General features: G+C 42.9%; 2 protein-coding genes across 5 annotated transcripts in view; one reads left to right on the top strand and one right to left on the bottom strand.

Moving 5' to 3' along the window:
* The window catches only part of slc29a4 (solute carrier family 29 member 4), a 23788-nt gene extending 188 nt beyond the window's left edge, over positions 1 to 23600 (top strand). Inside the window, exons 1-11 of one of the 2 annotated variants that reach the window (XM_011478478.3) lie at positions 1 to 876; positions 3849 to 4172; positions 7546 to 7677; positions 7768 to 7881; positions 8408 to 8536; positions 9243 to 9317; positions 9415 to 9683; positions 17183 to 17309; positions 17409 to 17596; positions 19226 to 19466; positions 20645 to 23600. The exon at positions 1 to 876 is cut by the window's left edge and continues 188 nt beyond it. In XM_011478478.3, coding sequence (XP_011476780.1) covers positions 3938 to 4172; positions 7546 to 7677; positions 7768 to 7881; positions 8408 to 8536; positions 9243 to 9317; positions 9415 to 9683; positions 17183 to 17309; positions 17409 to 17596; positions 19226 to 19466; positions 20645 to 20790 — 1656 coding nt within the window. In that variant the 5' untranslated portion in view covers positions 1 to 876; positions 3849 to 3937 and the 3' untranslated portion in view covers positions 20791 to 23600. Of the gene's footprint in view, positions 877 to 3809; positions 4173 to 7545; positions 7678 to 7767; positions 7882 to 8407; positions 8537 to 9242; positions 9318 to 9414; positions 9684 to 17182; positions 17310 to 17408; positions 17597 to 19225; positions 19467 to 20644 lie in introns of both variants that reach the window. The other variant, XM_011478477.3, reaches the window with a different exon arrangement.
* Positions 23601 to 34589: 10989 nt separating this feature from the next.
* tnrc18 (trinucleotide repeat containing 18) lies at positions 34590 to 70814 on the bottom strand. 3 transcript variants are annotated; one of them, XM_011478476.3, is made up of 30 exons: positions 70687 to 70814; positions 68915 to 69247; positions 58799 to 58939; positions 56441 to 56545; positions 54638 to 56290; positions 51986 to 52067; positions 51663 to 51892; positions 50969 to 51115; positions 50694 to 50878; positions 49719 to 50124; positions 48725 to 49630; positions 48512 to 48657; positions 48297 to 48430; positions 48084 to 48191; positions 47830 to 48010; positions 47494 to 47743; positions 46919 to 47131; positions 45105 to 45266; positions 44614 to 45023; positions 44340 to 44462; positions 44116 to 44257; positions 43400 to 43517; positions 43038 to 43113; positions 42845 to 42953; positions 42638 to 42754; positions 40747 to 40899; positions 38130 to 39796; positions 37809 to 38045; positions 37651 to 37725; positions 34590 to 37393 (listed from the first exon to the last, which is right to left on the bottom strand). In XM_011478476.3, exons 2-30 carry the CDS (start codon positions 69120 to 69122, stop codon positions 37187 to 37189), a joined length of 8691 nt encoding a protein of 2896 aa, XP_011476778.1. In that variant the 5' UTR covers positions 69123 to 69247; positions 70687 to 70814; the 3' UTR covers positions 34590 to 37186. The 3 variants fall into 3 exon arrangements, with proteins under 3 accessions (XP_011476778.1, XP_011476775.1, XP_011476777.1); XM_011478473.3 differs by having other exon boundaries at positions 47434 to 47743; positions 70687 to 70813; XM_011478475.3 differs by having other exon boundaries at positions 47434 to 47743; positions 70720 to 70784.
* Between the last annotated feature and the right edge of the window lie 504 nt (positions 70815 to 71318).

Genomic DNA, 71318 nt, shown 5'->3' with positions numbered 1-71318 from the left:
TTTACTGCTGTCTTTAATGGTTTCCAGTCTGTACTGACATTTAAAATGAAATACCATACAAAACAGGGGGAGTGGATTAATCCCAGAGAAACAAATCCATTTTCAGGTGAGCTTAAACACTGGAAATAAAATGTCTAAGACTAGGTATTTTAAAATGTATCTTAAATTTGGATCTATGAGAAAAGATACAACTACACTTAACCCCATGGGATTCCAGCCAGCTACCTCCTCTCCTCCTGCTGTGTGCGGCTCCAGGATCCGCTCCACAGCTAACAAGACAACAGTTTCACTTAACCATTTCCCGCTAGGCTGCTCTATGGCAACAGTGCGATTTGTGCAGCATGACAGAAGGCTCTGCCAAAAATAAAGACTCAACCACGTGAGGCTCTGCAGCTTTTTGTTTGCGCTTTTGGCAGCACAAAGACACAATCTGAACAATAATAAGCACAAAACCGGCAATGTGGGATTAAAATTCACAAGATGATTTAGGATTTAGCCTATTCGTGTCATGCATCCCATTTATCACGCACATTCTAGCGCGCGACATTATTTAAAATAAAAAGTTGTAAAACATGCATTTGAATAAATTCATCCACAAACAGCAAAACATAAACAGCCAGAGGCAACCCCCCCTTCTCCCTTCCCCCACTCCTCCCCCATCCTTCCCTTTTTTCCTCCCCTCCGCCTCTGGATTGTGCGTCAGGAGCGCATCCAGGACGGCACCGGGGGTCTTCCCGCTGCTGCCCGATGGAGCCGCGCTGAGCAGGATCCAGGTCCGTCCGGCCCGCAACAGACCACCTCGAGGATCCCGCAGGAGGGATCTCTGAGCCGCCGCTGGAAGCCGCGCGAGGAGGAGGAGGAAGAAGAAAGAAGAAGGTAACGGAGCCGTCCATAACCTGTTGTTACATCTGTTTACCTCAATTGTAGAATCACGAACAGATGATGCTCACTTGATTGTCATTTTAGGAGAAGAAGTTCACATCATCAACATCCTCATCATCATCAGTGAATAATCCAGTTTGTGTTTTTATTTTTAAAATAATCTTTATGACACAAAGGAAAAGCGCTGTGATGTGATTTATTTCACACTTTAGGACCAAATGTTTTCTTTTTTAACGAGGTCGATGAGAAACGAGATGTTTCCTGGAATTTCAGTCCACAAAAGCAGCTGCATCAGGCTGCAATTCAATTACAAAGAGAGGCTGGAGCCTCTTCAGTAACAGCAGGAGGGTGGAGAGCGCCGCCACAAGTCTGGGCACGGGAACTCTGCAAACAGACCTGGGATGTTAATCCGCAGCGAAATTTTGCTCCAATTTTACTAAAATTGTTTAAAAAAAAGACAGAAAGAAAGAAAGAAAAAAGTGAAAGAGGATTTACCTTTTGCACATCCGTTTGTGCGCATGTTCCTGCGCTTAAAGATGCAAGCATAGAACTCCATGTGTTCATACATGATGAAAGCATCAGCTGTTTGGGGACTGAAAACATGCAGAGTCATGTTCTGTCGGGATGACAGAAGATGTTTACATAGAAACAAATAGGAGAATTGGAGATTTTTAATCAAAAGTAATGATTCATTTGAGTTAAATAAATAAATACAGTAAGTTATATTTTCTTATGTTATCTTTTTAAATCTATAACTAAAAAACAGTATTTGATTTTTAACCTTTCCAGGAGGGCTTTTAAAATGACACAGCTCAAAAACGTTTAGAAAACTGTTACTTTTTGAATAAATAACAAGTAAATAAGGACAAAATATCAGCTTTTCTCAACTGAGGTAAATGAATAATGAATTAAGTCACTGTTTACAGGTAAATAAACAGAATATTTGATTCCATCATTTTGAATGTTTTTTCTGCTCACAAAGGCAAAGATCCGTCTTTGTTGTTTATCTTTTTGAGAAACTGAAACAGAAGTAAAAACTAGTTGACCGTCGGGTTTGGATACACACGGAGAACTGGATGCTGCTTTATCTCAGGTCATGGTTTCTCAGCTGATGATATCAACATCACTGTCCTCCACGGATTTCTAGCTGCTGCAGAGCATCATTGTTTTTTCTTGTAGCTGTGGAGCTGCTGATCTGCTGAAGTCGTGCTCACTGCTGTGAAACAGAAACGGCCTCACTGGACATTCTGACCCCTTTTAGAGGAGAACATCCCAAAACCACATATGATCCTCAACCATTTCCAGGTCTGACATCTGGAATGGTTGAAGTCAAACACTTCTCCTATTGTCAGCTCAAATTTGGTCTCATTTTCTGGTCTGCAGCAGGGCTCTGCAACCTTCAGCACTCAAAGAGCAATTCAGTTTGATTTCTGACCGTCACCCAATAGGAGCCACATATTTGGACTTCTGATAAATAAGACACAAATTTGCATTTATGTTAATGTTACTATTATGATAAATATAAATAAACAATAGATATTTTTACAATTAACAAATAATTATTTAAAAAATCAAAAAATGACATACTTTATAAATTTTGACAGAGGCTTGCATGACCTGCTTTCAAAATAAAAGACACTCTGTAACATGTGTAATGTCAGCAGTGATTAAAAAAAAAATAATAATAAAAACCAACAAAACTATACACAGTTTATTTTTTTATTGTTGGTGCATCTTAGCCAAAAGTCTGTAAATTAAAAAAAAGTATGATGACATTAGAGCTTATTAAATTACCTTTACTGTATTTTTGGACTGTTCAATAACAGACAGTCCACCTCAAAAACTGGTGCACCAACCTCACATTGATTTTTTCACTAGTAAATGGCGCTAAAAATGGTCGACCTAGGTAAATGAGGCTGCACTGCTTGATGGGCTGTTGGTGCATTACAGCTAGTCAAGAGCCGCACAGAGTGATTTGCACCGTGCTTCAACTGTTTGTAAATTAGCTGAATAAAGTTTGACTCATCTAAACGCGTTGTTTCCTTAGAAACGGCATGTAGTCCAAAACATATTTTCCTTTTTTTTTTAAATGAAATGTTTTATTATTCTTCAACCAGAGAGCCACAGGGGAGGGGCCAATATGTGGCTGCGGAGCCTCAGATTGCAGACCCCTGGTCTACAGTCTTGGAGACATCAGGAGAGCTTGTTAGTCTTGAGGGCTTCTCTGCACAGGTGTGTCTTCTTAAGGTAACAAACTGAGATTAGAAAAATGCTTCTAATCTCAGTTTATTATGAGAATAAAAGACCTGTGAGCCAGGAGACCTGTAGACTGGTGGACTTTAAGTATTCATTTTACTCTGAAAAGAACATGTTGTTCCTTTATTAAAATGAAAAAAAAATGTAAAATTAATGTTGTTTTTATTTTTTGGTATTGTGAGCCTCTCTGCTTTTGATAAATGCCTCACGAAAATGATAGTGACCATTTCATTGTCAGTAGGCAAACGTACAAAATCAGCAGGAGCTCAAACAGTTTTTTTTCTCTCTGCGTGGGTTTCGCTTCAGGCATTTTTCAAATGAAATAAAATGTATTCAGGGAGTGATATAAAAGCTTTTTTAACAGACGCTTTAAGACGTGGCTCTTCAGAGCAGAAATACCCTTTAGGACAGTTTGATGAATGACTTTACTCACTGATTTTCTGTTTTCTCCTCTAGTCTGCTGTCTTCTTTTTTTTTTTTTTTTTTTTGATTGAGCTGCCTTTTTGCTCACCTTGGCAGCTTTCTGTCATGCCTCCTTTGTCACTGTTTCTCTCATTGGACATGCTGCTCACACTGCAACATGCGCACACAAACTCAGCAGCTGTGTGGGTTCTTTCAACCTTGACTGTGTTGGGGATCACTTATGTCTCTTTTTGTGTTTCTTCCTCCAGAAATTCCACCATCCAAACTTGTCCTATATCTTTTCCCAGGAGAGTTCGGGGATTGTTTTCAACATGCACCCTCCCAAGACCTCATCCAGTCAGATTTGAGGGTGTTTTTTTGTTCTGGAACAGCAAAGATGGGATCGGTGGGTGCAGAACGCCGCAGACCCACGCCGGTCCAGACACCAGAGGAAAGGGATGTGTGGAGGGATGGAGGAAGAGCCGGATGGCGGGATGCAGGGAGGGAGGGCTGGATGGAGGGAAGAGAGAGCGGTGTGGTTCAGAGCTACAGCTTTGATTCGTACCAGCTGGAGGAGGAGGAGATCAGTAAAGACGCCCCGGAGCGAGGAGTTCTGGCTCTGTCCGAGCCTGGTGAGGAGTTTCTCTCATCTTTATGTCCTGCAACCAAAACCACAGTGAATTTAAGCTTTTCATCGATTGCCGTTTGTGCAAAAAGTAAGCAGGATGTAAGGAGCTGGGGCACGAGTACACACACTGCTGGAAGCCTCATGAAATTCTAATAGGGTGGTGCAATCAAACGGAACATTTTCAGAGTCTTACACGAGGCCTTTCCCGCTCTTCACCTCAAAATAAAAAATATGCCTGAAGCAAATTGCCCTGATGTGGGTTTCCTGTTTGACATTTTGCATGAGAAATAAGTAGAACAAATTGAGTTGAGTGTCAACATTATTTTATAGATTAGTCTATGGATAATTTGGAGAAAGAAAGCAGTTTTGGGGGGAAGGAGAACAGGACAAGGCCCCATTAGCAGATAATTGCTGTGTTGCCTGGTTACACAGGTTGTACAGAATCCATGTTAATTAGATCATAAGTGACCAGAAGGATAAACACTGAAGGTTCAGACGTTTTCTGCCCCTGACAGCCTCTTATCTGTTCCTGGTGTCTAGCTGCTGTTTCTCCTGATTTCCCCTTTGTTGCTTCGATTTTATACAACATTTTTTCTAAAAATTGTAAACCTTTATTGGTCAAAATTCAATTTATTCTACCTACAACTGTTAAAACCTTTTTTGCATTTCTGGTAAAAAAATAACGAGCTTTCAATGAAAAATTGAGTAAATAAGGAAACTCAGGTCCCTGCTGCTGATCCCATGGGACGGGGATCTCCTTCATACCAGCTTTATTGATTCTAAATCAGCCATTTCTCTGATAATTTAAAAAATCTTGTGAAAAATTTCATAAAATATAGAAATACTAAGCAATTGGTCAGATCTCTGCACAAATCAGTGACTGTGCTTCATGCCACTGAAGGCTCTTGCCTCGAACTCTTCATCATGGTGACCCTTGAGGTCGTCGACAGAGAAGAGTGCAGCTGCTCACACAGCTCCACATCAAACCAACACTGAATTTGGCTTTTCAACATTTGAAAAATTGTTTTGGAGGATTGAAATTATCGCTAATGAACTTAAATTGTGTCTGATTCAAATACTGACTGCTTTTTTTGAAAGTAAGTAATTCAAAAAAACTCAGAGCTCCCAAAGTGAAACATGGTGGTGGAAGCATAATGCTGTGGGACAACATCAAAAACGTGTTTAGCAAGATGATTAAGCAGAGGATTATTTTGAGATTTATTGAAAAGAGTTATTCTGACACATACTTGTGACTCAGTAATAAACCCAGCTCCATGTAAGCACTGAAAGGAGTGTCAAGTTCAGGTTCCTTCCTGGAAAAGCACATGTTTGGTCAAGGTGGAACCATTTCTGTGCAAGTACAAGCAGAATTCCTTGAAGAGACGTTCATCTTAGTTACTCTATAAGGTCATTAAACGGTTTTAAGATTATGAGGCTAATAAATCATAACGTTTTCATGCATGAGGTGCATTCTGGTTTGGATTATTGTTTAGAGCTCTTACTAGTATTTCTGTTTGTTGAATTCTGAGGCTAGAACTCCCAGTTATGTCTTTATGTAGAAGAATGGGGCAGTCATGTCAGCTCACAGTACAGATATAAAAAGCTCAGTGAAAACTACTTAACAATTATGGGATGTCTGCAGTTATTGTAGAAAGGCTGTGTGTGAATATGCAGCAGATAGAAGATGAATAACTTTTCACTGTTAATAAACTGTATGCACATCTTTAACTAATCTGAATTTACTTCAGCTGCCCTGCTGTGACAAACACTAACGTTATCATTTCATTCAGTGATGCTCAGCCGTGAAAGGTTCAGGTATAAATGTATAATAAAGACTTTAAAGAGTGTTGGTCACTTTCACACTGAGCTGTTTGGTCTGGACTACATCTCTGATGGTTGGTTAGTCTGGTATATACTTTTTTTGGGCTTATTTTGTAACGGATGAATTAAACATCATAAACAGAACTAGAATCATAGACATGCAAAGTTTAAAAAGGACTTTGGAGGATCAGCATTAGTGTTAATACATGTAGAACGTGGAGCAGAAGAAAAAGCAAAAGAAAAAGCAAAAGGAAAGAGTGGCCTAAATTCTGTGCATCTTTCAAAAGTGACGGGGGAAAAGCTCATAACAGGAATATAAAGAATAAAAAATACATTTCAGATGTAAAGGAAGTGTAGGGAGGAGGTGAAGGAGCTAAGAAATATATAACAACTGTAGAAATAGTGGGTTTCTTTTAGTTTTTTTATTCTTTGGTTTGCCAAAAAATATTTTTTGGGGAGTTTGTGTTGTTTCAGGCTCTTTAAAGGAAAGGTCCAACAATCTCTGGACTTTTGAAAACACCTTCTGTTATAAGTAAAATCCATGGAAAAAACAGGCTGTTTTCATTAGTTTTTTCTTTCGAGTTTACACTGGAGCCTATAACAAATTTGATCTCAACTGTAAATACTTAATCTTAAAATGATTAATCGTGCTCACGAAGTACAGTCTGACTGTGAACAGTTACAAAATTAGAATCTTTGTTGTTAAATGACTGAACGTCAGAGAAGCTGCTCTTCTGTGGGGCACCAACAACACGGTGAATTGTCCTGTTATTGAAATATTTATTGTTTTATGTGATCCAAACTCAGTGAAGGAGATGAATTATTCTGTCTTTATGAAAGGATAGACTCATTGAAGCTTATTTAAACAATAACACTGATTTTTGTGTTTCACACGTTAAATTTTGCGGTCTATGTTTTTGATGATGACGATTTTGATGGTGTTGCTTTGATAAGTCAAAGGGTTTTTAAACCTGCTAAGATCTGGGGTCTTTTTTAAACTGCACTCGAGTGTTTGTTCTTGTTTGGTTTTAACCAGGGATGTTTGATGTCTGATGGTTCAGGTTCTACCAGCCTCCGGTTCAATTTGACTTGAGTAATCAAAGATCAGAGGGAAGTAGCTTTGCCGTCTTCTGGGAGCCAAAAATGATGAATATATTGATATATTTTCCTAACAAATGCCCTTTGGTGCTGTGAGTGAGTCTAGCCTGCCTTTCATCTATCTGAGGAACAATCACTGTTTCCATAGCGTCCTGATTTGAGATGCTGGGAAATTAGTTTCTGTCGGCTTGCTCAAAAATCATTTGGAGTCATTTGTGAGTTTACTGGATTAGAAAAGGATAATGCCTTGTTATTTAAAGAAACTGGACTAGAGAAGACTTGGATTGAAATTACTCGATTATGAGTAACACCTCCTCTGGACAATCTTTCTTCATCATCAACCATTGTTGTCTTCCTCCTTTGTAGAGCTAGCCTAAGATGTTTTAAGGTTGTTCTTGAATCTGCTTCATTACAAATGTAATTTCCTGACCCTTGACTGTCCCTCTTTACCTCCACAGACTTTGAAGAACCGATCCCTGACGACCGTTACCATGGCATCTACTTTGCAATGCTATTGGCTGGAGTTGGTTTCCTGCTCCCCTACAACAGCTTCATCACTGATGTGGACTACCTCCATCAGAAGTTTAAGGGTATGAATATGCATGAACACGTATGTGTGTGTGAGTAAATGTTTGGCTGGGCTCAGCCCAGCAGAGAACTCACATGTTGTGTGTCCTCAGGAACATCTATAGTGTTTGACATGAGTTTGACGTACATCGTGGTTGCTCTGCTGGCCGTCATCCTCAACAATGTTCTGGTGGAGAGACTGAGCATGCACACCAGGATCACTGTAGGTGAGGAAGATAAAACACATCCACTGCAGAGAAAACTTAGTAAGATCTATTTAAATAGAACATTCATAATCATGTTTTAGAAATGCAGAGATTTAAATGAGGTTTAAAATGCGGCTCAAATTACCAAAAGATTGCTTTTTAATGTCTTGTGTGTCTGTGTTGCATGAATTATTTAACTAACTCTGAATTTGGAAATGAACAAAAGTGTCTTTTCAGTCTAATCTGTGAGAGGTAAAAAAAAAAGAAATGTTTGGTAAAATTGAATGTCTCTCATGAGATTTTTCTTCTCAAGTTCTTATGCTTTGGTTGTAAAGACAGGATCTTCTGTGACTTAAATAGATCTGCCTGCATCCTTGAGGAAATATCTTTTGAGGTTTCTTGCCTCTGCTCTGGAGCAAACAACTGTTGAACATAAACAACTGTATCTCAGGGCAAAAGAAGAAGTGCTTCTGGATTTTTGGAGCGTTTATTTATTCATGACCCATTTCAGTGATGTCCATTCAGTCGTCTGCTGCATTTTCTGCAGGGTACCTTTTGGCCCTGGGGCCGCTGATCTTTGTCAGTGTGTTTGATGTCTGGCTGGAAAGGTTCACCATCAAGCAGGCTTACGTGATGAACCTTTTGTCAGTGGGAGTGGTGGCTTTCGGATGCACAGGTAACTTGATTTTACGGCAAATTTTTAAACGGCACAAATCCGATTCTTTTGTGGATTTTTGAAAGTTTTGGATGAAACACATATTTCAGCGAGTGTTTAAATAGATCGACATTTACATTCAGAATTGGCTTGAACATTATCCGTTCGCATTTATCATTTTAATTTCATTCTAAACAATGTAACAGTTTTGTTTTTTAATTGCAATATGGGAAAGCATTTTTACACGTTTGTACGTTTTTGTGTGTCAGTCACAAAATTCACTCTGTATATTTTACTGAAAATTTACTGACACATATTTAAAACAATCTAAATTTGGCATTTTCTTTTATGCTTAACAGCTTTAAAATGACTTGTAAGTGACAAGATGAAGTCATTTGAATAAGTCAAGATTTCCAAATTATTTTAAATTAATGTGTGCAGGAACGATATAAAAGAAATATTTGGAGGTTTATCCTCATGCAAAGAAAGCCCAATTCAAAAAATGTATTATGATGATAGGATTTTCTGTTTGAACAGTTGTCCTCGCCTTCATCCTGAGCCTCTCTGCTCGCTGGGGCAACAGTTTAATTAGTGCAGGTCAGAAGTTCACAGTAGCTTCTCTCCAGTTCTGTGTGAACATTCGGGAAATTAAGCCACTGACAAAAAAACTGCTCCATCTCTGTGTTCAGCCAGTTTTTAATGAAAACTCTAATATCTCCCTCCCCAGTGCAGCAGTCCAGTTTCTATGGTTACATGGGGATGCTGCCCAAGAGGTACACTCAGGGAGTGATGACTGGAGAAAGTAAGCAGTATATTTGCACAAAGTCCTGAACTCCTGTTCTTGCAGGTCTTTGTCTCCACCCCCATTCTGACCCTTTCTGTGTCCGTTAACCTCCCAGGCACAGCCGGGGTCATCATCTCTCTATCCCGCATCTTCACCAAGCTGCTGATATCTGATGACAAAAAGAACACATTGATCTTCTTCCTGGTCTCCATCAGTATGGAGCTGCTATGCTTCCTGCTTCATCTAGTTGTCCGGCGCTCCAGATTTGTCCGCTACTACACCAGCCATTCCCAGGGAAAAGGGCTGGAAAAGTGTCCAGATCCACGGGACAACGGGACCGGATACAGGGTTCACCATGACGTGACTGCAGATGAAGTGAGATTTGTAAGTTTAGGGCCCGCTTCTAAAGTACCAACCTTACTGGTGTCTTGTGGACATTTCTTTCTCTTCACTTGAATCTTTTTTTTTAAATAGTCCTATTGGTTCTGAACATATAAACAGGTGCAAAATTTTAACCCTTTTTTGCACACCTCCACAATTTCTTGGTGAGGAAAGTACATTTTTCAGAGGTAAATGTTTAATGGAAAATATTTACTCTATTTTGCTTGTTCATTTATTTCACTTTAATATGTTGTATCTGCCACAATATAACAGTTCATTTTTTCCCCTTAAAAAACAATGGTATCTAATCTTGACTAGTATTGGATTCATTTTGTATAAAAACATATTTTGGCGTTGGTTCAAAATACACATTTACAATCCATTATAAAACATTTCTGTTTGCCCCTCCTGACCCCCAACCCATCCTAACAAGAATCTATTTTTGTGATGCCCCGCCCACCTAAAATGGATGATAGGATCCAATCACAACCAAACTGTAACCTTCATGGGAGCTTACTTTTTAATGGATGAATGTTCAGTGGGGGAAGTTAATATATTTTCTGCAGGTATCTTTACATAAATCACTTGCCTCATAGCAGAACGTCTTGGTTATAAAGTAACATTTTAGCTAAAAAAGCAGAACAAAATAGACTCAAAATGAAGAGGAACTGGTGGTTAAAAGGTGGGTTAGAATAGTGTTAAAAAAATCACACATACTTACAGTTTCTTTACACAGACTTTTGCTAACACTTTTACATGCACAGACACGACTCATGCAGATGCACTGAGTTTTTACAGCAGACTCCTGCTGATCCCAATAGCAGTTCTGTGGCAGGCCTAAATTAATCCCATAACTTTTATTTAGTTGCCTTGTATGACGTGCAGTGACTGTATAAGAAAACTGGACTATGTGACCCCTCCCCCTTGGCGTTTCAAACAGGAAGCACATGCTGGCTCCAAGAAGCCAAAATTCTTTAGACTTCTATAGAGAAATAAACAACTATTACTCGGTCGTTATGTCTGTCAGAATAACCATTCTGACAGACATGGTTAGTTTTTTTTTAACATGATCTTCTTGATTTTTTTCTTCCTATTTTCTTCTGCAGGGATAGTTAATTAAAGGGCCGTACAGACCGGGACGAAAATCGGCGCACGTTATTCGCCAGCGTTTTTCAACACGTTTTTTGTGTTCACACCCAGGCGATTTTCGCTGACGATGAGCCGAGTGAATATGCAATTTTATTCCCTGACATTAGATGGCGCTTAACGTAAAACAGAGATACTCTTGTACACAAGGTGGCGCTGCGCAACTTTACGCTTCTTAAACTTGCTTTTCACTCAGAAGAAGAGAGCAAGTATTTACGCGCTTGTCAGAATAATACAAAGAAAACATGAATATTTCCAGCACCAGTAGCTCTAGCTCCAGTTCCAGCGATGAAGAAATTATTGTTCTGTTGAATGATGAAAGACGCTGGAAAAGACGCAGATTTTGGGTACATCCCATAGTTATGAAAAGAGAAGAACATGGGGAGTTTTATCGACTGGTACAAGAGCTGAAAATATATCATGAGCGTTTTCGGGGTATTTTAGAATGTCCGTCATTATGTCTTCGCGCCAGTGTAGACGCTACTTGGCGTCTATCTTCTTCGCTGGTATGTGTGCTCAGAAAGGCAGTTTTGTGTTTGAGCGCCCCCAAGTTGTGTTTTACTGTAACTTCAGAAGCTCCAGACACATGTGCAAAAGCGCCATTCTCATTGGTCGGATAGTTTTTGACGCGGTACGTCAAACCAAAAAAACGAACTCGAGGCGTTTTTGAAAAAAATGACGCTTTTACGCTTGGCATTTTTCGCGTCGGTATGCACACTCACATTGGTGCCTTTTGTTTAGTCACGAGGCGTTAAACGTCGGCGAATATCGCGCGCGAAATTCGTTCCGCGCCTTAAGTTATAAACTGTCCAATCAAGAAGAGCGTCACTGAAAATTTGTGGTCTCACGTCAAACTTTCAAAATATTTGACAGATTCTCCCAATAGAAGGGGCATAGACTTGCAGCAAGCTCACATGTGATTGGTGAGAGTGGTTGCCATAGAAATTATAACTCAGGATTACTAATGTCTGGCTCCAACGTGGCAGCATTTGTATTGTGAAGAAATGGTGGCTAAATTAATTTCATTTGGTTGGCGCCGGAAGTAAGCCATTTTCTATGCGTGACGTCACAGTTGCTCGGTCCAGTTCTCCCATAGAGATAATGATGATGCATAAAAAATGCAAAACACTCCACAGCTGTGTTTTTGTTTATAAAAGTAAACTGCATCCACTGCTGCATACTGTATCCTTTGAAGCAAATCGCAAAACCTGTTCCTGATTCCAAGTAATATCGCATTTTATTAAGTGATCGCTGAAAAACCAACCCTTCCACCTGGTTCCCAAGAACCAACATGGAAGTGAAAGAACAGTCACTGTTACTAAGCTGTACTCAAAAACTGTAAGTATTGGGATTTTCTTTCAGACAATGCTAGTTGTAAAAATATCATTATAGTAACAATTTGGCAAAAAAAATCCATTTTAAATGAATTTAGCAAAAGTGTTGGTGTTTCATGGACCAGTTTCATGGTCATCGTTAGGTGATTGTTAGACTAGTTTAATCCAAACTCGCCGAAAACCAAGCTTGTTCTTTGGCGAGCGTGTCCTTCAGCACAGAGCTGGTTTTAAAGGCAGGGTAATTTATAGAATGCTCTTTGGCAGCTGCTCAAAATTAAATAGCGTAAAGAAAGAACAAAATTAATTGCGATGGACTGTCAGGAGTGAATTATGACAAGAGGAGAGTGTTGCTGGGAGAATCTTGGAACAGAGAGAGATTGAGTCTTCTCATGAAGTGTGAGTAAGAAACGGAGTGATGGAGTAGAGGCAGTGAAGAGGAAACACAACAGAAAAGGAAGGTGCGGGCATCTCATGAGTCTACATGACGATGACACAAACAATGGAGGAAGGAAGAGGTTATGTGAATCCACATGATGGATGTGCTTGAAGTGACACTTTGCGGCCTGAAGACATTCATGTAATTCTTCATCTTCCTGACACAGTAGGAGTGAGTTTGAGGGAACACTGCACCTCAGGCTGTCCTTTTTTAATGAGTGCATGTTTGTGTCTGTCTGGTTTATGAACTAAACAAGTGTGTGGCCAACTTGTCCCGGTGTTTAACCATCCTGCGTGGAGGAGAGCTGCTTTTAATGTCCAGGGGTTGGTTCCAGCAGCTCTGGCTGCCAAAGGAAAGAAAGACAGTGCTGAATAATATGGAATAATCAAGATCAGTGATGCCTTCTGGCCCACTACTCCTCTAATTAACTAATGGATCTGTGCATGTGCATGGGTGTGTGTGTGTGTGTTTGTGTATACGCGAGTTCTGGCACCATTGTAAGCTGCACTTCCCTTTTGCTGTAAAGAAGCTGATGTCATGCATCTAGGAAGCCATTACAAATCAAAAGGAAAGGAACTTTTAACCATGAAGGTCGTTGTGAGTGAATATGTTTTATCATGGCTACCTCTGCACCTCTGTTGTTTCCTCAAAGACACCGAGAACAACATTTAGAAAGGATGTGCTGAGACAAAACTGAAGTATTTTGGTGCTTTAGATGCTAATTTGAAGTTAAATTCAAGGAGGATTCAAGTTAACAATTTTAGTCTAAAGGACCTTAACCATGCAAAATCAACTGTTTGGGCTTTCAAGTGTATTTTTTGTGTATTAATAAAAATTTGTTCTTTAGAGTGTCAAAGGTAATATATTACAGCGGGGAAAATAAGTATTGAACACGTCATCATTTCTCTCAAAAAACATATTTCTAATCGAGCTATTGACATGAAATTTTCACCAGATGTCGGCATCAACCCAAGTAATGTACACATTGAAAGAAATCCAAACATTTATGTCCATAAATGAAGTTATGTGTAATAAAGTGAAATGGCACAGGGAATAAGTATTGAACACGCTTACTGAAATTTATTTAATACTTAGTGCAAAAACCTTTGTTGGTGATTACAGCCTCAAGACGCCTCCTGTATGGAGAAACCAGTCGAATACATTGCTCAGGTATGATTTTGGCCCATTCATCCACACAAACTGCCTTCAAATCTTCAAGGTTCCGGGGGTCTCTTCTGTGAACCCGGATCTTCAGTTCTTTCCAAAGATTTTCAATTGGATTCAAGTCTGGTGATTGACTGGGCCATTCTAGCAGCTTCATTTTCTTTTTCTTCAACCAGTTGAGTGTTACCTTGGCTTTGTATTTTGGATCGTTGTCTTGCTGAAAGATCCACCCTCTTTTCATCTTCAGCAGCCTGGCAGATGACAGCAGATTCTGATCAAGAATGTCTTGATACTTTTCTCCAGTCATTATTCCTTCAATGATATGAAGTCTACCAGTGCCACATGCTGAAAAACAGCCCCACGCCATGATGCTCCCACCTCCAAACTTGACTGTTGGTATGGTGTTTTGGGGTGATGTGCGGTGCCATTTTTCCTCCAAACATGTTGTGTCTTATGACATCCGAAGAGTTCAATTTTGATCTCATCTGACCAGAGTATCTTCTCCCAGAATGTCATGGGTTTATCCAAATGTTGTGTCGCAAACTCCTAACGACCTTCAACATGCTTCTTCTTCAAAAATGGAGTCTTGCGTGGTGTGCGTGCATGGAGGCCATGGCGGTTGAGTGCATTACTTATTGTTTTCTTTGAAACAACTGTACCTGCTGATTCCAGTTCTTTCTGAAGCTCTCCACGAGTGGTCCTAGGCTGCTGGAGAACCCTTCTGATGATTGTTCTGACTCCTCTGTCTGAAATCTTGCGAGGAGCACCTGGCTGTGGCAGGTTTATGGTAATGCTGTGTTCTTTCCACTTCCGGATGATGGCCCCAATGGTACTCACTGGAACTTTCAGAAGTTTAGAAATGCGCCTGTAACCAATGCCTTCAGTGTGTTTTGCAACAATAAGGTTGCGTAGGTCTTTGGACAGCTCTTTGCTTTTACCCATCACGCAATGCTTCTTGTCTAACACCTTGCTGGTGATAAACCTTTTTAACCCTTGTGCTATCTTAGATGACCCCACCCTTACATTGAGGTGTTCTCCCTACCATGACAAAGGTGGATAAAGGTGGAAAGATTTCATGTAATCCATGGATACCAGTGAAGATCACAAATCAGTGAAGAAAAATGGTTCAGCGCACTGTCTAGTGGGTCTAGATGACCCAACTCCCAATGTTAAAGTGCCTAGGATAGCACAAGGGTTACAAGGCCTCAATCAGGACTATACCAGCTGATATTACTTTGCACTAATAGGGGCAGGTTAACCTTCTGAATACTGACAAACTCCAGCTGCTTTCTTGGCTTGCCAGACCTTTTTACCCCTCCTTTTCTTCATGTGTTCAATACTTATTCCCTGTGCCATTTCACTTTATTACACCTAACTTCATTTATGGACATAAATGTTTGGATTTCTTTCTATGTGTGCATTACTTGGGTTGATGCCGACATCTGGTGAAAATTTCGTGTCAATAGCTTGATTAGAAATATGTTTTTTGAGAGAAATGATGACATGTTCAATACTTATTTTCCCTGCTGTATCTCTCTGAAAGGCTTAAGAAAACCATGATATAGGCCCTTTAAAACCATAACATCTGTGGTGCAGATTAGCAGGTCCCTGTGATGTCACAGTCTTACTATAGTAGCATTTGTTGTGATTCTGAAACCATTTCCATTTCGTTTTTTTTCTTTGTGCTTGTTAATAATCAGAGATAAGTAGAAAAAAGCTGAAACACTCTTTGAAACGAAAAGGATTAAAAAAAAAAAACATTGAGAAATAACCCAACAGCTGACATTTATATAATCAGTTGTTGAGATTCACCACAGAACGTCTTTGTGTTTCAGCAACTACCCATAAAGTCACCACTCCAACTATACTTTTATCTATTGTGAAAGTGTTCCCAGTGGTCTGTTAATCATGATTGTGATCATTAAAAGACCACTGGGTTGGTACTTCAGTACTGGGTTGGTACTAGGTTGGTGCTTCCATGATAATTCATGGAAGTACCAACCTTTTAAAAATGTATCATAAAGGAAAAATGAATAATTGCAGTTTGTGCCCAGCTGGAATTAAATGACACCAAGTCTTTGATATGTCCAAATAGAGCTGTGAAAGAAAGGCCAGGCAGGTGCCTGGATCCAATTACAGCAGGTTTATTAGCTCAGCTAAAAATGCCCAAAGCTAAAACAGGGTCAGGCATGAGAGCATAAGTGAAATTACAGGGGTAGTCAGGATCCAGGCAAAAGTCATGGCAGGAGGCAGGTAAACAGAGTCAGAGGCAAAACAGGGTCAGGGAAAAGCAGATCAGATCAGATCAGATCAGATCAGATCAGATCAGATCAGATCAGATCAGATCAGATCAGATCAGATCAGATCAGATCAGATCAGATCAGATCAGATCAGATCAGATCAGATCAGATCAGATCAGATCAGATCAGATCAGATCAGATCAGATCAGATCAGATCAGATCAGATCAGATCAGATCAGATCAGATCAGATCAGATCAGATCAGATGACAACAACCATTAATGCAGGCAGAGTGGCACAAACTAGACTTCACACTGAGTGATGCTCAGTGCGGTGCTTAAGTAGATTGTGAGTGATTTGCAAATGAAAGTCAGGTGTGCGGCATCCAGAAACTGTGCTGGGGTGCTGGGAGATGAAGTGCATTTAGAAGTCTGGAGATGGTTCCTGCTGACCAGAGGGGGAGACAGATTTCTGACTTCTGACAGCAGCAAGATTCAAGACATTTGCACCGCTTCAACATTTTGCACCAAGCCTCTTCCAACTGTGGGTGTCTGATATCCCTTGTGCTATCTTGTGGGATCCAGATGACCTCACAGTGAGATCATCTGGATCCCACAATGATTTGTGTTCTTCACTGGTGTCCGTGGATTACTTGAAATCCTCTCCACCTTTATCCACCTTTGTCATGGTAGGAATAACACGTCAGGGTGGGGTCATCTGGACCCCACAAGATAGCACAAGGGATATACGCTAGCAGACAGTAGCAAAAGGAAAGGAAGAAGAATCCCTCCCACTGTGAAAAAACATGGGCTAAACACGCTTTCAGGAATGCGCATTTAGCATGTTCTTGAACACGCATCACGTGCCCGGTGTGAACGTAGCATAAGGGTAGCCACAAAAACCATTTGTCTCTATCTAATCTTCTCCTCTGCATCCTCCTCATTCACGCCAACCACCATCATGTCCACCTTCACCACATCTATGAACCTACTCTTTCAGCTTCCTTTCATCCACACCATCACTGTTTCTCCTCTCAATGTTTCCAAACCATCTCCATCTGCTTGCCTTCATTTATCTCCAAAACATTTAAACTGCTTGACATTAAATCAAATTTAATCATCTTTGTAGCAGAGATGTCATTCAGAAGCTCAGTGGGTTTGTCTCATCTTTTGTGTCAATTCAGGGAAACGGGGTGACCGGGACCGGACCGTCCTCCACAGAAGAAGGTCTTGAAGACTTTGTTGGAGGCACCTATGTGCGATTTGATGCCCCAAAAGCAAAGATGAGAAGAAGCTGGCCTGGAGTCAGAGGTACTCCTCATTTTAGTTAGCCTTCCCCTCCAATGATGGATCTGGAATCGAAATGCATTTCATGTCCTCCTCAATCAAACATGCTTGTTTCCAAACCAGACATGATCTTGCATCGGTACGTGGTGTCCCGCGTCATCTGGGCCTACATGCTGTCCATCGCCGTGACCTACAGCATCACCCTGTGCCTGTTCCCCGGGCTCGAGTCAGAAATCAAGAATCCCACTTTAGGGGAGTGGCTCCCCATCCTCATCATGGCCACGTTCAACATGTCAGACTTTGTTGGAAAGGTTCGCACGCTGCAAAAACACCTCAGAAATAAGTCAAAAAGTCTTACAGATTCAAGGTTCAAGGTTCAAGTCCCGGCTGGGGGACATGAAAAACACAACATCAATGGGGGACCTTTCTGTGTGGAGTTTGCATGTTCTCCCCGTGCATGCGTGGGTTTTCTCCGGGATCTCCGGCTTCCTCCCGCTGTCCAAAAACATGCTACATAGGTTGATTGGCAACTCTAAATTGTCCATATGTGTGTGTGAGAGTGAATGGATGTGTGATTGAGGATATTCCACCCTGCGACAGACTGGCGACCAGTTCAGGGTATCCCTTGCCTACGCCCAAGTGGCCGGGATAGGCTCCGGCAACCCCGTGACCCCGAAAGGGAATAAACGGTTAAGAAGATGAATGAATGAGTCTTACAGATTTTCTTTAAATGGAAAAAAAAGTCTGCCAATGAGGCAACCACAAGGAGCGAAAGGCGGTGCCTCGGAAATCAAGTCGTCTTACTTTTGGGTAGGAAAATGAGCTGCAAAAATAACTAATTTCACTTAAAGAATAGTTCTTTACTGTGCCAAAGGTAATATATTATCATATAGATATAGTTCACTATGACAGGGTGAAGAAAAGCATGAATTAGGCTCTTTATTAGGCCCTTTAGAAAAAAATTCCAGTCGCTAAGACATGTTATCTCAAAGTAATATTAATTTGACACAGACACTTTCTTAATACGGTTCTTTTTTTTCTTGAAATAAGAGTTTTAATTTTCTTAAGATTCAGCTTCTGAAGTGATACAGACGATACACCATAACTAAGAGGTAATGTTTTTTAACTCATTTTTGAAGGTTATTCACATGCATCTCTTTTCAATGTTGAAACTTTATTGACAAAGCCCAACTTCTGAGGCTGTAAGAAATTAAAAAGATTTATTTACCAATTTGAAAAAGAGGTTTGAAAGATTTAAATAGTTATGAAAATGGAAATCTGACTGTAAATTAAAGAAGCCATTGTTATAGAACATTTGTCAAATATGAGTGTGACATTCATTTTCATTAACAACAATGCTGAAAATATTTCTGTTTATTGTAGGTTTTGGCAGAGGTTTTTTTCTGTATATTTGAACTTAGAATGCCTATCAGGAAAGTGTTTAAATGCTTTTTATATATATATATATATATATATATATATATATATATATATATATATATATATATATATATATATATATATATATATATATATATATATATATATATATATATATATATATATACCAGATTCTGGTATTTTGTCTTTCCAAAGTTTAAGCTTAAAGATTATTTTAGAACTTTAAAGGTGTTTTTCAGCATTTGTGTTGAACTGGTGCAGTGAAGTGAAACTCCTTTTTCTAGATTTTGTCTATTGAAGGCAAGATCAAACATTTTCACTGTACTTCAGCTTCCTGGAAAAACAGGAATTAGGTCAACATTTTGCTCTGAAATAAAAGCATGTTTGAGCTCTGAAAGAAAAACTGGACAGAAAATGAAAAACATTTTTGTTTTAATACGAAATATAATGTTCTCAAAGGTATTTAGAGTCATATTTCCTGAAGTTGATATTTTGTTCATGGTTTTCTCAATACGACCCCCCTCTCGTGATAACTCCAGATTTTGGCAGCGCTGCCGTACGACTGGTCTGGAGGCCGGCTGCTCTTCTTCTCCTGCCTGAGGGTGGTCTTCATCCCACTCTTTGTCATGTGCGTGTATCCAGCCAGCGCGCCCACGCTGTCCCATCCCGCCTGGCCGTGTCTGTTCTCCCTCCTCATGGGAGTCACCAACGGATACTTTGGGTCTGTGCCGATGATCCAGGCTGCTGGCAAAGTGCCACCTGAACAGAGAGAGCTGGCAGGTGGGGGTTACTCTGAGGGAAAAAGTTTATTTTTGCATTTTAATACAAGTTTTATCGGATTAAATACCAAATTGAACCTTTTATTCTGGGGGAGTTGAGAGATTTTGAAGAAGTTGGATGCGTGACGGTTTAAAGTCATGATTTAGCAAACTCTGCTTTAAAGTCTTTGCAAATTGTTGAAAAATGATGAGTCATGACCCAGGAACAAACCCATGACTTCCAGATTGAAGCCATTTTTAAGGTAACAGCAGCTCTGACTGTATATGTTCATCATATAACCACTCAGTGGTGCGTTTCTCAAGAAAGTCATCATTCCAAACCAAAAAGTGGTTTTAAACAGGTTAGTCTTTGCAAAAAAAAAAAAAACTTCTTCTGCAATGCTTCGCTGACATGACCCCTGAATACCAAGTCATTCCATCTACATTAAACTACTGTGACTAAACAACGTAAACAACTTTTTAATGAAATATTTATGATTTTCTAATATTTTTCTTCCGTCTGTCTTTAAAAGTTACTCAAAGTCCTGATCTTTTTAAAGGGAAAATCTTTAAATGTAGCTAAAAAAAAAGATTCCCTGTTCTAAATAAAAAAAACACAAGATTTCAAACTCACAGAATTTTGGCTTAATCTTTTAAAAAAAACATAAATAAATACTACATCAGTTTCTGTTTATCTATTATTAAAATTATTTTCTGAACAAAATCTAATCTAAATTTATGTAGAAAGTAAAATTTCCATGAAATAATTATTTTTGATTTCAGAAATTGTGATTCATATTTACAAACAAAGCATCAATGTATTATTGCTGCAAGGATACATTTTAAAAGATTGAAGCAAATTTACACAAATAGACTGAGGTTTTAAACTTTTAACCCTTGTGCTATCTTAGATGACCCCCCCTCTGACATTGACGTGTTCTCCCTACCATGACAAAGGTGGATAAAGGTGGAAAGATTTCATGTAATCCATGGACACCAGTGAAGATCACAAATCATTGAAGAAAAAAGGTTCAGACCACTGTCTAGTGGTTCTAGATGACCCAACTCCCAATGTTAAAGTGCCTAGGATAGCACAAGGGTTACACAGGTTATTAACCTTCTGATGGTGCTTTCCCTCCTGTAGACTTGCTGTCCTTCATCTCCACTCTTCCTCACTTTCTTTGCTCTGTCTTCCTCCAGGAAACACCATGACGGTCTCTTACATGACAGGCTTGATGGTGGGGTCTTCTGTGGCGTACGCAGCCTACAGCTTCACCGCTCCAGCAGCAGGAGCTCGTTTCTCCACACTCGACGCTCTTGCATCCTACAACAACACAGGGTTTTGAACTCCTGCTGCTGCTTTTCTGCACAGACCCACACAGAGGAGCTTTTCACATCTGTAGCAGCTGCAGAGACAAAAAAAAAAAAACTGCTTTTGTTTTGGAAAATAAAACCCAACATTTTCCACAGTTCTCATTCGGCAGTCTGATGATCCAGACAGTAACAATAAGGATGCAGGAGCATCATCCGACATCTAACCTGCAGCATTTATGTGAGCAAACACGTAAAATATGACATTCTACTCAGCTGCAATGACTGGACCCATTGTTGCTGAATATTCCTGAAATCCCAGAGTGAGGAAAAAGGTGCAAAAAATTACAGGACCTCTGTAGACAATAAGGTTCATGCATGGTTGATTATTTGTTGTCTGATCTTCTGAATGCACCAATCAGAAGAAACAGGGATGTTCAAGAGCAGTCTCTACATTTATGTTGTTGTGTCTGTGTGAGCATGACTGAATGTTTGAGGGAAGTAAGCTCACAGTTTAAACATAAACTCTCTGTTCCCTGAAAGGATTCTTTAATCTAAAATCCTCCTGTGGTGAAATTAAGTCAATTCATTTTAAAATGTATGCATCAAAATATCCCCCTAGAATGAAAAAAATAAATAAGCAAAGGAAAAATCTTTATTTTTGACATCTTTTTTTTTACAAAGTTTATCCTCAATAGCAGAATTGGTCCTAAATTGGTCGAGCTTCACAAACGGGAACAGAAAAACAAGCAGATTTATTCAGAGAGTATGCATATTATTATAAAAGGAAAATGTGCAGTGAAGAGCGACGTGCAGGAGTTCTCTTTGGTCAGCATTTCTGCAGCTGTGAGCAGCAGAGGGATGGTGGATGACCAAACTTTGTAGTCAGCAACATTTTTCTACCTGCATTTTTTGATTGACTGTTTTTACACATTTAAAATATTTCATTTGTTATAAAGCAAAAGAAAGTTCACATTTTTCATTTCAGAAATTTCGTTTTTTTTATTCTGATTAACAGTCTTTCACTAATTTTTGTTATATTTCTATAAAACCAAAATGTTTCTTCCTCTTTTTCTGTTTTTGTCATCTTGTCTGGTCAGGTTTCTGTATTTTGTGTTTTTGGCGCCACCATGAGGAGCCAGGAAGCCTTGATTCTGGGAGCTTTGGTTCCGGCAGGTCTTCTCCGAAGGTTTTGTGAATATTCATTGCAGAAAAAAAGCTTATTTTTGTTATTTTAATTTTTGGGCTGCAGAGCTCAAATCTGATTGGACATTTATGAAGATAATATGAATTTATAAAAATTTCATCCATTCTGCTTCCCGAAGGCTTCTAGTTCTTCAAAATTCTCAGCACCATAGAGAAATGTTGACAGATTTTTGATCAGGTTAAATATTTGTAACAAAAGCTCAAGATTTGTTAATTATTAGGATTATTATTCCCTATTTTATCTGTCTTGAAATTTACAAGGTTTGGTCAAAAATACGTTTATTTAACCTTTGCAGTTTCTTGTCACCTGTGCAGGTGGATGAAGAATGTTTATATGTGTCTGCTGTGTGTTCAGTCGTTTCTGGTGTAAAAATACAGGTTTTGTGTTTAAAACAAACAAAAAAAATAGAGCCAAAAACATCAGAAAAGTGAATGTAAAATTGTAAAAATACAAATGAAATGCACTCCATGCAGCTCAGAGCTTTCATTTTCTCAAATGCAAAGTCTGACTTACTACTGAAAGGCTTCTCCTGGTTTGATTTGCTCTCAAATGCTGCATTTTTCAGTAAAGTGAAGGACGGTGGAGTTCGGATTTAACACGATGGAGGAAAAAAAGAAAAACAAAGCAAGGCTGATGTCTGCACCTAGGAACACAAGGCTGCATTGTGGGAATTCTCCTCATTGCTGTTTGAATGTCCTTCATTTGTCGAGGCCTCTGAGGGAGGGGCCAGAGCTGTTATTTTTGGTCTAATGTGTTTTTGAAGGACGTGATAACTCAAACGGGAGCAGAAATCGCACCTCAGATGCTTAAAGATGCTGGAAGGCAAACCCTCCACGCTGGAGTAGGGAAGCAGGCTGAGTGTCCATCTGTCAGACAGAGTCAGTATGTTCCCCCAAATGTTTAAGAAGCTTCCCCAGGAGAGCCAAATCATCTCACCAGATCAAGGAGAAGCTGTTTCTGAAACAGATACGACAAGAAGATGAAGTCATTCTTCACAGCTTGGTGTAGAAACAAGAAAACAAGTTTTTCATGCCTCAGAAAATGATGCATATTGACGAGTTAACTCTAATTTACCCATTAACAATACCCCAGGGGAAAAGAAATGACTCCATGATGCAGCTTATCTTTAACATTTCCCAAACTTCCTGTTTCCAACGTTAAATTTATCTCTGATCTGCAAGAACACGTCATTTCTCACCACTGGTAGCAGCGATGAGAAACCTTCTGAACATGTGACTGCACACTGTGAACCGCTGAAGGAAAACGATGCTTTGTGCCAACTCTATAAAGATGGGTTTAAAAAAGAAGCCTTAACGGACCAAAAATGTGTGTCACAAATGATCAGCGCTTCGCCCAAAAAGTCTGATGCTCTCACCAGGGAACTCAGGAAAAGATGCAAAATGTGCACATCCAGCTCTTTGTGCCAATTTTTCATAAGAAAAGAAAAGTTATCCAGAGTTTTAAAAAGGTGGTGTATATAATTCAGCCAAAGTATGTCCTTTTTTTGAGTGTCATAGTGACAAAATGTCTGAAAACACGAGCTTGAACTGTGATTTACTTGATTATTTATCTGAAATGTAGGAGCCATGAATACCTTGTTCCCTTAGCAATGCTCAATAAACAGCTGTCTTCACCTACTGTCCTCTATGTGCCTCTGATTTAACCAGTAAAACGGTTCTGTAATTCCTGCTTCATTCCAGCAGAGGAAGCTGCAGCTCGCAGAACAAATGTTGCTCCTGAGCTGCGTCATCCAACAAATTCTCCTCACAAGAACAGTAAAAAAAAATGTTATTCTGTATTAACTTTTAAGCAGTAAATTCCAACACAAATTGCTTTACATGGCTGAAAATAAAATCAGGGCGTTCAAATCCTATCTAATCCACGATAAGAACAGAAGACTGGGCACAGAGAAGCTCCTCAGAGGCGTCTGCTTTATGCACACAAAAAAACTGGAACAATGACCTGCCTGATGCAGTCTCTCTGCAGAGAAATGTTCACCTCTCTGCAGCCAGAGGCACATTTGTGAGCACACAGTAACATACAGGAAAGCCTTTAAGCTAAATGTATCCTCCACCAAGATGTTTAAAGGCTATTGCAGACATTTTTATCAACTCTCATAGAGGCCTGGTCTCCTTTGATTTGGTATAATCTATGATTAAACCGTTGATACTGTGTGGCTGACCTTCAAGTGTTGGGGTAAAGGGGTGAAGTCTGTCGCTCTGTCAATTCACAGAAACACATTGTTCATTAAGTTACAGTTTGAACCACCTGTAAAACATTGACTTGGGTCATGACTGAAAGAATGAGATCCAAAATCCAAAATACATAGGAGGAGCTTCCTCTACAGGCTGTCTCAGTCACCTGGAGAGAACTCACAGGAGAGTCGTTGCTCCTCCCCGTCAAGAGGAACCAGTGAAAATGGCTGGGGCTTCTAGTCCGGATGCTTCCTGGACATCCCCTTGGGGAGGTGTTCCAGGCATGTCCCACTGGGGGGAGGCCCTGGGGAAAAGACACTGTAGAGACTACGTCTCTTGGCCAGCCAAAAGAGCCGGAGAAGGTGGCCGGAGAGAGAAAGGACTGTGCTGACCCCAGATTAGCAGAAGATGGATGGATGGATGGATGGATGGATGGATGGATGGATGGATGATCAGAAGAGGGGAAGGGCAGACGGACAGATGGCTGGGTCGGTGGGCGGATGGTTTGATGGATGGATGAGTGGATGGACGGATGGATGAATGGATGGATGGATGGATGGATGGATGGATGGATGAATGGATGGATGGATGGATGGATGGATGGATGGATGGATGGATGGATGGACGGACGGATGGATGGATGGATGAATGGATGGATGGATGGATGGATGGATGGATGGATGATCAGAAGAGGGGAAGGACAGACGGACAGATGGCTGGGTCGGTGGGCGGATGGTTTGATGGATGGATGGATGGATGGATGGATGGATGGATGGATGGATGGATGGATGGATGGATGGATGAAGGGACGGATGGATGGATGGATGGATGGATGGATGGATGGATGGATGGATGGATGGATGGATGGATGAAGGGACGGACGGACGGACGGACGGATGGATGGATGAATGAATGGATGGATGAATGGACGGACGGACGGACGGACGGATGGATGGATGGATGGACGGATGGATGGATGGATGGATGGATGGATGGATGAATGGACGGACAGACAGACGGACGGATAGATGGATGGATGGATGGATGGATGGATGGATGGATGGATGGATGGACGGACGGACTTACATTGGCTTGGGCAAACAGAAGCAGCGGAGTTACGTGGATTGCGTAGCGATGCGTGAACGTAAGAATATTGAACACGGAAGCCCGAAACGTGTGCTTTTACATAAATTTTCTTTGGAAGTAGTGTATTGAATGTACTTTTTCAAACCCTGTGAGAACATAGCATTAGAACTTGATCTGATGTTAATATTCACATGACACGTGTAAAGTTACAGTTCAGCTTTTTCAGGTGATTACTGGTCAGTTAAAACACTCTTTGCATCAAATCCGGTTTGTGTGGAGTTTTGTTTATAAGATTTGTTTATAAGATTGTCCTTAAAGATGCTTGAGTGTGTGTGTGGACAGGCTCCGCCCCCTTTTTTTTTTTTTTCTACATTTGAACCTTACCATAATGATTAACAACCAGTAAACTTGTTGCTTTATGCTGCTTCATGGTCTTATCCCCCTTCCCCTCCTATTATCACCCCCTACCCCCCCTCTCTCTAACGTCCCTCTCTCTTCTTCCCCTCTTTCCTTTTCCATCCGGTCCAACACCAAAGATTTTCAGACATGATTGAAATTAATAAAGTTTGGCCTCAATTACAAAAGGGGTTTATTCAGACATACCTTTGGTTTGTCTGAAGATTAATAACCCCTCTTGTTAAAGTAAAATATGTCCAACACAAGAGGCCCTCAGCTCTCATCTGTCTGCCCAGCTGTTGGACAGGACAAGTTAAAAAAAAAAAAAAAAAAAGATGCTCAAACAAACAAAAACATTCACCAGCCTTTCTGTTCAGGAAAACAACTAACTGCATCCACTGGTTTCTGGTTGTATTGCACCTTGATGAATGAAAAAACACTCTTTCATTCTTCACAGCCAAAAACACACTTTATTGCTAAGAAAACCAACCCTGCTGTTGCTGGACCGCCCCTAAGTGGCCTATTTGTTTATTGCAGTTTTTTTGAGAAACTGGATTTTAGGATTCTGATTGTTGAGAATACATGACCCGCTAGTTCCCTCTTCTATTCCCTAACTCCTCCTGCTGGAACTGCTCCTACCCTTCCACCTCCTGATATCTGAACATGTATTTTTGTCCTCACGTGCTAAATTTGGATGTGGCTGCAGGCAAAGAAAGTCTCTGGCAAGTTACAGAACAACTGATCATTAATCATTCTGCTCCACATACGGCAAATAAGAGGAGGAGGAGGACGAGCAGATGAAGGAAGAAAGTCTGTGTGCTTTTCTTATGGTGAGACTTCAGTTTTACTCAGAGGTTCAGCTGCTCCAAATGTTCTCATTTACCAGTCGTTTTTATAAAACAAACCCGTCCCCATTTTTTTTAAATAGACATTGTAATAATTTTTCAGAAATGTGAATGAAATCCAGCACCCTCAGACTGTATGCTAGCCGCAAGGAAGGAGGCCGAGGATTAGTGAGCGTAGAAGCCACTATCCAGGATGAAACATCCAAGATGCATGAGTACATCAAGCTCAAGGCCCCAACTGACAGTGTGCTCAGTGAATGTCTCAGGCAATGGACAGCAGAGGATACAGTGCTGGAGGACAGATCCTCATGGGAGGACAAACCCCTGCATGGGATGTACCACCAGACCATAACTGAAGTGGCTGATATCAAGAAGTCCTACCAATGGCTAGAAAGGGCTGGCCTACAGGACAGCACTGAAGCGCTCATCCTGGCAGATCAGAAACAAGCCCTGAGCACCAGAGCAATAGAGGCTCAGATCTACCACACCAGACAAGACCCAAGGTGTAGGCTGTGTAAAGAGGTGCCTGAAACAATCCAGCACATAACTGCAGGGTGTAAGATGCTGGCAGAGAAAGCATACATGGAGCGCCACAATCAAGTGGCTGGAATAATATAGAGGAAGATGTGTGCAGAATATGAACTGGAAACCCCAAGGTCAAAATGGGAAACACCTCTGAACGGGGTAGAGAAGGAGAGAGCAAAGATCCTGTGGGACTTCCAGATCCAGACTGATGAGGATGGTAATGGCGAACCAACCAGACATTGTAGTGGTGGATAAAGAACAGAGGAAAGCCGTTGTGGTGGATGTGGCAGTGCCAAGCGATGGGAACATCAGGAAGAAGGAACATGAGAAGCTGGAGAAATACCAGGGACTCAGAGAAGAACTGGAGAAAGCCTGGAAAGTGAAGGTGACAGTGGTGCCTGTGGTAATTGGAGCATTCGGGCAGTAACCCCCAAGCTGGAGGAGTGGCTACAACAGATACCTGGAAAGACCTCAGACCTCTCAGTCCAGAAAAGCGCAGTGCTAGGAACAGCTAAGATACTGCGCAGGACCCTCAAGCTCCCAGGCCTCTGGTAGAGGACCCGAGCTTGGAGGAGAAACCACCCACGGAAGGGTGAGAGGGGCGTTTTTTTTCCCATATATATATATGGGAAAAAAATATATATATATATATCACATTGTAAGTAGTTAAGTCAAAGATAATAGAAAAACATTCATTGCAAGATTAATGATGCTTCCACTGAAGTCTCCCACAGTTGTAGGAAACGGTATAAATTGTGTTTCACATTTTGTTTTTGTTTTGTTTTCTGTTTTTGTTCATTTGACTCTAAATGAATATGGATTTACAAGCTTGATTATAAATTCAACCTTCTCTCTTATCAAACTCAGTTGTGCTGAACAAATAAAATAACAAATCATAAAATATGTTTTTACATTAGTCAAGGTCGTTTGTTTGTTCAACCAGACATTCTGCTTTGTCTGAATAAAAGCTCATCTGGACTCTGGATCACAAAAAACCAAGAATCCTGGTTCTGTTGAAAAATGAACTTTGGTAAAGTTTTTCTGCAGATGAAGGCACACAGACTAATCATGAGACCTATAAGCAGAAATAAGCTACAGAGAGCAAACACCACACGTTATGAGGAAGAAAAGAGAAGCAGCCCACAGAGGGAATGCATGGAAGCATAGTCAGAAGAGGATTCGAGCACGATTACTCAGCAAATGTGGTCTAAAAAGGAGGTGAAAGTGAGACTCAGAGGACGAGCCGCTTTTCTTCTTCTTTCTTTTCAGGTCTGAGCTCATTTTGGGTAACAGCGGCCCAATGGAGTAGTTTTAGTGACAGGTGTGTAACCTCCAGTCTGAGAACAAATCAAACCAAATAAAGACGATAGGACCTTTTGACCTTTCCCTCCACTCTAACAAACCCTGCAGCCCATCCTAATGTGAAAGCACCGTTAGAGGGTTTAACCAGCAGTCATGAGATGAAAATGTCAAGTGATGTAGCAGAAAATCCAAATACAGAAGAATAAAAAATAATTATTTAAAAAAAAAATATTTATTGACTTAAAAAGTATAAGATAAATAAACTGGTAAAGTCCTATATTTTTGAACAGAGTTGAACTTGAGTATGACACCAGTGAAGCATGAAAAAAAAACAGGGAAGCTGATGATGACAAACCAAAAACCATTAACAAATTGAAACTAAAGTGTTTTTATCACTAACTTTAATTTGGTGTAAAGACAGAAAAATGATCTAAAAAATGGACCAGAAGACAACAATCCTCACAGGAAAAATCACTGAAAATGAAATGACAAATGTAAGATTATGACGATTATTTTATTTTGAAGGTTCACAGCTTTAAGTAGAAAAATAACAGAATTAAAAATAGAAAAAAACCAAGAGAGGTCAGTTGGAATGAAGGATGTCAGGTGTTTTCTTTACTTGTATATTGGGTCTGGGGAGTGGGGGGGGGGGTGATTATGAGTCTGTGCTCTCATTTCACAGGATTTTCTTATTGAAAGATGCAGAAACTTCAGATGGTGTTTTTCAACCTGATTCACTCAAACATGACAAACATTTGGACTACGAGCAGTTCCTCTGTGATCGCTCTCACTGTGAGGTTCAAATAAATCCTGTCAAACTTTAAACAGAAAAGATTTAGATAAGATAATCGGAAAATAAAAACTAGAGTCATTCACCTTTCTATCTTTCCTGACTTTCATTTTGTACATTTTAATGAGACTTTAATTGCAAGAAGATCTTGTAAGAGGATGCATTCATGCTGGTCACAAGAGCCAGGATTTTATTTCTACACACGAAGAGTCCTTTAAAAAAAATCTCAACTCATGCCAGAGTTCAGGATTGCATGGTGGTATAGTGGTTAGCACTTTTGCCTCACAGTAAGTGGCACTTGTTCAAATCTCAGCTGGGACCCTTCAATGTGGAGTTTGCATGTTCTGCTTTTACATGTGTGGGTTTTCTCCAGGCATCCAGTTTCCTCTCACAGTCAAATCCTAAAAGAATTCCAAGTTTAAATACACTAATATGTAAAAACTAAATAGAAAAGCTAAAGATATTTGGCCGTGTTTAATTAAGTTTTTTTATTCAACCCTTTACCGTTAAGCACATTTAGAAAATATTTTTATGAACACTGATGTTTATTACTCCCCAAAGGCAGCAAGCAGCAGAAAAAACCTTTTTTATTTATTGATTTTGTCTTGGTTGGGTAGTTAAACAGTTAAGAAAAATAAAAATCTTACATATTTAGTTCACACAGAATTCTTTTTAACTTCTTCTAAAACTCAAACCATGAATTTTACAAAGAAAACAACCTGAGTTCACTTTTAAAAAAAGCTGTCACTGTGAGGACGATAGACTATAGCGAACCATAGCAGTTTTTACACATTTGAGGCATCTTAATATTTATACCAATTTTTGTATTGCTAACAAAAAGAAAATTAGACCAATTTCCCTAGCAACCACTGTTTTTGACACACACAGACACACTATCAAACACCTTCATAAGATGACATCTAGTTACATTCAGTTTACTACCTTCCTGGAGTTGTGTTTACTGAATGAAGCATTTGTGACTTGCAGACATTTCACATCCAATCGCCATCATGGCAAGGTCGCTACATAAACAAGAGCTTTAAATGAATTTGAATGTTTGTGGATTAATGCAATCTACAGAGAGGTCTGAATGGATAATCCCTTTGTGGAAAAAGTAATAACAGAGACATCGCTGCTGAGGCTCACCTTGGGTCTCCTTACAGCAGCGTATCTGAAAACCTTTCTCTGCATGTTTTCTCCTGCAGCATCATGCAGCTTCATTAGATGTATCTGAGTGCAAGTACACTGTAGTTGAAGATTAGTGCACCTTTGATGCAGTTAGCCTGCAAAAACAGTTCAAAAATGTCCACCAAAATACAGACAGACATATTATTAGCCATACAGAGAAAATCCCAGGGGGGTTAAACACCCATAAAGCCCCCACTGCTGCTGAAGAATATAGTTGGGATCACAACACAGAACGGCAAAGTAGTGCATCAGCGTTTTTGGCTGCTTATCTTTTTTTTGCACAGGACAATTAGAGGACTGTTAATGGAGATTTCAGAGATTGCTCATGTTTCTTAGTCTTAACAATGACCTTGATTTAAAATTCGAGGGAACTCTTTAGATTCGTCTGTGAGGGATTCGGTGGACGCCGCCACCACGTTCTCTCAGCCACAATGGGATTTTATTCACGCTCACCCCTGTGGCAGCTCTAAGAGACACAAAGTAAACATAGCAGAGATAGAAAGACTGATATCTCCTTCATTACATTGTGAACATGAATAATAGATAGCTGATTGGTATGCAGCTCCTCACACACACACACACACACACACATTTCCATACAGCATCCCACGCTGGACTAATGTTTGTTAGGCTTTAAAGTCTTTTCATATTCAAGTTTCCCTTGAATTCCCAAGTTTTCTAAATGTTCTTAGAACATTTAGAGCCAGGAACACATTAGAACCTAAAAATAAGCCCTTTATTCTGTAGAAACTTTAGTGTTTTCATTGTTTTACAGGGCTTTTGGACACAAACCACTCATAGCAGATTATCATGCTTTACAGATCTGCATAACGCCCTACATCGTTGAGCTTACCTGGAAGTACCAAATAGTGCAGTTCCACAAATGCCCATTTGGGGTGATTTAAAAAAGAGCAATTTCATATTTTATACAACTGAACTGAAGGAGCCAAGTCTTGTACTTCAAGCTACTGAGGTGTGTGACACCAGATTCACCTGGCGGATGTGCTACTGCGGAATTTTGTTTCCCTGCACGATGAAGACCATGAAAGTTTTTTCACTCTGATCAACGTTGCAGATAATTTGTGGTTTTACTATTTACATCACTAAAACGGAATTCACATTCTTTTCTCAATTTCCTCCAATAGTGATGGAAACCATTTTGTCTTCTGGCTGATGCACGCACGCCTGAGGTCAGCTAATTCTATGCATATTTAGAATAGACAGTAACACCCATAAGCTATAAGGCTCCAACAAGTACTCACCTCGACTTTAATAACAAAGCATGACCAAAAAATGGTGGAAACTGTCCAAAAGGACAGCTGTATGACGTCAAAAATAACATTTAAATAAGTACATGTAAATTCCCTAAAGTACACTTGACCTGGATGCCAGATCTGATCATCAAAGCAAAAACTTTGGAAACCACAATAAACTGGAGTTTCGTTTTTGTATGTAGACACTTTCATATCAAAATTAATAGGAGTTGCCTTGCTGTGTGTAACAAGCCACCTAATGGTTACATGGTGGACTGACCTGGCTCCACACACATTTTTTTCTAACTCTGCCTCAAATGAGAAAAAAACGGAATCATGGATCCTAAGATCTGTTAACCGTCAAAATACAAACTAATATAATAAAATAAGCAACAAGACATGCCTATGTCTCTAAAGCTGCGTTCACACCACTTTGAAGAGGCCACTTCCAATGAAAGGGCTATATAAACACGGGCCAATGCGTGGCTTCCGTATTCTAATCTCTCGCGTTCACGTGTAGCTACACAAGTTTCTATGACCGTTTTCTGGCTCCACGTACAAAACGCCAGGCCATTGAACGTCAGTTGCAAGTTAAACCAGGTTGAACTTTGACCAATCAGAGACTTGGATTTGGTAGTGACGTTTAGATGACGTCCCTTTTAGTTCACGGAAGTGCCAACCATTTATAAATTGATCGTGGAGCAGAAATTAATAATGACGGATTTTACCTGGCCGGAAGTCTATGACACCAAGTCTGTCATATATTAGAATAGAGCTGTGAAAAAAAAAGCCTGGAGCAAGATTCACCAGATTTGCACCGTTTTGACATTTTGTGCCAAGCCTCTTCCAACTGTATGTGGTGGACATGCAATAGTAAAGAAGAGGAAGCCCCTCCCTGCTTGTCCAGTGTGAATGCCATCGTGCATTCAAGAAGCCGTGTTTAGCTCGTCCTCCAACGTAGCTAAACACTTACAATATTTTAATTTTACATCACATAGAGGTTTTCTTCACATATCTGTCGTTTTCCTGACAGAACTGATTTAGTTGAAGGGCAAACGCTGCTGCAAAAGCCTCCAAAGGACTCTAGTCTGATTAAGAAACTTTTCAAACCGCAGTGCTCGGTTTGCATTTGAACGCCCCATAACTCAGATACCTGTCTCCCAGGAGACCAGCGCACAGGTCTGCACACACTCACATTTCAGCCCTCCCTGTTTAATAAATAGTGACGCCTCAGCCAATAGAAGGCCTCCTTATGGTGATGCCGTCCAATCAGAGCGCTGCGTGCCGACACACCCCCAGGAGGCAGTGTGGTGTGATGGTGGAAGTGTGAGGGGGGCTGTGTGTGGGTCCCTCTCTGTGTAACCTCAGGCTCTGCTGTTCTGCTGATGTCCGTCCTTTGGAGGAAGCAGAGCGATGTCTGACTCCCGGCTGCTGAAACACACGCCGCTCGAGTCAGCACAGGTTTAATTACACAAAGCCACAGAGGAATTCCAAACGCTCTGAAGCCGGAGTCAGGAACGGTCAGCTGTGGAAAATGTGTCCCCTGCAGTCCATTCAGCAGCTCAGCAGAGGAACTCTCCTCCATTTTATCACAGCCAGCTGCTTCATTACAGAGCTGCCAAAATGGAGGCCTAATAGAGTCTGCTATTGATTAAAGGAGCAGCCTGCACAAACTTTATAAAACGAGGCGACAGAATGGAGAACATGAAGCAGAAGGTCTGCAGTGGTGAAAAGGAGAGCTCCAAGAAAGGAATCAAAGGAGGGAAAAAAACATTTGAGGACATCTGAACGAGGCACAAAGCAACGTAACTGTAAAGTGAGTTTTGTCAAGTCAACCAATCGATCCACCCACCGGTCATAAAAAAAAACACAGCTAATACTTCACAATTTGGTAAAATAAGCCATTTTGAAAATTCATGTTTCTGACTTTTTTTTTTTTTTTTTTTTACTTGTCCTGTCCAACAGCTAGGCAGGCAGATGAGAGCTGAGGGCCTCTTGTGTTGGACATATTTTACTTTAACAAGAGGGGTTATTAATCTTCAGACAAACCAAAGGTATGACTGAACAAACCCCTTTTGTAATTGAGGCCAAACTTTATTCATTTCAACCATGATTGAAAATCTTTGGTGTTGGACCGTTTCTGACTTTTTGACATAAAAGTAAAAAAAAAATATTTTTGCAACCTGCCCCCAGTGGTCATTGGAGGAACTGCAAAATGTGGTACTGCTGGGTTGACTTTGATTTGATTTATTGATTTATTTCAACAGCTTAAAACATGCACAAAAAAATCCAAATTTTAAATGGTGCTTTAAAAAGATCCCAAAAAACGATTGTGAAAATGAGCGATGTTCCTCGTATTCTTTTCTGAAATGTTGGGTTTCAGCCGACGAGTATAAAGAAAAAGTCCCTAAAAATATCAGGAAAAACCTTCAGACCATACAGTTCCTGATCCTCCACTGAAAAAGTTCCCCAAACTAACTTCCTTGAATGTTTTTGCAATTGTTATTTAACTTGTTCTACCTTTTAAGAGGCCAAAACTTCATCGTCTTTATTAGTGATACTAAAGTTTCTAACTGCTTAAGAATTTGTCGGAGCAAATAAAATCTTACATTTACACATTTCCTCTGCTCAGGGGTTTATGGATGGATGCTATTAATCTCTTCCCAAACATCAGTTTTTAAAGCAGCACAGATGATGACAGTAAAATAAACTAACACTGTTGGCCTTTACAGCTTTAGAACATCTATAAACATGGATTTAGTTTGTTTACCAAGTTTCTGTTTTGTGGATTTGGTGATCTTGTGTGTCAAACCACAGAAAAAACCAGTAAAGTCCAGCCTCAGTAGAGGTTTGCTTTCTACATTCTTTCTATGGTCACTTTTGTTTTCAGTTTACAAAGACTAAAATAGAATTTCCTCCTTTTATTTTGGAAAAAAAGAGCTTTGGACATAAAGACAGGAAAGTTCTGGACTTTCATTGAGACCAACTTCCTCTTTAGGTGATCATTGCAAACATTTCTGTGAATAAATGATGAAAAGAGACTGAGATGACAGTGGATACAGTTCATCTGTTTATTGATTAACTATAAAATATTGACTTACTAAAACAAGTTCAGAGAAACACTGATAAACCTGGTTGCGGTCTGTAAAAAAACAAAAACACCAACAGAAACGTTCCTTGCACATACAGTATAGGGTGTCAGAATATATCTAGTTTCAGATTTCTCTCTAAAATGTATCTTAGCATTTTTTTTACAAGATTAGACATGTGTACAAAGTATAATCTGATAGCTGTTTTTCCCTCCATAGAGAAGGTTCCTTTACAAAACGTAGACGATTTTTTATATTTATTTTTAAAATAATTTTCTTCCCTCTGTAACAGGACTATAAGGATACTGAAGGAACAGCAGACGAAGAACCAGCCTCCAGTCCACCTCTATCTGTTCTCATTCCCTCTCTGTAGCAGCTAGCTCCCAGTGGTGCCCATCAACCGTATTGCTAGAGGGATGTCCATGATTGGATGAAGAGGGGATAAAATAACAAAGCATTTGAAAAAGCCAGAAACACGATGATTGACAATAGAAGGCTCTCCAAAAAAATTAGGAAAAAAAACAAAACAAACAAGAATGACACTGAAAGTGAAAGGAAGGCGGTTTGAAGGCCGGAGAGCGGCTATGGAACGGAGATAAGGGCCAAACAGAGATGTGGAAGGCAGCAAAGCGTGCCTTTAAGGTTTACAAGCATGTGTAGGTGTGTGTGTGTGGCATCAGAAGATAAGGCTGCGATCTATCGGTCTTACCTGCGCGCACACACACACACACACACCTACACATGGAAAAGTGCTATAGCAGCTCCAGGGGTAAACAAACATTCATAACGGGCACTTTAACTTGTTCAGTCTGCAAACACTGGTGCATCCTGGGTGTCCATGCAGCTCAGATACCGAACTGAGAGAAAATATCTGACACTAGACCGGCGTAAAAGCAGCATTTTAGGAAAAATACAGGGCTTTAGTTTATATATAGATGTAGAATCCCTCTGTACCTGGTCATATCACCTTAAAAGCCAACAGATTAAAAGGCCGTCCTTAACTTTCCTTATGGGGCTGTGTTGGAAATGAGCAGACTTAAAAACCACATCGCCTTTTTCTCAGCGCGATAAAAACCAGACGTATCAAATCTGACAAAAACCAAAAGATCCGAGAGTAAAACTATTGAATATCAACAAGACAATCTTAACCTCTGCAGAGCAAAGCAAAGAGGAGGTTAACAGTCACATACAGAAAACGTACCACAAGCTGCAAAACGCCGACGCCTCTGACCGGCGTGGCCAAGAGCAAATGATTGGAGAACAGGGGCAAAGATTTGGCAACTACTCATGATAAGGCCCAATGGGGGGAGGGGGGCAAGGCCGCCCCAAAACGCTCACAACCCTGAGCGCCACATTCAACTGTCTCACCCGAAACAAGAGTTCAGGCACGTGGAAAACCTCACCAGCAGCTATAAGAGGGCCGCGTGTCAGAAGGGAGGTGTGTTTCAGAAAACAACAAGGTGGGAGACGCCCAGGGGTGGAGCCTCCTCTGAGGGGGGAGGGGCTTCTTTCAAAGTGCACTCACGTAAACGCAGAGATAAAGCAGCCGAATTCAAACGACTGAAAAAAAAGAGACATTCAGAGCTGCAAACAAAAAGAATAGAACAGGAGGATGAGTGGATCACTGCAATGTTTACACACAAAAGACAAGGGGAAAAAAAATCCACCCTTTAGGGTTGTTCAACCATGCATGAAACGACAAAATGATCAATGATTGTGTTTCCCAGAAAGCCTTTCCAAAACATTTTGTGCAAGTGGAGAAAAAAAAAAAAAGTATGACGCGAGCGCAAAGGCAGCGCCAAAAGCAGCTTTTCTTGCGTTTATAGTGTCTTCAGGGTGGATTTTTTTTTTCTTTTGAGGAAAGAAATCAAACCTGAAAATGAGACATGGTTTGGACAGCACATAACACTTCCTCTCTTTAGCCTGAGTCTCTGAGGAAGTCATCGGGACCACTGGCCCGAGTCGGGATTGTCAAAAGGGGGGTGGGGTTAAATTAGAGGAAGATATTTTCCAAGTGTTGTCTCTTTTTAAGTGCTTTCTGTTGGATAGTCTTCTCTCTGTGCGTCTCTTTCCCTGCGTCTGTTGCTCCTGCTGTTCTAAACGTTTACACAACTGTAACATCACCACGGTAACATCACAACATCACACCGCTGGAGTGTCCGTCTGTCCGGCCAGGGCGGGGCGGGGCAGACACGCCCCTCCCCAGCTCCTCATTCACAGTTCGTTAAAGCTTCTTGACTGTTTACAAAATAAACATAAAGGACATGGATCTACAACATTAAAATAAAACACTTTCTCTATAGATTACTGCGTTACAGGTGTATTTACACGGAGTCTGGTGTGTGCAGCTGTATTTACAGGTCAATCCGAAGCGCTTGCACGTGTTCACGTGAACAAGCGCCGCTGAAAGTGTGCAAATGTTTTAGGAGACGCGTTCCTCATAATACCGTCTGTAGTGTCTCCAGTGTCTGACAGGAATCCGAGCCGCTGACTCGAGCGCGGCTCGGCTTCGTCTGCGTTTGGTTTCAGCAGCTCGTAGAGTTTGCTTTCTTTGTTCAGCAGATGACCGGAACTCCGTCTGTGTTGAAGATCATGCCCGTCGTGGGTTCGTAGGTGCCGGCCAGGTAGTAAAGGTCCTCGCTGTCGGCGTAGCGACGTGTGTGGCTCATCTGCTCGTACTCCTCCACGCTCGCCACCAGACATTTGTGACTGATGGTCTGCACATCGTTTTCGTCGCTGTGGGACGACTGGTACAGGGCGCGCTGCGGCACAGAGAAGACTGGGTTTGAGCCCTAAACCTGATCTGTTCTGAATCTCCTAGAACCTAATCCACGTATGAAAACATACTTTCAAAACAGGTTAAAGATGTCACACTGACCATCTTTTGCTTAAATTTCTGGCTCGGCTATTTTTGTTGAAGCCCAGATCATCATTGCTCTACCTCTGTTCATTATTATGGATGCAATGTGTTTTAGCTAGCAAATTAGCGTTTGTTTCATGTTTTATGGGGCCCCCTCACCTCCATGAAGTGCTTCCTGTGGATGGAGGAGTGCAGAGCTGCTGGTAGTGACTGGCTGCAGATGTGATCCCAGTTCTGCAGAAGAACCCAGAGATTTGATCATTTTTTTTAAACTTTATTAACAAACATGGAAAGCACTAGAAAGTGTGAGCCCGCACCTTTTTGTCAGTGAGTTTCTTGCCGGGGTTGGTCTCCTCCGGATGGTAGAACCAGTTGACCCTCACCACCATGTTGCTGCCCCACGACTCCCACATGCTCTGGATGCGGCCGATGAAGGGAAGGTTGGGCCGCCCGGCAGACAGGAACACGGCGCAGTCGCCGATGCGGATCATCTCGCGGCCTCGTACGATGGCCTTGTAGAAGAGCTTCTTGGCCTTGCCCTTCATGCCGCGCCGCTGCGGAGCGCCAGAGGAGGACAGATTGGTCACAGAGGGAAGGAGGGGAGTGGTCCTGTCTCACTCCACTGGTATGCTTCTCACCTGAGTGGGTTTTCCAAACCATTTCCAGAGCTGCCTGGCTGGAAGGAACGCAGAGATTTTGGGCCTGTTCTCCACGCTGGGGAGCCGCTGCCGCTTGGCCAGCTCCTTGGTCGTGGGGAGGTGCACCCCCTCTCTGCGCTTGGGTCTCCCTGCCTTCCCGTCTCCTCCGCCAGGCTTCGGTTTGGGGGGGCGGCCCCTCTGTCCGGAGCCCTTCCCGGTGGCTGGTTTGGCGGGTTTAGCAGGAGATGCAGGAGCTGGAGACGTTACAGACGATGGAGACAATTCCTCCTCCTCTTCCTCTTCCTCCTCCTCCACTTTTACCTCAAGATCCTTTTTCACCTCCTCCACCTCCTCTTGTGTCTCTTCTTTGAGCTTGTCCGGTGCCGGAGGCCTCTGGACGGGGCCTGGTCGGGGGGTAGGAGTCCTCTCTTCATCTGAACTGCAGGAGGAGTCATCCGTGGATGAAGAAGATGAAGAAGAAGACGAGGAGGAAGAAGAGGAGGAGGAGCCGGAGCAGGATGAGGAGCAGCTTGACGTACATTTCTTCTTGTTTGTTTTCTCCTTCTCTCCTTCCTCCTCAGACTCCGAGCTGCTGCTGCTGTGAGATTCCTCCTTCCTCTTCCTCTCCTCACTCTTTCCCTCCTTCTTCTCCTCTTTCTTAGCTTTCCTCTCCCTCCCTCCCAGCTCCTGTCCTCTACAGCCTCGGCTCTCTGCCTTGTCCTTAGCAACCCCTGGTGGTTTGTAGGTGGACTCCTTCTCAGGGAGGCTGTTCTCCCTGTCTGGAGGTGTCATTTTCGCCTTCAGGAACTTCGGACTTGTCACTGTGGCGATTGGGGCGTGGTCTCGCCTGACATCTCGACCTTCCAGCAGCATCAGAGCTTTGGTCTTCTTGGTCTTTGGGGACGTGACGCCTTCGTGGTCAAGCTTCACCAGAGGCTCGGCAGGCAGTGACTTCCTCCTCACGGAGCTCAGGTCGGATCCGGGTTTGGGTCTGGGGATGTTTCTGGCGGGCATCTGGTCTGATGGAATCTTCAGTTTAGGTTTGGGAGCAGAAGTCGGGGACAGTGAGGACGGTCTGTGGGTCAGGGAGGAACTGGATTCTGCTGACAGCCTGGAGATGGATTTGGAGAGCAGCCCAGAGCCCTGTCCCAGTCTGGAGCCGCTGTGAAGGTCTGAGGAGGGTTTGGTTTTGGACACAGAAGAGGATCTGGCTGTGGAGGTGGATGTGGATTTGGGTGCGGGGGTCATGCTGGGCCTGCTGGCGGTGGGGCTGCCGGCAGCGCCGTCTCGCTCTCTGCGCTGGCTGTTGTAGGAGTTGAGGTTGGGCTCGCTGTACAGGTCCACCGTCAGAACCTTCCCGTAGGTGGAGGGGTAGAGAGACGGCGGGAGGCTGCGCCCTGGTTTAGGAAGAGCAGACTGTCCCAAGCCGCTCTTTCTCTGTGCCGGGTTAGAAAGTGTGGGGCTGCTTGTGGGTGAACTGGAGACGCTCTTACCCCCCACTTTGGCCTGACTCCCCATGGTGGGGCGGGAGGCAGGGCGGGGCTTCTCCTGACCACCTTTCTGGGCAGAGGAACTCCTGTCCTGAACACTTTTAGCTGTGGATTGAGCCTTCTCAGCAGGCGCAGCAGAAGAAGGTGGAGAATCAGCCTTGTCATCATCGTCTAGATCTAAAGACGAGAAAAAAAATGAAAAAAACGTGAAAGTATTTGAATAACTTTGTCGTTCTTTAGTTGGAGTGGATCTTAAATGGGTTCATGCTGAATGTGCTACATAGCTCTGAAGTCTGCAGCCTCACAGAGCCGGGAAGACAAATCAGCAGGAAAACATTACATTTCAGAAGTGCTTACATAGCCAAAAAAACTGCCGACCTCAGCATATCAGGCGAGCAGCTTTGCGTTGCAGCTCGACTTTTAAGCTCTGAGCGGCTCAGGAACAAAACAGCAACTCAGCCAAATTTAAGAGAAGGATTTCAAAGCTAACAGATGGAAAAATCTGAATGTCTGATGAGACATTTTTTCCTCCAAAATGAGTCAAACTTTCTTTAATGATAATCAGTTTATGATAAATCAACCTCAAATGTGTTTTATGATCATGTAGTTGTTAAGTTATTCTGGTTTTTACGGTGCTGGGTTTGTTTCCTCAGACTGTCTGCTACATTTTACAGGTGAAGAAGCTCATCTGAACTCTGCTTCAAGTTGTGTTCAGTTCAAGAATGGAGGGAAATTGGAAAATAATAATACTAATACTAAATATGGATTGGATTTTTTTGCGGTTTTCCAGATGCTCAAAGCGCTGTAGCTCCATTATTCATTCACTCCTCATTCACACTTGGTGATGGTGAGCTAATGATTTAGCCACGACTGCCCTGGGGCAGAGTACGCGCCTCTGACCATCACTGGGACTTCATACACATTCACACACCAGTGGAGTGGCACTGGTGGCAGGGATGGTGTAGTGTCTTGACAGCTGACAGAGGGAGCGGGGATTGAACCGACGATCCTTCAATCTTAGGTTGATCATTGTCCAAGTAAAAGTGTCAAACTTTTTGGCATTTTCTGTTCATTTTAACGGAGTCTGTGTTGTGAAAGCCTTGGACACGCGGCGTGCCAGCCTTTACCTGCTTTGTTTTTAGGTTTGCGTCCTGGTTTTCCTTTGATCCGTGCAGCGCTCTCTTCCGCCTTGGTTCCTGCCTCTTTGCCTTCTTTGCTGCATTTCCGGACCCTCCGTCTGGAGGAGCTCGCCACAAGCAGCGCAGGCGACGGCTCGGCGCCTGGGCAACAACATGTTTAACCTTCATATCGTTTTGTTGACAGAAAATGACATTTCTTTAAGCTACTGTACAACTCCAGAAACACCAGAACTTTGTAAGTTGAGATTCTGGAATTAAAAGGCAAAACTTCCATCTTTTAACTGCAATGGTCAACTTATATCAGTTTTTTAAAGTCTCTGTGTGACATTGAGAAGTTTTAAATCATTTTCTAAAAAAGCACATAAGAAAGACCTTAAGGAGATACAATTTAAGCACTTTTACGATTTTCTTAAAGCACTCCACAATAAAGGTGTGGTAAAGTACCGTTCAATAGTATACATCAACTCGGTGACATTAATGAGATAAATATTGTCCTTTAATATTTTCAGTGTCATCAAAATTTTTCTTACCCAAAAATGATAAAGAACTTTATTTTTGGTAGTTTTCTCACTCAAACATCAGTATTTTACTATTTAAAATGACAAACAGATCTGGAAGAGCAAACAGTCGACTGCAGAAGTGGAGAAATGGTGTGAAGTAAGTACTTACAAATTTGAGAACAAATAAATACTTTGTGTACAACTTTGTACACAAAGTATTCATTTGTCAACTATTACATTTGACATGTCTGTTTGGAATACGACTTTTTTTTGTTTTGAAAACATAATTTCTCCTGTAAGATTCCTGTCAAAAATACATACTGTACATTTATATCAAATCACAAAACAACTAGAGAGAGAAAGTCAGGAAGAAAGGCGCCTCTGGAATGAGAACAAGCAGCCACTGATCAACAGTTTTCATTTTTTTTTTTTTAGCATTACGATATTAGGGTAATGTTTTGTAAATGTAGATCATTGATATTTAGACATATTATTGCCATCAACCTTCATGTTGCAGCAGTGACTTGATAAGCAAGAGACAATGTAGTTTGTTAACAACAATACAATAGAATAAAACTATTACACCGCATTTAGTGGTGTCTTAGTGCTGTGTGACATATCCCAGCAAAATAAACAAACCGAAAAAAAAAAAAAAAGAAAATCAGAAAAAGAAAGAATCATACTGATGATTTTTCTTTCTTCCGTTTTTCAAACTGCTGCTACAGTCCGATGAAAGTTAGCCTACTTTAGCTCAGAGTTAGCTTTCTTGTTTTGTTATTTTCCATCCATTTGAAATATCCCTTTTGGGGGTGCGGGGCTGCCAGAGCCTGTCCTGGTCACTGCTGGGCGAAGCCTGGCCTGGAAGGCTGGTTTGACTGGCAGGGAAGAGGGGACCCCCCTGCTGCCTGCTCAGGCGTTCTGGTTATTTTGTTTCGTCGTTTTAGTTATCTTACCCCATAAAATGGAAAAACAGAATGGCTGTGATTAAATCTAAATCAAAATTATCTTAGTGAAAATTGAACCTTTACGGTTTCCCATGAGCACAAAAATCTCTGAAGATGTGAAGTAAAAACACGTCCTACTGCTGTAGGACAGAGCAGATGTGTAGCAACGAGCAAGTTTTTGTATTTTATTTGATCCAAAAACAGGGGAAACGTGGACACACGAAGATCCAGAAATGAAGCTTGCCTGTCTTATATATTTGGGTAAGAAAACATTATTGGATGCGTGAGCAAATATATTTATTATATTTATTACTAAAATCTTTTAATGTGAAGAACAGCAAGAGGATGCTTTTTTACAGATTGGTATTCTGCCAAGAAAGCTGAAGAGCTGTCATGACTTGATTTGTGCGTGCCTGTGTGTGTGTGCGTGCTCACAGTGGATCTTGTAGTCTGGTGGTAACAGTCGGATGTGGGAGAGGGGGATGCGGCCGGTGTCGCCGTCATCAAACTCCACGGTGATCAAGTCATCATTCTCGTCCATGTCTGCACTTCCTGTGTGGATGTTCATAACCAAATGTCAGCGCAAATTCTGACACTTTTTGAGGCTCAACACATGTAATGGTTTAGGCTGAGGACTCGCACCGTTCACTACAGTTCCAGGGTAAAGGCAGCGGTACTGCTGGCTCCAGTAAGCAGCGATGCGGGTGCCTTCTGGGAGGTAGCGCACAGACGGAGGCTTCACGTCGATGATCTGTAAGCACACAAAAGAGAAGTTCTTAAATGCCAACATGAAGCAGCATCAGACTCTAAACGGTGGTGGGTTCATGCCGCTCACAGCCTCCTGCAGCAGCTGCTCCAGGCAGTAGATGTGTGGTCGGTTTCCCCTCTCGCCCTCCACCACCACGCTATATCTGCAGGGAGGAAATGTGGGAGAAAGGTCGAAGGTTTGGTCACTCCTTAGAGTCAGAGCTTTCAGTGGCTATGGACAGTTTCCAGATTCATATTTTGAGAGAGCTTTGATGTGCAGCAGGCGGTGGAAAGCATCACCTTGTACCCCCAGCTAATCCTGCTCTCGTTTACATTTTTTACATTAAGAATGAAAAAATATTTTTACAGTCATGCTATACATCCGGGAGGCCAATAGTACACAGATGTGACCCAGACGAGTGGTCCTGACTTCTGAAGCTCATCACTCACATGTCAGGGGAGTGCACGGTGTTCACGTGTCCCGCATAGAGGAGCTGGTCGTCCATCGGTATCAACACTCGCAGTCCATCCACGAGCGAGTCTTTGTCCAAAACACACTTCGCTGCAGCTGAAACACAAACACACGTCAATACCTGACTGTTTTGGGGTTAAATAGACTGACAGTACATGAGAACTAGACCGAGTGACCCCTCCCCCCCTGGCGTTTCAAACAGGAAGTACCGGTTGGCTCCAAGAAGCCAAAATCCCATAGACTGCTACAGAAAATAAACCGCTATTACTCAGGCATTCCATTTGTCTGACTAATCATTTTTGCTCCAATACCTTTTTAACATGTTTTCTCTAATCCTCGTTTCCTTCATATCTTTATTCCAGTTCTAAACTGACCAATCAGATGGCTCAAGGAGAGTTTGAGGTCTCAGGTTGAAGTTCACAGTGTTTGATAAACAGATTTTGTGTAGACCACTTTTATTAAGTTGTAGGGGTGCCGCGCTCAAAAAAGCGTTACCATAGAAATAATAACTCAAACCAATTACTGTGTGCTAATGTTGTCTGGCTCTGCATTTAAATTGCAAATAAAATGTCAACTGACTGACTTCATTTGGTTGGAGCTGGTAGAAAGCCATTTTATATGGATGATGTCACACTCATGCAGTCCAGTTCTCATATATAGTCAATGCTATAGGCTCGCGTTTCTGGATACTGACCGGGGGGGGAAGATGCTTCTGATGAAGTGCTGTTTCTCAGAGGGAGGAGCTCGTCTTCACTGAAGCTGCTGTCCTGGTTCGGCTCGAAGTCTTCATCCGCTGCCATGCTCTCCATGAGCCGGCTCACGGCGCCCCTGGAGGGCTGCACAAACATGTTTCAAGAGAGTGTTTTAAAAAACTGCAGGCTGAAGAGCTCTGGTTCGGTTTGTGAGTATCACACGGACCTCCCGGGCTTTGCGCTTAGCCTTGGCTTGGCTTTTGCGTGCTGGACTCAGAGGAGTGTCGCTGACTGGACTGCACAGGCTGGATGGGCTGACGGGTAACGGTGAGTCCTTTGACTTCTTTTTCTAATTTGCACACAGATGTGAAATGTGCAGATGATTAAATGACAGATGTATCAGTCATTTAATATCAGATAAAAGATCCAAAGCTTAAAAGAAGAAGGAGGCACAAAAACACACTGGATGTATGGGAAAACATGATGAATCATTGACATACTTTTCCTGACTCCTTCCCCTCTCGGCTGGGCGTAGTGGACTTCAGTCTGGAGGCGGGCTTTGGTGTGAGAGGTGGAGCTGGGCAGCTTTGACTGGCGGAGGTGGTGGCGTCATGGAGGAATATCCTCTCGCTGCGGCGGCGGTTCCAGCCGGCGTCGTCACCCAGACCATAGCTGGAGAGGTCAAAGCTGAAACTCTGCGGCGACTGAGGAGGAGGGCGTGGCTTCAGCAGAGGCTTTCGTTTGATTGACAAGGCTTCGTCTCGTTTGGTGGGGCTGGTCTGGTCGGCGCGGCGGGTGGCTGGGGGCAGGAGGGGGAGCTCGGGGGCCGAACGCTTCCCGTGTAGGAGAGATGGAAACTTCCGGAGCCGCAGATCTGATCCAGAATCTGACCATTCACATTCTGATGACCCTGGAAGACAACCAAACAGAACTACTGCTTTACCCTCTTCTTATTAGGATTTCCCCTTTAGACTAAAAAAGTTATATTTACCCAGAGTGCTTTGCCTGCTGCAGTGTTTTCCCTCGGGGAGGAGGCTCACAGGGGCAGAGCTGACAGGGAGTGCACTTGCCGCAAACCTGGCGAGCAGGCCCAGCCCACTCTCCTCACAGCCACCATCCAAATCCTCATCTTCTTCCTCATCGTCTGAGGTTTCTGCGTCAAAGACAAAAACGTCAGCTCAGAGACAAAACATCGCAGAAGCATGCGTCGGGGGTCAAAGGTCAAATCAATTCCTATTGTTTCTAGCAGCTGCAGAGGATCAACAACCAGAAAGCAACTAAAAAACAAGTGGGATCTTAAAGAAACCACGCAGTCTCACACCCATCTTAACCCGTGAGACAACAGGGAAGGAGACGTCCAAAACCACTGCAGCCTGCCGTCACACTAAGATCTGAGCTTTGACAAACATGCATGTGAGCCACGCTGACGCACACAGACGTCTGCTGTGAGGGGAAACCTCCAACACCACTTGGGTTAAAAAGTTAGAGACACAAAAAGATGCTTTTTTTTCTGACAGGAACGCAGAAAACTGCATGTTAGTGGTGTGTTGCTGGTAGTTAGCAGATGAACAGGAGTTAACAAGAAGGCTGGATACACAGTACATTAAAAGCTTTAGTTAAACTTTTAAAAAGACATTTTTGTTTACTTTTTGTTTAAATCAAAAGCAGAACAGACTATTCCTTTAGCTTGAATAAACCGAATCCTGTACTGTGAATCCATTCTGGCAGCAGATAGATGCTACAAGCAGGAGCGCGAGGACAGCCCTGTGAGGCCCCTTGTTACCACGGTTACACCCTCTGTTCCAGCGCAACTTTTACAAGCCATCGGGGACATGAAGTTGCTTCAAAGACAAGCGGATGTTATACGCATAATCCATGTTAGTGGGTAACAAAAAATAAACAAATAAATAAGTGGGAGGGGCACTTCCTACTTACAGAGAAGGTGACAGGGGTGTGGCCTCAGGCAGGGCAGCGGCGAGAGCGCAGCCTCGCCTTAGCATAGCCTGGCTTTAGCACAGTCTAGCTCAAGCAACGCCACGGCGGAGAGTCGCCGTAGCGAGGAGCGTCGGCTCAAGGCTGCGCTAGTCCTTGCCAAGCTTCTGTAATGTCGCGGTAGCAGCCAGCACAAGCACATGGAACAGGCGGAGAGACACTCAAAGCATCATGGGTAGAGGGAAAAAGGAGGAGGGGTTGAGAGGTGGGGGGACAGAGCAAAGGTGTCTGAGAGAGCAGGGAGAAGGGTTATTTGAAGGTTTAGTAGACACACAGGAGGAGCTCTATAGTCCAAATATCCCAGAAATCTTTTTTTTCTCGATGCGTTTGCGGCCCTCGCATCAAAAACCATATCATCATGTGTGAGTGGAGATAACTGCTGTTTTTTTTAAGAAAAATAGGTAAGTCAACGGGATATTTGACAAAGAGAAGGCTCTACAGGATGTGCAAGGTGCAGTGGCAGCTGGACAGACGGACAGAAACAGACAGATGAAGCAGACACAAGGACCACAGCACTTTCCAGTCTGTGCTAATCAGATCAGCACCTTTAATAAAGCTTATTGATACCAAAACGTCAATACAACTTTCAGAAAAAAAAGAAGAAAAAAATCTGACAATTCACTGAGTTTTTACAAATGCTACAAAATCCATCCAAACGATAAAAAAGGAGCGCTTAAAAACCAAAAACAGAAAGAAAATTGCAACTTTGAGGAGGAACCTGCAGCAGGAGAGGTAGAGATCTTTGAGCTAAAAGTCTGCAAACTTGGAGACCCACAGACGGAGTCGCCTGACAAAAAGAGGCTTTTCAGTAACCTTGGTCGAAGGAATCATCAGAAGAGCTGAGGCCCGCCTCCTCCAGCAGCAGCGACAAGTGCTTGTGTTTCTTCTTCTCAGACTTCCGGCTGGACAGCAGCGACGTCAGCGGCGACACGGATCGCCTCTTCCTGGTCAGGCTGCCGTGGGGGAGAGTCCCTGAAAGAGGAGGCCAGCCTCCCCGAGCCGAGCCGAGCTCCTCTGAATCCGAGTCTGGTGTGGAGAAAATGGACTCAGTCACTCATGACCTCAATGAGAATCCCCGTTTTTACTCTGACGCAGCCTGAAGCAGCCAATAGCTGCTCTAATGAGCCAGAGCTTGATCTTTTTCAAACAGCATTTTTGAGTCTGCTCCTGATTCACAACGATTTTATCTTAATTTTCTTTATATATGTTCTCCATCATCAGAAAAATGCCACTAGAACATGTTAAAAACACAATTTAAAAAGAATAATTTGGAAAAATGCCAAGAAAATATGTAAAAGATGCATGAGCAATACCCGCTCTGTACTCACTGTTGGAGCAGCTGCTGAACTCTGATCTCACAGGAGAGAAAACAGACATCTTCTTCTGACCTTTTAACCTCCGGACCGTCTCTGAAGCTTTAGTGGCTGCCTTGAGTTTTCCTGGTACACCCGTGGAGTGGAAACGCTCCTTTAATGCGCCTCCCGCAGACTTGCTCTTCAGCTTCTCAGATTTTGTGTTGGATGTCAGTTTGCGAGATGCGCCGCCGAGGGAGCCCAGCTGGGACAGAGAGAGAGCTCTGTCGAGGTCGGAGGCCAGCTGCTCCTGCTCGCACACGAGGCCCCGCCTTGTCTTCAGCGCCTGCAGACGTCACAGAAAAACGGTCAGTTTTCCAGGATGCGGAATTCCACTCCAACTGTCTACACGTGCGCATACGAGCCGCCCACCTCCAGACTGTGACTGCTGGATGGCTCCTGGTCGGCCCAGATCTTCTTCTTCTTTTTCTTTTTCTTTTTAACCTTGGCTTCAGTCAACTCCATGTCCTCTTCGTCTCGGGACAAGCGGAACCTTTTCCTCTGGCCCTCCCCAGTTTCAGACTCCTCTGAGTATTGCACTGTTCTTCCCGTCCTGAGTGATTCATAAACCAGTTAGGACATCAAAGCCATGTTTTGTGGAGCATGACTTCAAACTGAACACTCACTTTGCAGTTCTGCTGTCCAGTTTATGAGCAAGGAGCTTCCTTTTCCTTGGTCGACCCCTGCCCCGTCTCGTCAGACTCCTCCTCTCGTCCTCCTGCTGCAGCTGCTCCCTGACAAAAAAATTAAGGACTTGAGGGCATGTGTGGGGACGACAAGAGCTTAGTGATTTATTCACATCAGTGCTGCTGAAACCAAGAGTGTTAGGAAACACCAACCGCTTGTCCGTCCGTCTCTGCAGCTTGTTCAGCTCCCTCTGCTTTTCCTTATAAGTCTTCTGAAGCTCAGCTAGGCGAACACGATATTCCACTTCCACAGCGTCCAGCATGTCCACAGACATTTTATCATAGAGCTGCATGGAGGCCAGACACAGAACTGAAGACTCGGCCAAATGTTTCAGTTTTGTATTTGTGATATTTGTCCTTCCCCTCACCGGCTCCTCCTTCCTCTGCCTCCAGCTGTACTTCTTGTTGGGGTCCAGATTTCTGGGCAGATCAATGTGGGACTGCTGCTCGATGGCCTCCAGCAAGATTTGTCTACTGGCCTCAATCAGACAGTCCAGACCCTCGAATGTCAAATCTATGGGGTTTCCGAGCATTAGAGGAATCAAACACAAAACCTGGGAGTTTTTGTGAAGAGCTCTCACCTTTCTCCTGGCAGATGTTCTCCATCTCTTGTTGGGCCATCTGGCTGAGCAGGGCCATCCCCTCCAGAGCCACCATCTCCAGAGGCCCGGCTCGGCTACATGCTGGATCCAACGGATCCAACGATTGCAGTTCCAGCTGCGACACCAGTGTCGGAGCAGGCGGGGTGCTGGGCCGGGCCATCTCGCTTGCTGTCAGAAGGACAAGCATCCCCCCCATGGGATCTTCTGAACTGAGGAGTGGAGGAGTGGGTTCAGAAGGTTCACTGACAGTTTCTGTCAGCCTGGGGGAGAACTTTCCCACAGTGGCATCAGGCTGCCGTTGGCGCTCATCTGATTCTGCAGTGATGGTTGGAGGGTATGGCGCTCGGTCCAGTTCTTCACTGATCTCGGGTCTCGGCACAGCTTCTACAAGTAGAGGAGGGGCGTCATAAGCACCCCGACACGAGCACGATGACGCCTCCATTTTAACTGAAACGCCATCTTCGTCTTCTGCCAGATCGTTTTCGAGCTCCTCGTTCTGCAGAAGAGGGGGACTGCGGGCGTGCAGAGGTAGAGGTTGGGGGTGGAGCTTTGGAGCTGGCCGGTCTTCTGCATCCTGGCTGGTCTGGACAGGGCTGAGGCTCTGTGGGGGACTGAGCAGCTCTGGGGAAGGGCCACCTCGAGGTCGCCCGGCACAGGACTCCTGTTTGAGAAAAGGCCCTGCAGTCGACAGCTCGAGCTTCTGTGGCTTGATGTCAGCCTCCAAAAGCCTTAAACGGCAGTGAGGCGGCGGCAAAGCGTCAGCTGAGGCAGGAGAGCAGGAGCAACGCTCTTCAGGAGTTCCTCCTGCAGGAGGTGGGATGTGATATGGAAAAGGGGAGCCGTACGGGGCAGTGATGGATTGATAAGGGTAACCTGGGGGGATCTCTGACATCAGGAAAAAACAAAAGCAAGACGTTAGACTAACAATCTCTTAAAATGTTTTATTAGAAAAACTAAAATCCTCAGGACCTACCGGCGTAAATGCCTGGAAAAGCTGCAGAAGCAGACTTCGGCAGCTCTCTCTGCTCCCTTTGTCCCACCTCCACCAGCTCCCGTTTGGGTTGCCGTGGTGAGGACGGAGGGGGTGAAGCGGAACGCGGAGAATTCGGGTGGAGCAGGGACTTTGGAGCGTGAGATAAGGCTCTGTGCCCTCCCTCTTCTGACTTTAGGGTGGCAGCAGGAGAGCAGATCCTAGGGAGAGGTGTGATTGAGGACGTGGACGGGGTCGGTGATCGGGAGGGAGGGGCCGGTTTGCTGCGGGGGTGCAGGACTGGCGAGGGAGACGAAGAGGGCACGGAGGATGGTCGGGTTTTTGGGTCAGTGTTCCGCTTGTCTGCCTTGTCTTCCTGCCCCTGCCGCTCGCTGGCCTTTAGGCGCTCCTGCAGAGCAGCAGAGGCAATGTTTTTGACAGAAAAACCACCAAACGCACTCATATGAAGGCTAGAGCCGATCAGCTGGATTTCCCCCTTGTAAACTCAAGATGTGTGATGGAACGGGTCATCTTAGCTGCGGTTTGGATTGATTATTCTTTAAAGACATCATTTTAATGATGATGGAGGATATATATTAAGAAAATTGAGCTTCAAATTGCATGTCTGAGTATTTCTTTATTCAAATCCTTGTGAAGCAGGAGCAGACAAAAACATGCTGTAATCGGAGTGGGACTTTGAATTCTTGATCATGGATATTTACGTGGTTTAAAGATGTGTGTGAATTCAGGCTTTAAATTAACGTGAAGCTAACTCTGCTAATGCATCAAACAGCATCAGTTTCATTCAAATATTCATATCTCTTTAGAGAAGAAAAGAAGTTCTTCATATGAGGCTTCAAATAATGATAAGAACCTTGGCTAAATTCTGTTCCCTTTATTTAGAAAATGTTTTGTTCAGATATTTAGTCGAGCATGAAAAATACATTTTTCAGGGTGAACATTTCCAACTCCACTTACGGCCAGCTGAACGTTCCTCTGCAGCTCCAGGACCTGCACGGTGTGCTGCTGGATCATCAGGAGCTCATGCTGCCGCAGCATCTGCTGCTGGGAGAGGAGCTGCAGTTGAGCCGCATGCTGCAGCGGGCTGCCTGCACCGTACACCCCCGGCCACACCGGGGCTCCACGCTCCAGTGCGTCACCTCCTGAAGAGCAGCAGATGGGAGGAGGGGACAATGTAAACACTTCTCATCTTAAAGCCTGCTTCCACCTGCAGATCAGAGCAGCTCTTGTACCGTAATGGGGCAGATGCTCAGTAGGAATGACAATCAGCTGTCCAGACTGGGGGTCTCTGGCAAACTGGTATGGAGGTGGCATGGAGCCTGGCAAAGACGGCGGGTAGCCAGGGGGGAGGGACGGGTGGATGGACGTGGGGCTCAAACCTAAAGGGTAGAAATCGAGATTAAATTGGAAAATATGAATAGCAACAACAACCGGATGATGGAGACATGTTTTAGGACTCCATTTATCCTTAAAGCTTCGTTTTTCCTCTTTAGTCATGACAGTAGAGCTCTTTGAGAGCCTCACCTCTTCAGTTCTACATGATTCTCTACTGTTATTTCTGGGCACCAAGCTGGTCTGGAATGTCTAGCAAAGAGGTCGAGGCTCTTGACCTCTCCAGTCCAACCCGCTAGAGGCAGAAAACTCCCGTCTGAAGTGGACTAACCCCAAACAGCCGTGTAAGCCCATGCAGATGTTTGACGATAGAAAGACAGCAGCTCAGATGTCACAGGTCCATCAAACTACCATCTGGGTTCTACTTGTATTTAAAACATTTTGTTTGTTTGCAAACACAAATCCCAACAGATGTCAATCACTGACTCATCGGATTATGTTCTTCACGTTTGCAGCAGAAATTTTCTTCATTAAAGCAAAATTCAGGAGCAAAAATGTTTCCAAACAGAAAGGGATACCGGCACGTTCACGTACCGTACGGCGAGCTGGAGAGCCAGACGGGTGGGGCTCCAGGCCGGGGCATCCAGGGGTGAGAGGTGAGAGTTGAAGGGTCAGAAGGCCATCTCCCCGTCCCTGCCAGAGCAGCCCCTCCTGTCACCATGAGGTTTGGAGTCATGAGGCTGGGCGTCATCATGCTGGGTGTCAAGCGACCAGACAGAGGACCGGGGTGCATCGGAGTGAACTCCTGCAGATTCTTGGACTCTCTGAATTCAAATGAACAGATTTTAGATTGAAAAAAACCAAACAAACTGTGGATTATTTAAACCAGGATGATTGAAACATGAAAACTGCCTGACCGGATCACTTTCTCCCGCTCCAGCCGGCCGGCCAGCAATCTGTCATCGTGATGACGAGCTCGCTCCCCTGCTCGCTCCTCATCTATGACAGGGTAGGGCAGAGATTAGATGTGGATGTTGCTACATCACCACAGCTGGAGGCTTTAATATACAGTTCAGAGTCGAGCATTAAGAAACAATGAGGAGCAGTGGAGAGAGGAAACGTAGCATGAACGGAAAGAAAGAAGAGGTGGAAACTAGCAATGAAGCTGGGACATGACACAGCGTGTCAAAACAAGAGGAAGATGCTGCACTTCTGCTCGACACAAACACACAGAAACACAGCGACAGTCCCTGTCAGCTCTGTTTAGATTATAGGGCTGAGCCTCCTGAAACGTGTGAACATGCCACCACTGCCTCAATGCTACATTCATGCTGGTTCAAAGCTGGGCTGCTCATTATAAGGACAAGCAGTGAAAGACAAAGCATGGAGAGGAAGAGGAGGAGAGCGGCAGGTCCATCCAGAATAAACATGAGGCTCTCAACCTCTCCCCTGTTATCCCTCCTCCATCTCATCAATGCAGACTGAGCGTCCCTGAGCAGCAGAAGGGTTTAATACATGAGTGCCAAACCCCTTCGGGTCTGCTCTGTGTGTGTGTGTGTGTGTGTGTGTCATGGACAGATACTTCCAACAACCCCTGATATGCTCTATGGGAAAGGTTTCCAAGGTTACAGAGAGTCTGTCCCACATGCTGTCCTTTGCATCAGAAAGCCTGTGCTCAGCATTGCGCTACCTCTCCTCCCCTTCATCTCTACACTTCCTGACAAGCCTTTCTCTTCCAGCGGCCCATCGATCCGTGCCCATCTCTCTCATTATTCCGCCATCACTTTGTTCCACGCTTCCTTCCATCTTTCAATTTTGAGCAGAGAAATCTGTTCTTTATTTAAATGTACTTCTCAGAGTGCCGACTTGACGCCATTAAATGCCACGCTCTGCTCACGCGAGGACAAGAATGAATGGGCATTAACGGAGCCCACAAATATCCACACAAGCCCAAGAGTGCACGCATGTACAGACAATTACTCATAACCATACATTCACTCTCAAGATTGATCCATTGCTTAGCAACACTCCGCTGATCTTATTGTAATTCAAGGCTTGTTTGTAGCTTTTAGATGCACTCTCTAATGACATGCTCAATGCAGAGGGGTGGATGTGGGGGAGTAGGGAGGTGGGAGGAACGCATGAAAGGAGGAGAAAGGGGGGGGTAAGGAAAAAGGGCCTCCACAAGGAGCTGCTCAGCACAGTGGAGAAGCACGTTGACTGAGTAAAAAGAGAAAAAAGGAGTGACCTCAGCATTCAAAACAAACAACAAGCAGAGCAGCAGGAGTAGCTTTGACGTCTCTGCTGATTTATAGTAATAAAGTTTTGTTAACTTTTTTGTATTAAAACATGTCCTGTCCAACAGCTGCGCAAGCAGATCAGGGCTTCAGGCCTGTTGTGTTGGATAGATGTTACTGTTACAATCAGCGTTTATGGATCTTCAGACGAACTAAGTGTGTATTTGTATAAACCCCTTTTGTATTTGAGGCTAAACTTTATTTATAATAATTATATTTTTTTGCATTCCTTGTTAGACCGGAAAGAAAAAATATTATATTGGGGTTGGGGGTGGGTGTTGGTTAACTGCGACACCCCGCCCCTTGCTGGTTCATCACCGCGGTGATCAAAAATCCCACACCGTCACAGCTCTATTGCATGACTTGGTTCTCATATACACACACACCTGCACACACCAACAAATAGTATGCACACAACAACCTATAGGTTTTAGTATATCCACACATAGAAGACTTAACTCACAACGCACACCGACTGAAATGAACTTAAGCAAACAGACGGGTAAACACAAGATTTGCATAGCCTATATTCTTGAAGAGGGGAGTAAAAACAGTCCCCGTGCCCCTACCCGTGCAAAAGTGAATAAGCATTTGGATTGAAGGAATGTGTGCATCTTAGTGTACCTTGTTCACATTGAAGGCTCCAGCAAAGGCAGGAGCCCCCCTCAGTCAGACAAAGACCACCCTCACGCGCACCGGACCCCTACCACGGAGACAGAGCCGGAGGACTGGACCCGGCAGCCCCCCCGGCCGAAGAACAGGAGAAACAGAGAGCGTGCAGAGCCGGAGCCCCCGCCAAGGCAGTTTTGTGTACATTTTGGATGCTTGAGTAGCTCAAAGTCAAACGAGGGCACAGCAACTGCATCTCAGGTGTAGAAAAAAAAAAAAAGGACCCTTCATTGATAACAGAAACCAAAATGAGGAGTCGTTTTCTCTTTGGTTCAATTCACTACAGGGATCTAAACTCCCTGCAGGAAAGCCTCAGCAGAGAACTGAGCTGTGAGAAAAACGACATCATCTGACTCCTGCTTAGGAAAAGTTATATATACCGTAGTTTAATTCACAAGCTGGAAGCTAGAATGGAGATAATTGCTTGTTTGATTGGTTCAGTGTGTCTTACTTGGAATTTTCGGACAAAATCTATGGGGAAACATAAAAGCAAAGCTATTTCTGTCGCAGACATTCACACCAGGAAGTGTGGGTTTGATTTGTGCCTCTCAGTGCAGCTCCAAACGATGCCTTTAATCCACTGGAGAATAAAAACATCATTACCTTTAATAGCGGTTTGCAGCAGGGGCCTCTGTGGCTCTGAAGTCCCGCTGCTCTGTTTACTGGAGCTCCCGCTGTCCCTCTGCCGGGCCACAGCCACCGCAATTCCAACTGGTGGATGGCGCACCTCGCCTTCCCCCTCCCGACCGAAGGAGCGGGCGCTGTCAGGTCGCTCCTGCTCCCTCTTGAGCTGTGAAGGCACCCTCATTCCTCCTAAAGAGCCTGACCTCACTGAAGCCTTTTCCCTATCTCTTTCTTTCTCCCTCAGGGCATCCGTCCCAATGCAAGCCAGACCACCAAAAGCCCCCTGCCCATCTACGACGGGCCTGGAGGAGGCAGGACTGTCAGCAGCAAAGTTTCCACTGTACTTGATGAGGCTCTGCATGGCTGACACTTCAGCGGAATCAGCCCCTTTGTTGCTGCTTCCTCTGTAGAGGCTGGACGGGGTGAGGTAGCGTCTCTGATGACACCCCTCTTCATCTGTGCACCCAGATGCCTGCTGGGAAGGTTGGGATTGAGGGGAATGACTGTGGGAGGACTGTGAGCTGGCGGGTCGATGGGATGTGTGGGGGGAACTGGACTTTTGCGAGTGTGTTTGGCTGCGGGGAGAGGAGAGCGTGTGCTGGGCTGCCAGAGCAGCTATATGATTTGTAGCATAGTTAGCCAATGGGCTGATAGCGTTCCACTTAGGCTCCGCCCCAGTTCGTTCTGGACCGGTTCGGTTCGAGTGTTTGTAACCATCTCTGGTTTCTGGGCTGAGCTGTGATTGGCTAGTTGGGTCCTGAGCCCGTTTACCAAACGAACAAATGATAGAGCCCTCCTCCCTCTGATTGTTTACGTCGCTGCACTGTGAGAGCCGAGCACGCTCCCTGAGGTGTTTTTCCTGAAACCTGGAGCTCTCCCTGTCCCGGTCTCGCTCCAGCTCTCTGTGTTTGTCTGCATGCTTGTTATCGCGGGCCTGCGAGGCGATCTGGATGGGCCCTGCCCGCTCCTCATAAACCTCCACAGAAGGCACATACGTAGGAGCGCTGACACGCTGCTCTCTGATAAACTCTCTGGGTTCAGAGAGGGTGGGGGGACCAGGGGTGGATGGGTGGAGAGCCGGGGGAAGGACGTAGGAAATGTGTAGGCTCCCGACTGGTGTTGCCACAGACTCATTCCTCCTCTCTTGGTCTGGGTTAGAGTTATTTAAGTTGCTGTTGTGGTGGGATCGAGACCGGCCCTCGTCCCGACCTCCTCTGTCAGTTTCTGGTCCATGCAACCTGCTTGCACTTCCATCAGCAGGGAAGAAGGGCTGTGGAGGAGACGGCCTGTATCTGCTCTCCAGTGTGGAAGGCTGGGAGTGTGACTTGTGCTGGTGAGGATGGAAGGACCAACCATCCCTGTCTGAGTCCCGGTCCTTGTCTTTTTCTCGTTCCTGGTCTCTGCTCGCCTTGCGGTCCTCGTCGCCCCTCCCGTCCTGCGTCAGGTCCACCACACTGTGGGGGCGGGACTCCTCCCTGGAACGCTCTCGGTCCCTCTCCGCCCGATACGACCTGTCCCTGCCCCCGTCCCGGGATGTCCTCTGAGAAGGTGCAGAGCTGGATGAGGTGCTGGACGAAACTGCTGGGGTGTGAAGGGGCGACTGGCTCAGATGGGGTGGCAGGAAATAAGTATCTGAGGGCAAAACGTACCATTTTTCCATGAAAGAAGCCTCATAGCAAACAGCAACTTTAGCACAACATCACACACTCTTAACATGTTCAACAAAAATTGTATCAATCATATCAGATAATAAGAAATCAAAAAACACAAATAAGGACTGACCTTTATGGGAGTCATAAAGAGGGTGCTGCGATAGTGAGGGAGGTTCCAGGTGACCCAGAGACAGGTAAGGACTGGAGTACAGGCTGCTTGGGAGAGGGGGGTAACCTGAAGACAAGGTTTGAACACAAGTTTGTTTTACTTGTTTACTACTTGTTAAGAAATTGTGATTTATAAGAGGCGATAGCCTTGCCACACATCACATTTTCATTGCAACTGCAATTGTAGATCAAAATGTAAAATTTTGTATTAGAAACTGTACAAAAAGCCAACAGGAGCACTTGCTCTTTTCTCCAAATATGTTGCCATGGAAACAAATGCTTCTGGTCAAACCACTCCCTACCTTTGCCAAATGTAATGTAGTGTTTACCAATTAGAAGATTAAAATGGGTGAAAGTGAAATCCATCCAAGCTGTGATTGCGTGGACAGTCTGCCCAGTGTGGGTGGTGTATTTAGATGGAGGAATGTTTCCCAACATCACTGCATGCTGTTTGAGAGGAAGAACTAGTACTTTTCCAAATATCCTTAATATTTTTGTGGATCAAATGCATACAAAATAGTTGCTGCCCTGCTTCCATTTAACCTCATGGCACGAAAAAAAAATGTGTTTCTCATCATTGCATCATTCTGCAACGCAAAAAGATCCATCAGATAAAATGAAAATGATCTGAACAAAAAGTCTTGCAACAGATCTTCCATAGCATGTTTGGGGTGCGTTGTTTATCCCACAATTCCTGTTTCTGTACATGTAAATAAAGGTATAAGTAATGAAAGAAAACCCACAGAAATAACTAAACCACAAAAAGTAGAAATAAAATTTACAATTACAAAAATTCAGTTGGTCATAGGACGTTGCTTTTGAATTTCTGTGTAAAAGATTCATTTTAGGACAGTTAGTCTTAATAGAGGCCCAACATTACCATTGACTTGATTTTTTTCTGCACAGCCTTTTGGGAGACCCATTACAACAAAATGATTTTCGTGACTGTCGGCAGGTACTACCACTTCAGGAGAGCAAACTGGGGATCTTTGTCTCAGCTTTTAAGTTTCTTCTCCAGTCAATTTGTTTCAGCTTCTTCTAAAGATGATTAATAAGATTTAGATCAAGAAGACTAGAGTATTGTTTGAGGTTTAACTCATTGATTCTTGCGTGTTAAAGTTAAGCTTCATACATATATATAATATATATATTTTGGGTACTATATATAGATAACGTATAGGCTATGGGTTCCTTGGAATTGTGGGAGAAACAGAAACAAAAACAAACAAAGATAAAGTGGTGTGTCTGATCTGGGGCAGAAGCTAAGCATCTCCTAGACTTGACAGAAATAGCCCGCCTACATAAATAGGTACACGTTAGTGATGCGTACTGATGTGTCTCACAGCTGAGTGGCGGAGTAAACAAACAGCCAGCATACCGGCGTAAACAGAAACTACACCCTGGCACAATGGTAAAGAAACTTTCTGAGTGGAGCTAAGGTAGACCATCTTAAGGATGTGATGGTGTCTCTGTGAGGCAGAGCTTTGGAAACCTGGTCACTCTTTCCCATTATAGTCACAATGCTCCAACGGGCAGCCTTACACACAAGTGTTCATTGTGAGAGATCAAGTGTGTGACCAGATTTGGCGTATTGCATGGCTTCAACAACAATCAATCCGCACATCTAAACCAGGAGCATCAAAATCTGTTTGTCCAGTTTGAGAGAATCTAAAGTTAAAGAAACAAAGCAAAGCAGGTTGACAAAAGGAGAGGGAAACTCAACAGTAGCCAGGCGAGACCCCTTGAAAGTTCTTGAATTATGGAAAGTAATCACAATATCATAACAAAAAGAAGAAAGTAATTAGATGAAATCAGACTAGAAACTTGTGAGAAAGATTTGTGCCCTAAATGAAATCCATTTGTCCTTCTCCATTTTCCTCGCCAGAGTAGGATGCTGCAGGACTTCTCTCCTGTCTGACCTTCTACTCAGTTGAGATTTGATAGAGTCAAAGGACTCAAAGGAACAAGGAAGAAGATTCCATCATTCCCTGAACGGGGTCCATGCGTTTAGTGAAAAGGAAGATGCTGAGGGAAAAAGTGGGGCAGGAAAGAACACTGGAGAGAGGCAGATTAGAAAAGAAAAAGGCAGAAAAAGATAGATTACACTAACAGAGGAAACAAGAAAGAAAAGGGAACCAAGCGGGACCTAAAAATGGAACGAGATCCCACAGAGAAACGGAACCGGGGCAGGTCTTCTGGGTATGAAACAGTAGCAGACTTAGAGAAATATTCTCAAAAAATTCTAAAGTCACTTGTGCCTTTATTTTGTTATCCAAAATGAAGACAGACAATTACATAAATATTTCTGGAAGGCGTTTACCTTCGTGAGCATGTGAAGCCCAGAGTTGAGCCATCTGCAGGCCGCTGGGATTGGATGATCTGTATGCAGGGTCAGGTGTCAAGGAGGAGGGGCCTGGATAACCTGACAGGAAGGGAGTAGAGCCTGCTGGGAAGGCATCGCCTAGGAAAGAGAAAAGATCTCAAATCACCCTCAAAAACCACCAGAACCAGACAACAGCAAACATCAATTTCCTTACTGTGCGAGACCATGCTTTTCGAGTCTGAGTGTGGGCAATCAATAAGTGCTGATTTTTTTGTATGCTGAAGCAGCCTGTTGTAATCACATTATCAATGACCGGCCATCCACTCTATTTCAACAAACCAGACCACAGACAGACTGTGCTCAGAGGAGAACAGTTAATGCAGCTCTGGAGGAAAACCACAGCGTTGAGAAACGTGGAGAATGTTGGGAAATGCGGAGCGGACTTTTTATCCAGAGAGTGAGCAGTTTAACGAGTTTGGAGGAGCTGGATCTCTCTGGCATCCATTATCCCTGCAGGACACAATTAAAAGTTTTTTTTCCCCCTCCAAAAAATAAAAAAAGGAAAAACCTCAAATCTGAGAACAAAAAAACAAACACATTTCACTTAATTTAAGCACTTTTTAAGTGGTAGCAACAGAAAAAATATTTTTCTACCAAATCATTCACTCACATAAAATGGATATTCTTTGACAGATACACTGACCTGACTTGTAAAACAGACTTTAAATCATGTGTATGCAAATATAAAATTCCAAACTGCTGCATCAATGAAGGCTCATAAACAGCTTCCATACCTTTACATTAGATCATGTGTAAAACTCCACCTTCTTCATGTTTGCAATCTAATCACCAGCAAACGTTCTACCTTTGAACCACAGTTGCCTCTTCTAATCATAACCCCCATGGCTGCAAAAGTCTTCATGCTTTTGTGCCCAGGCCCCACCACCTTTCTCTAACCTCCAGGCTCATTACTGCACGGCCATTACTCTGATAAAACCAACCATGTGTATAGGGGAAAGGCTGCTGTCAGTATACAGGAAAGAAAAGGCTAAGGAAGTGAATGGATGTGCAGATATATTAGTGTGTGTGTGAGAGAGAAGATTGTGTATTAGTCCTATGGGACTCCAAGAGACGTGCTGTGCATGGCGAGTTTCCTTTGCATCTAAATCAGTACATTAAAACCGCAGTCCGTCAGAGCCTGCACACTTTAAATCAATACCAAATGCAGCTTTCCAATTAATCACTGAGGTGAGAACACTCGCATACATGCCTCTGAAAACACGGTAGGAGGAACTTCCACACCGAGCCCCGTCACGCAGGAATCCATCAAAGTTTCTGTTTGATCGTGCACATGTGTTTGTGGCTGCACACTACCAGCATAGACATGATAACAGCTCTGTGTGGGCTGTAAATAGTTTTAATGCCGTCATAAATAATTTTGTATTACATTTAAAGATAAATGGGGGGAAGTTTCACGCGAGATGTTAACAACAGATCCTGCATGCTGCAACAATTCTTTCACACGTTTGAAGCTTTAACTTTGCAGAAAGTCTTCGACTCTTATTTTGGGAACCTGGCGTGATAAGTTAACCTGAAAAATATCCCTGAGGCAGCTTACAAATATAGCTTTGGTTTGACCTTTCAACGCTTCCCTCCACTCTGAGTCCGTTTAGTACATGCTGCACCGATGCTAGAGTCTAAACTAGATTTTTAGGAAACAAAAGTAAGCAAACGCCTTCAATAAACACAGACTTTACCAACAATTCTCAAGGCTGACGCAGTTCTAGAAACAATGACTTCCGCATTGAAGCCGGTTTAAAAGTAACTAGAACAGCCACATTATTAACAAGTTGCTGTAGCGTCAAATTGACAAACGTGACAAACATGATGAAAAGTTACATTTTGTGGGGATGTTTTTACTTCCACTTGCTTTCTTTGTTTTATTTCCACTCTTTAAGCCTTGGTCACTTGCACCCATAGTGGGGTTGAGCTGAACAAGTGCTGCCGGTTTTTGGGTCGTTCAGGCCAGTAGAGGGCAGCTGCATCTTAATAGGAGTGCAGGCGTGTCTTGTAGTTTCAATTTTATTATTTTTATTGTTTTATTTAGCACAGGATTAGCATCATCACATAAAATAAGATAATAAAACAGAAGATAAACTAGTTCATTTCCTCTAAATAGAACAGTAAAGCCTGCAGGGAGGAAGAGGATGGCATAAAGGCTTATGTTGAGACCACCCGTATAATAAGCAAAAGACAATGAATTTAAAAAAAAAGACAAATAAATAAAATGACATGACATGAGACATGTATAGCTACCTCAAAGGTCATTCGATAAAAAAATAAACGTACCATTGTCGTGTGTATTGTGAAGTACTCATAAGAATAATGCTAATTCCACGCGCTTATGACGTACAGGTGATGCTGTCATACGGTGCCCTTACGCCACAGTCTATGTTATGGCAGTTGGGACTAAGGCTTTAGTTGTTTGTATTTACATGCTCTCTAGCTTGTTTAGTCTAAACTAAAGACTCTTTCAAGAGCCACATTCTGCACCAAACACAACAAGCACTCATGACAGCAGTACTAGTGGGATGCTGACGAACCTTTATAATAAAACGGGGGTGTGGCCTTTTGATTGACAGGCCACTTTCAGAACTTCGGCTGTACAACAGCTTTGATGAGTGTGATCCAACACTAGTCAGGCTTGTTTGTCTTGCTCGTTTTTCCATTTTTACCATGGAAAAAAGGAAGAAAAACACCATGCAAACCAAACGCTGGGCTCATGTATCATCAGTCCTCCACTCATTTACAGTCATTGTCAGGATATCAGCAGTTTTTAGTACTTTGGAACCAAACACACAATGAAAGCCATAGATGTGTCAACAGGGTTTGGATCAATCCAGGCCCTGCAGCTGCCCACATGCATCATTTCCTCACAAGGAGTACAAACATGCAGCTACCTTTGAGTTGTTTACAGTGTCTATGTTTCAGTAACTGGGCAAAACCAAGTTGTTTTTTTTAACATGTTCCCTTTCTGAAAAGTGGAAAAAATTGAGGCAAAACATTTGCCCTCCGTGTTCTAGAAACAATATCCAAAATGTTTGCAGAGGGGGAAATGGTCCTTTAAATGTTTTGGAGTTGCTCTTTCATTACCTTCCCCTGTCTTTCTCTTTTTTCACACTACAACCTAACACACATAAACACAAAATTCATTTGCCTCCCGGTTCACAGTTAGTGTGCCATATTTGAATAAATTTTTTTTTAAAAATAGCTGCCAAGAAAGCTGCTCTTTGACACAGCCCATGGAAGCATATCTGAATCCTCGAGAAAAGATCTCCCGCAGGAGATCAATTCAGATCTCGATGCCACACGACATCTTTGACACACAAGTACCACCCACACAGTGAGAAAGAGTGAAAAAATGTGCAGGAAGAACAGCTTTGATGGAAAATCAATACAAGATGCATCGAAACAACGAAATCCAAAATCAACATTAAAAAAAAAAATGCAGAGAAGATTCTCTGGTACAAAAGTCTGCCACATACACCACAAAGACCTACACACAGTCTGTGAACCCATCTGTTATCCATCAGTGATGTTCAGACCAGGTTTAGCTGGAGGGAGAAGAAACTATTGATCTCTGGTTTCTTTACCCTGTTTTAAAAAAAAAGGTCTAACAGTAAAAGTGGGCCATGAGATCCATGGCTGCCACAGCTAACCAGAGACTGAAACTGGAAACCATTAATCCTGGCTATGAAGCTTGACATGGGGGTGCATGTTTGCATACATATTTATGGCTGTAAAGATAAGCTGCAAGCACAAGGCACTTATTGTTACCAAATGTTGTTCATTAAATTGGAATAAATTGGATTTAATTGAAACAAAGTCACTTTTAGAGCCTTGTTGTTTGCAGTTTTAATAAATAAAAGTAAGAGTATTTATTTTAGCTATGTCACAGAACAGTTTCAATAATGTGTTGTTGTTTTTTTGGTAACTGTTTAAAAGCAGTTTATATATATAAAGAAAAAACCATTCACAGATTGTGGGTGTGAGTAACAGCACAAACAACCCTGCAATGTGTGAGTGGACTTATTTTTATTTTAGGGACAAATGTGTGAAAAACTTGAAAAAAAAACATTTTTCAAAAATGAAGCGACTTAAAAAGTTCACAACGGTTTGGTTTAACGGCACATTAAGGATCTTTACACATCCTGTTTGCATTTTTTATTTGCAAGTTGATTCCACAAAGACTCTATAGATCATTAACTCTTGTTGTTTATTCATCTCTAAGGAGAATTTTCAGCATTGTGATGGTCTGCAGCAGTAAATTATACTAAAAACTTGCAAGTCTTTGAAAGGACTGACAGTGTCATGTGACTGCAGCAGGTAGAAAGGTGAAAACAGTTTCATCAGTACATTTAGCAAAGCCTGTGCATACACCCCAGCACTGAAGCATCTCCAACACTTTGGCAGCTTGATCAGCTTCTGTGAAACTCTGGTTGATAATTAATTAATTAATTAATTAGGGGAAAAAACTCAAACTGATGGAACTTTTTAAAGCTTCAAATGAGCCTTCTGCTTAAACTTGGAAAGATACAACTGCCAGTCGTTTTTGTGACTTGTGTCTTTTTCATAACTGCAGTTTTATTTCACTTAAGATGCATGTTTTTACAATTTAGTGTCCTTGGTTTACGTTTGCTTTTTTTTATTATTGTTTTTTTTTTTTTTATTATTATTCTGGACCCTCTCCTCCTAAAAGACCCAAGACACTCATTCTGAGAACCAGCATGCATCAACAGTTTAGATGAGCTTTCATACCTACCAAACAGAATTTAGTATTTGAGGAAACAAAGTGTGGAAGTGCAAAAGCAGATTAAACTGAGTGTAGCTTTGACATTTAGCTGTGGGAATCTGGAGAAGTTGCTCTTAAAATCAGATAGAAAACCCAAATAAACCTTTTTTTTTTCCTTCAAAGCATGAGAAAAAGCGCCGCTCAATCTTACATCATGCTTGGCTGAGTAATTCCAAAGCGACTTAGGGATGAAGAATTCAATCGATTTAGTGATTTGAAGTGATACAAAGAGTTTAGTTGACTTGTTAGTATGTTCTTTATCTGTTTATACATTTTGCTAATAGATTCCTCTTGTGTTGGATGAAGCTCAATATGTAACAGTAGTGAAGCTTGCATATACTCAGTCCATATTCTCATTTATTTCATTATTATGATTTGCTTTTCAAGATAAAATGTATTTTATTGTTCTTGTATTTTGTTAAATACATTTCTCTTAAAAGTGCTACTTTTATATGATTTTCTTCTTCTTTATTAAGTATTTTTTGGCTACTGCAATTTATACTTCAGAGCAACTCACTGTCCAAGAAAAATGGTCATGAAACGCTAGCAAATTTAAACATGAAATAAATGTATTAAAGTCAATCATCCCATAAATAAATGCATATTTTCCTCAATAAATACAATATAAAACTTGTTTTATTATGTGGTACAGCCCATCTTTCAACAGTAGAGGTGACTAAAGACATGGGTGTTACTAATAACATGGGCGGTGGCACCCCTCCCACCCCACACACACTTCGGTTGAAGCAGCTAAGTTACAGCTAAATGGAGCCGAGTCACTTTAAATCTGCAACACAAAGGCCAAACAATCTGCCACTAAAAAAAGCCGCTTCATTACAACCTGCTCTCTGAGGCCTTTTGCAAAACGTTGCTTTGCCAGTGAAACACACCTTCGCCTCCAGTGCTGCAGCTGGTATTTCAACACACTTGTTACCAAAAAGTAGGAGCAGTCAGGTTTGTGCCAACAAAATATCAAAGTGTCAGAGGACAAGAATAGACTATAACCTTCAAAACTGAGGTATGCCCTTTGAGAAGAGGTGAAACATCTTCTACAACAATAGATTCCACTTTATGAGTCAAGCAGTGACACCAAGCAGAAAAACAAATGTGAGGACACAGATCATGCTTTCATTGAAAGGTTAAAATTAAGGTAAACAAAACCTGCAGGAGGAAACTGACTCATCAGAAACACCTGCAGCAACAAGAAGAGGAATGCCATGAATGTTATCAGCACCTTATCAGGATGCGCACAAACTCTCCAGCATTAATTCATTGAGTTGACGCTCAAAAGATCAAGCTGTGTGAAACTGTGAAGGAATTTGTTTTATTATTATCATTGCTTAAATGTATTTGGTTAAATGTATGTTTAAATGTTAACTCAGATTGACCTTTTTACCTCTTCTAAAAACAGTTGTGTGTTTGTTCATCTGCTTCTCATCCCCCACCCAGGATGAGGGGTTTACGACACACTGTCCTGAGCTGATAAGGGATACTGTTTGAACTTAGAATCCAACCAAAAGGGTCATTTGACGACACCCCCTAATGAACTTTTTGTCTTTGTCTTGAATTGTTACCTCCCACTTGTGTTCTTAATAAAAGCAGCACGAGGAGAGGCAGACCTTTGAGAAGAGAAGCGTGGTAGACGTTTTCTGTCACTCTTGCTCCTCTCCCTCGTGCATGAGAAACTTGATTCTTGTTGTGGTTTGTTGTTTATAATTGTGTTTTTCTTTAATGTCTAGATGCATTTATCTGACAGAAACACAAAGGCTACACATTCAGAACTTCACCTGAAGGCGTCAGGACCAATTTTATTCGGCTTATGTAATGGAAAAGAGGGGCGGGACGGGCCAAAGAGGCGGACAGACAGACAGCAGAGTGTGTGACCTTTGTGTGTTGGAGGCCGTTTGTGTTCAAGGGAGGGTTCTGGCCAAGTGAATGGCTTAGCTAATGCTTTGGGTATTTTCAGCGTGCCATGGCATGCCTGTTCTCACACACACACACACACATGTTGGTGTTTGACAGCTGTATGTGAGTGCTGCGTACATCTGTGCGTGTGTCATTTGTCTGCGCCTGACAGGTTTATTGTGGAGGGTGGCAGCGCTCCTCGCATTCTTCTAAGGGGGGTGTTTTCTCTGCTGAAGGATTCAATTATTGTGAGCGAGGACGTGTCCGAGCTCCACTCTTGCACACACTTTCGCCCAGGTGAAGGATGCATGAGAATGCACACTTGTCACATTCATTTAAACAAAAAACACACAGATGCTGCACTGCGGAAGATAAAGTGCAACAGATATCCTGCAAACAGCAAAAGTTAAGACATGAGCGTGCACATGCAAACGTGGAAGGAGAGCACATCTAAAGGGCTGACCGCGTTTGTTTAACTGCGCTTGAAAGTGTTGCGGTCAGAACAAATCTTTTCCTTTCTCTCTGCAGAGTCCCTGGTGGGGAGGGGGGGGAAGCCCCAGCCCCAACTGCACCCTCACATGGCTTACGAGCACAAGATCACAAACCTCTCATCTGCACCGACACACTAACTGCAGCGACTTTGAACAGGAAGAGTTTACCTGCATAGCTGTGACCTTCCTTTTCCACACACACCACAACAGTCACACCTTCCTCCTAATTTCTGACGGTTTTAGTTACAACATTTAATAAATTAAAGACCCACTCTGATCATCTTTTGAACTATTTTCAAAGCGTTCCAGTGGTCTTTTAAGAATGGGGCTTGCTATTTGAAGCCAAAATTGGAAAAAACAAAAACAAACTGTCATTGTCTAAGACATAGTTTCTGCAGAGCGACAGGATTTCTTTAGAAATTCACCTCTGAGTTGTGGGAGAAGGTGTTGGCGGCGTGAGTCCATCCAAATTTCCCATCATCCATCTGTTTAGACCCTCTCCCACTAGCTTTCAGCCCCTCACACCCCCAAGCTAACATTATCAGTGCAACAAGATGGTGAACAATATTGAACGTATCCAGTCGTCCAGTTTTAAGCCAAATGCCAGCTCAGACGAGGAAAATACAGAAAAACATAAATATCAAAGTTATCAAAATCCACACTAAAAGATGTAGTATTACTTCTAGAATTTAAAAAAAAACCAAAAGAGGAAAAAGGAGCAATCATTACAGAGGGAACACTTTAATATTTAATTTAGCACCCATGAGCATGATTTTGATTTTTTGAAACATAGTGTTAAGCCAGAGATGTTGTGCTATGAGTACAGCCGTTCACAGTTTGGGGCAATAAAAGCCACCCCTGGCCTCGTCTCCTCATTGCATTTTCATTTCAGAGCTTGCTCTCTGCTGCAGGAGGGAGTGAAGAGGAGGACAGATGGCCTCAATCTGTTGACGCAGACCTCCAGTGGACAGACAACTATTTCCAGCAGTCACAAAAAAGGATTCACCTGAATTTCTCCGGGCAAAACCAGTGGAGGGACATTAGAAAAAGCTATGCTTTTGACTGATGTCCTTTTTTGGTCCCCAAAAAAAAAAAAAAAAGGAAATGGTGAAAGCCACCTCGCATGTTTGCCAACCCAGAGCTGTAAAAACAATCAAGACCATCTGCTTTTTTTTAGTGGAAATCTCATTTAAAGTGAAGAGAAATAGTAAGTGAGAAAAGAAGCAAACTGCTGTAAATAACTACGTTGTGAATTTGTTAAAAGCAAACAGAAACAGAAGCCGCTCCTGTGAACTCAGTCAGGAAAACTGGCTTCATCCTATTTATTGCAATTAAACCAGCATGGCAAAAATGCAGCAATTACTGAGTAATTATTATGTAATAAGTTGGCACCGCACATTACAAGCCTGGGACTAGGATCTCAGTTGGTTTGGTTTTATGTAATGTGCTGGGATTGGATGTTGAGGAGAGCAATAAAGCTAAATGGCCTGAATCTTCCTCTAGTGTGTGCCAGTGAATACGAGCTGTCAGTGTAGGTAGAGGGAAAGACAGAGGATGAAAGTCAAAAGTAAAGGAGGTCGGCGTGTGAGCAGAATAAAGAGGTATCCCCACAAAAACCACAAAACTGAGCTCCATCACAGTTTGGACTAAACCCAGAACTCTGACCAAATGTGTCACAGAAGACAGAGCAAACCATCAAGTCATGCAAACAGAAACATGCTGCTGCAGCAAATGCAGCCCACCAAATCCACTCATTTAGCTGCACCACATGATTACATTCCATTTGAGGAAGGTAAAAAATCGGTTGGACTGGATGCAATTAACTGTTCCCAGATAGACTGCTATATAATACACCCATCCATCATCCCAGTGCTCCCTGCTGTGACTTGATTTCATCTCCGACACCTTTTGATGCTTCTGCGCAACCTCAGTGTGTGGGATTTGTCAGCGTGTCAAACTAGCGCTTCGTCAGAGCCCTGCCTCATTTTGCTGGAGCCCCTGGATCTGCATGGTAAAGGAAAGCAGCTCCAAGGAAATCAGGCAAAGTGTGATGCAACTTCCATCTGCAGGAAAGATTTGACGTGTTTGAATGCAGCTTTAGATTGTACGGTTTGTGCATCCAGATGCCCCACATTCTTCTGTGACAGAAAGCACGATTTGCAAACGTATCAGTGTCCTTTTGCTCTCCAAACAACTTTTTTTTCTCCTCCAATGTTTTCAATGATAACAGCAGAAAAATACTACCCAGGTGGGAGGAAAATTCCCAGCTCAGCAGGGAAAAAAACACGCAGATTATCTCCACACATCATGTCAGCTTGCACTTTACGCTCCCTCCTTTTAAAGACAGTCCTGTATGTGTTAGAGGCAGCAATGAGGGGTGTCCAGCTGAACGGGTACAAATGCGTCAACCATTTGACAAATGTTCCAGCAGAGTGGCTTTTACTCCAAATACAGAGCTCCCCCACCCTGCTTCCCTCAACACAAACACTCAAGCAATTTCTCCCTGCAGTGTAAACAGTCATCCCTTTAAGGTCACAGCTTCGCCGTTTCCCCATTCTGCCAAATAACAGACCCATGCATGCGCAACACAACCTGCAACGAGCACGAACATCAACACCTCAAAAGCTGCGCTCTGGAAGCACAACATTTGCACCGAAATAGCCCTCTCTGGAGTGCCCTGTTATCATGCATTTGATGCGAGGTTGTGATCCTACATAAAAACCGCGCAATGCCCGCAAACGGACAGCCTCAAAATCCTGCGCGTTTCCTTCTTTTTTTTGCGCAGCGCTGCTGCAAATGAAGGTTTCATACTCTCCAAGTTATGCCATTGCTCAAACATTATTCGTCGAAGCGTCGTGCACTTACTGTGATGTGGATGGATATTAATGGCCGTTGGTAAAAATTTTCCGGAGTGGAGAGACGGCGGATGGTTCGCGCCCAAGTGACCGGGCGAGGGAGGGACCCTCCCGGCTGCAGCTGCTGCTCCGAGTCGGTGAGGCTCCATGGTGAGCCCTGCCAATAACGGAGGGGGGACATGGACGGATCGGGGAGGACCAAAATCTCTGCCATCCATTATCCACTACAGGGAAAGTTGTTAAAGGAAATAATCCGTTCGGATATGTCCAAAAAAGCCAATTCTGGCTATAATGTCTTTAGTTTCCCGGGGGATTCGGACTCCTTTTCAGCCATTCTGCCGACCTATAAAAGCAAGAAAAAACACCTGGGGTGAATAAATAGTAGGCTGCACTGTGGATTTCATACAGTTGCAAACTGATAGTTTTAGTAAAATGCTCTCTCTTTTCAGCGAAAAATGCGGCTCGTCCGCGCAATGACGCAGTTTGGAAAAAACACTTCAAAAAATTCTCCGCGGAGGATCAGTTGGCGCGCAGCAAGTCCCTGCAAGTTGCTTTCTAAATACTGACCCTAATGCGGCTTTGACTTGTATTTAGATTTTTATGATCTGATATCCAGGGCTCTCCCACCCCCACCCGCAAGGCGAGGCGAGGCAAGCAGGGCAAGCAAGCCGCGGCGGAGCTCCGCTTCCCGGGGGGACGCGGCCGGGAGAAGGACGACCATTAAAAAAAAGCAAGAAGGGCCACTGTTTTAACAGGAGGATCCGTCTCTTCACCATTACTCATCTGTTTCCACCAGTGTAAAACAATCCAATGGCGCATCAAATATAAATTTCAAACAGGTTAAAAATACATAAGGTCTCAAAAGGCTGCTTCATTAACCAGGCGGTGTTCTGTTGCCTTCAAGTGCGGGTTACTTCACCGCTGGATGTGGGTTATGCCCGGATAAAGTAAAACACGACCAGCTGTTTTACTTAAAAACATAAACACCCGTTTATTACCAAAATGTTCAGCTAAGCCACATCAAAAACAGAAAACTTATTCAATGTTAGCTAACGCAACTTTACTCTTAATTTAAGCCGTTTTTCTACAAGTCTACTAGTACAGTCGAAAAAACAACTTATTTACAGTATCGAAGACGACAAACGTTTTTAAAAAGTTAGCTTACTTTAAGCGACGTCACACGCTCCAAAAAAGATTAATATATATATATATAATAAATGTATACATTTTAACTGTCAAAATTAAATAGAAAAACAAGACAAGCGTTAATTAAAACAAAACAAACAAAAAACAAGCTAGCAACTGTAACCTTCAAAGACTACAGGAAAACTCTACACCGACGACTCGTGATATCCAGGCGGGCGGGAATATGAGAAAAGCTCGCTCGGATAACATAATGTAACTTTTTTCCCTTCGTTCTTTTCTTAAAGGTGCATTAAAGAGCGTTTTAGAGTTAACCGAAAACTGTACGGTGAGTACGGCTAAGTTAAATCACAGGCGACTACAGAGGGGATTGCTCGCCGCGGTAGCGGGCGAAGCAGCTCGGCTTTTTTCAGCCACGTTTCAAACTTTTCACGGTTCCTCAAAAGGCTTCAAACTTTCACTTAGAAAAGCTATCAATTTAAATTATTTTTGCCCTAAGTCGACCAAAAATCCTCAAAATATCCTGAGCGTCTTTTTAGCATCCTAAAAAGATTTTAAACATCGATAATGTTGACTATTTTGGCTTGTAAACAAACTGCAAACGAGAAAGAGGAAAAACAACAGCGATTGGGCGCTTACTTCTTCATGGTGAAATGTCGGGGGACGACTTACAACTGCCAATGTTTCTCAAAACGCGTCCAGGTTGCTGGGAAAACTGGAATGGTCCATTTCGGGCTAGTTCGAAGGTAAACTGGGGAGGAGGGGGGTAAATGAGAGGGGGGGTGGGAGAAAGCCCCTGACGCGTCCCACTCAGCAATGAAACACGGCATTGTTGTACAAACACCGCCCACGTCCCACACAGCCACCCAATCCTGAACGAGCACTAAGCAGTCGCTAGGTGATTGGTTGTTCTAACTGTCAATCAAATTCTCAGTATATAAATAAGCGCCTCTGGCCAGCAGCCAGCACCATAAAACAATTATGGCGCAAGGAGGCAGGGCGGTTTCAAGGTCCCCTCAGGCTTCAAGACTGATGAAAAACGTGCGGAGCGGGGTATTTTGTTTTGGAGGGGTGTGCTTGTGGATGAATCGGTGGATCAGACCTATTTAAACACAGCACTTCCCCCATTATAATTCAGTTCAAATGTACCATAAACCTCTTTAATTTACTTCACCATTCTTTATTGTGGATCTGTTCTCCACTCCACCAGGAAACAGTGAATTATTAACTTGTTCTAATAAATGACATTCTTTGTTGGTCTCCCTGAGGAA

Source organism: Oryzias latipes, chromosome 8 (genome assembly GCF_002234675.1).
Source record: "Oryzias latipes chromosome 8, ASM223467v1".
NCBI classification, from domain to species: Eukaryota; Metazoa; Chordata; class Actinopteri; order Beloniformes; family Adrianichthyidae; genus Oryzias; species Oryzias latipes.
This window is presented reverse-complemented; position numbering and strand designations above follow the sequence as displayed.

Bases quoted from the DNA above. Each gene is read 5' to 3' on its own strand.
- tnrc18 (XM_011478473.3), bottom strand. From the start codon at position 69,122: ATGGATGGCAGAGATTTTGGTCCTCCCCGATCCGTCCATGTCCCCCCT. The intron at 51,116-51,662 runs GTACGTGAACGT...TCTACCCTTTAG, and splicing joins GCTCTCCAGCTCGCCGTACG to GTTTGAGCCCCACGTCCATC. The intron at 40,900-42,637 runs GTGAGCACGCAC...GTTGTTGCCCAG, and splicing joins ACCAGACTACAAGATCCACT to GCGCCGAGCCGTCGCCTGCG.